This window comes from Aphelocoma coerulescens, unplaced genomic scaffold (assembly GCF_041296385.1).
Source record: "Aphelocoma coerulescens isolate FSJ_1873_10779 unplaced genomic scaffold, UR_Acoe_1.0 HiC_scaffold_128, whole genome shotgun sequence".
Taxonomy (NCBI): domain Eukaryota; kingdom Metazoa; phylum Chordata; class Aves; order Passeriformes; family Corvidae; genus Aphelocoma; species Aphelocoma coerulescens.
The window spans coordinates 167,141-239,229 of NW_027183483.1; the positions used below are offsets into that span (position 1 = coordinate 167,141).

The 72,089-nt window shown below is 38.5% G+C and overlaps 1 protein-coding gene across 1 annotated transcript; it reads left to right on the plus strand.

The window, feature by feature from the left end:
- Positions 1-16,924: 16,924 nt before the first annotated feature.
- LOC138100673 (solute carrier family 12 member 7-like) lies at positions 16,925-57,324 on the plus strand. The gene is made up of 18 exons (XM_068998554.1): positions 16,925-16,994; positions 20,874-21,098; positions 22,484-22,582; positions 23,236-23,293; positions 26,552-26,726; positions 28,549-28,667; positions 29,334-29,432; positions 31,303-31,422; positions 33,085-33,189; positions 35,308-35,476; positions 37,967-38,162; positions 42,398-42,567; positions 42,718-42,849; positions 45,031-45,138; positions 50,644-50,760; positions 52,968-53,149; positions 56,406-56,539; positions 56,992-57,324. The coding sequence occupies exons 1-18, from the start codon at positions 16,925-16,927 to the stop codon at positions 57,081-57,083; spliced, it is 2,370 nt and encodes a 789-aa protein (XP_068854655.1). The 3' UTR covers positions 57,084-57,324.
- The last annotated feature ends 14,765 nt before the right edge of the window (positions 57,325-72,089 follow it).

Below are 72,089 nucleotides of genomic sequence, written 5' to 3' on the forward strand. Positions count from 1 at the left end.
GGAAAAAAAGAATACATCATCATAAGATTCAGTTTGCAGGTAATTTTCAACGCACTAGAACACAATGAAGTTGCTCAAATTATAGCAAAAAACTTTGTCTTCTTATGGTGGTGGTGTATGGTGTTTGAAAAACACATGCAAACAGATTAAGAATAAATGGTGATCACTTCACGTCCACTGCCTCGGACTAGGAGAACTCTATCCAGACCTTCTGTCAGAACTTCCAGAAATTCCATGTCTGAAATACCATCTGGTCAAGGAATTTATTCAGAAGAGAAACAAAATAGCTAGTAATCTCTCAAAAAGTCTGACATATAATGCGAAAATAGAGTTCAACAATTTCATCAAAGAGTTTTTATGTGTCACCCTTTACTGTCCCATTACTGGTTATTCAAGTGGAAGTGAGGCCTAACTTGGGGGAAATTCCTAGTTTTTCCCTAGTCACCTACAAAAAAAGATAAAAGTAGGAAATTTTAAAATTAGTTCAAAGTTAAGAAATGCTTTATACCAATAGAAAATCCCCCTCCCTCAGCGCTACCAAGATTTTTTATAACTCTCTTTGTGTCACTTTCTTAAAGGCAGACTTATGCTTACCATACTTACTAATGGTTATCCCAACAGGTAATGGCAGAATCACAAAAATGAAACCCTCAATTTCAAGAAATATGGAATAAATACAGTAGAGGATACAGTTTTCATCCCCTTTTCTGTTTTTAGGAGGTCCAGGCATATTCAGGAGAACTAGCTGAGCATGTTGTGATTTATTAAGCACTACTCCGTTGAGCTTCACAGCAGTGTGCATTCTTCTCACATTTGACTGATTTCTAGCATGCAAAGAAACATTTTTAAGCACTGTCATAATACTTATGTAATTGAATCATATGTTATTTATTTGAAATTACAAGTATGTAAACCAAGCTATTTTCATGGACACTAATATTTGTACATATTCAAAATAAATAAGAAAATTCAATACCTTTGACAAGAACATTTAAGTCTGAAATTCAAGCAGTTCTAAGTAATTTGTCAGAATGCACAAATCTTCCAGTTGTCAATTATCTTTTACCAAGATGAATCAAAACTTTGGTTTCAATAGAAATTAAAGTTCAGACAAGAACCACTAAGAATCCAGTTTGAGTTATATAAAAAAGTAACTGGATTTATACAAGAATTCCCAGACAATGAAATTACAGGTATGCAATGGAAAGATCACAGTATTTATGTTGTACAGTACAAGGTTTTATTCACGCTCCTTTGGAAACATTACAAAATTCTATAAGCCAGTGAAGAAAATTCAGAAACACCACAGAATTTTGAAAAAATTACTAGCTTCTCACACCGTAAGAGTAAGGCAGTAAGCAGTGAACTGAAATTGAGCCTATTCCCTTACATTATCAACATTACCTAATATTTTCCTTGATGCATCTACAAATGTAATTGTTGTAGGTTTGTGCACAGGAAGAAAAAACGGCTAGGATTTAAAAAAAAGTCCTTACTGTAGTATTTCACTTGTATGGTTTAGTTGCTTTTCAGAACAAAATAAAAGAACAGTTTCCTTACAGTTCCTGAGAAACAGCTATCTGTGTAAAGTTAGCCATGGCTGGAAATGAGTCATATGCTACAATGTGACCAAAATATTCAAACTCTAACTTAGTCCATTTATCCAAAAGATCTGCTGCCCAAAAATAGATTTCTTTTTTTTTTTTTTTTTAATAAATAGTTAAAATGCATTTGGCCTGAAATTTAGTGGCCAGTGAAAAACAGCCCTACCAATTCAATTGATTCTCTATACTCTGCCACCCCTAATCTTCCCCCTACAAGAGAATGACATTTCTAAAACTGAGTTTATCAGTCCCTCCTGGGGGATTTTCTATCACGATGCCCATCTATCCTAAGAACCAACTGCACAAGAACCATATATGGAACAAAGGAATGCTTGAAGCTCAGTTTTTTAGAAGCAGAACTGCATTTTGAGATGACCAAACAAGAACTATGAAGAAAGGCAAGATTGTATAATTGAGATGTATAAATATTGAAGCTGAAACATTGTTAAACTAAAAATAACACGCAGGGTGTAACTTTGTGACAGTGGGCAAAAAATTCAGCACTGAAATAAAGGCTTGCATTGTGTAAAATGTGAACTGAGGCTTACTAACATCACTTATCCTTCAAACATTGGTAGAACTGAAATCATACTTAGTAGACAAAGTAAACTTCCCAAATTTTCAAAAGAAGCTCAATTTGTTAAGCAGATAAAATTAAGAAAATGCTGAACTCTAAAAAAAAGCAGAGCAGTCAAGTGAATTTCACTCAAGAGAGGTAGTATCCCATTTTTGTGTGCTGTCATATATGTCTGAACTTATGTTATTTCTACACATGCATGGGTTGGTAGAAGGCAGGCAAGAACTGACTTTTGATGAAACATGAAAGTTCCCTTTGTGAACAAATATTCCTTATTGTGCAAGTAGTTATAGCACAATGAGAGGCTATTCTTCCAGAATAAAAATATATTCAATTTTAAATGTAGTTAATTAGAACACTAAATACTATGCTGGTGCAGAGGAGTACTGTCAATATTTATATTCTTACAGAAACTAAAACACATGTTTTGTGACTTAGCTTGAATAGAAATTTGATAATACTTAAGAGAACATTAACAAGTCACAATGATGAATATTTTTTCAGCACGTGCTATATCACATTATATTAAAAAGGAACAAAAGAATAAATGCATTGCAAATTATGATTTAAAAACATGCATAAAATGTAAAAGATCACAAGAACCAGAGAACCCAGCCTATGTTGTTTAAGTGAAGTGAAATTTAGACTTACAGATTTCCCCATTCTCTATGTGAAAGGGAAGCAAATGCATAGAAAGAAAAAATTATGCCATCAGGTACATTATTAAGTCAACGATATTAATATACTGTACAGGCACACCAAGTTTGAACTGTAATTTCTACCCAACTACACATTGTAGTTTTAAAATAATAATATCTGAAATCAGTGTCTTGCACAATTCTAAAGTAGTGATAAGAACTATTTCAAAGATACTAATTTTAAAAGCCCTTAAAGATTAGAGTATAATGCAGCCCAGGACAATGCTTTAGAGCATGAGCACAATAATTTTTGGAATCTGCAGAAGGCAAACTGTTTCTAAAGAGCTCAAAGCAAATCCACAAACCAACTTAGGATTTTAGGTACTGATTTTAAATATGCTTTCTAACTGCATTGCCTAAAAGTCCTAGATTTAAGATATGTTTTCTTTAGATATTAAGATTTCCCTTGACATCCACAGTTTTGGTTTGGTCATGTGCAGAAAATAATTTAAGCTATTCTTCTAAAATCACAACATGAGGAAACAAACAAACTGATTTCCTTCTGTAATTGTTTTTGTGTCTACTACATTGGTTTGACACAAGGAGTAGCTCTTATCTATCTAAGAAGAAGACATTAGGGAATATTTAAAACAGGAAATATTTAATATAGCAAGACATACATATTTAGACAAGTTTTATATTGCTTTAATTTACAGGATGAGCACTGAATGTCCATTAAAAAGCCAACCAACCAAAAAAAACCCCCAACTCCCCCTCTCTTCCTTTGTTCAATAAAACACCCCCCACACCCAAAAAAACATGCACCCAAAATCAAAAACACAACCTAAGTGTCTTGAAAGACTATCTGCTTCTTTGGTACTCCCTCTAGTACCAAACACAACAAAAATACACTAATTTTTCACACAGAGGGAGAAAGAAGAAGTTATCATTAAGCTTTTTAACATATATGCTTTCTGGTACAATCCAGATGTTGAGTTTACAGCTTGAAGTCTGCTATATTTAAACTTCACTCAAAACATTCTCTTTACAGTCATTCGACCCATAATGTACCCATAGTACATACTATTTTTATAAGGATGCCATTTAAGTGAAGTGCATGAAAAGATTATTTTTGTATTCAAGTTTAAATAAAGCAGAATCACTTAAAAAACAAAACCCAGATAAAACAACCAACTAGAACCCCTCCCCCCATTAAAATAAACACAATGAAATAAAAAGCTCCACATACCACATGCATACTTACGGCTTCATGTTGAAAATATCTTTAAAGCCAGACACATTTGAATCCTTGTTTTTATGCTTTTCCGCTACAAACTTTTCTTTAGTCCAGGTCATTTGCACTTTCTCTGGCATAGCAGCAGCCACACTTGCTTCAACTGCTGGAGCGGAGTGTGAGGCAGTGTTTCTATCATGGATCAGCTGGGCCTGGCCACAAAACAAATAATCACCGCAAGATTCAGTCAAAACTAGCATTTTCAAATTACACATTATTAAAATTTTGAAAAGGAATTTCATAGCAGGAGAACCAAAGAGGTTAAAGAAAAATGCACCTTACTTTGTGAACAAATATGAGACTATTGTGACTTTAGCATGAAGTGAAATTGCTTGTAAAAATGTACTTAATTGTTCATATTTGCAAAACTACATCTTACCTGGAACATTACTTTTGTAATGAACTCAAGTGAATTTCAATTTCACCAGAGAGTACTTTATTAACATCAGGGCATTTTGCCAATGAAAAACTTGAAAGCCAGTACTCTCATTGTTCACGAGTTACATTATTTCACAGATACTGTTGTAAACATTGTCCATTTCCCATGCCTTTAGCTGAACTACCACATGACTCTCATGACGCCAGTATGGGACTGGCTGAATTGAAGGCTAGCTGTAGATTTAAATTATTAAATTAGATTATTTATGCCTGCAAGAGTATAACATAACAAATTATGAATATTACATAACAAATCCAACCAATCTAGCCATGAAGGGGCCTTCTCTTCCCTTTTAACAGTAGAAAGTCAAATCAACTTCAAGAACACAAAAGCGCATGTCGGAAGAATATTGTGTTTTCTATTTTCCATTCCCCTTGCTTCTTTGGAGAAAAGAAAGATTAAATATTTAGCACATTATTTACTTACTTTCCCTCATAATACTTTGTCCATAGACTTCTCTATTTCCATCAAATGCAACACAAATACAGTAACTTAAGACTCTGAAAATTATAAATTAATTGGTATTTGGGGGCAGGATTCTTTTTGTGCTTTGGAGTTTTCTGTTTCGGAGGAGGTATTTATTTTTTTCCTGTGATTGTTTGTTTGTTTGTTTGCTTGCTTTTTGTTTAACAGTTCTGAAAGCTATTCAGAGACTTGTTAAATCATGAGTTGAAGGTCCTGTTCTGTTTGGGAACCCCAATTATTCACGTTAGACATCATCATGGTCCCTCCACATATATGTTGATTAAGAATTTCATGCAGGTCAATAAAAAGCACGAATAAAACCCAAGCAGATGAGAATACTACTTTTGTCTCAGAAAAGCAATTCCTCTAGTGGTTCACAAATTGTAATTGCAGGTGGTTTTAAATGCCTTTGAGCTTCTGTATATTCCCTAAATTATTTCCTAGTCCTTATCCTCCAGGATTCCCAAATTCTTGAGTTAATTTCTGAGGTTCATATAAATATCTCTTAGTCTGATGGTCTTCCTATGTTCACAGATGATTAAACGATGATTCAAGGCCACAAATCAGAAATTCCTATGAATACAATTAATTCTATGACGAGAATGAAAAAAGCTAACAAATACATGCCAATATTATAAATACCATGGAACAATAGCTGATGGACTAAAATTTCAAAGGAACACTGTAAGATGAGTTCAGTTCAACTATACTTCAATGGAAGAAAATTTGCCATGTTTAGAAAGACAGTGAGACCAAGAGAAATTCTGGACCTATAATACACATCTATAAAAATGCAAACACAACAAAAACACATTCTTGTTAGTGCTATTTTGATACCAAATTCAATTCATGAAACACAACACTTTGCTCTCTCACTCCATGATGAAAGGGAAATACAATGGTATACAGCACTTCTACAAACTAGGCTACACATTTTAGATATGAGCAACGCTTCAAGTGCACACTAAACTCATTGATTAAATCAGTCCATTTCCTTTCACTGTCACCATGCAGAAAGCAGTAATGACATATATGGGTTAATAATGGCTTGCAAATAAGCATAGAAATCTCCTTAAAAGACCTAGTATATCAATACAGTCTCTGCGAATCTTCAGTATTTCAACAGAGAAACTATAAAGGAAGTCAATGGTTGGTGAAAACATGAAATATATTTATTAATGTAACACCCTGCTTCTGGCTCTTAAGAAAACAGGAAATCTCAGAAATGTGTTTCTTTTACGGAAAGTAAGTTTGAGAAAGAGAATATAGTTCATGTCGCAGAAGCATCATCTAGAGACAAGAAATACAGGTTAAGATAATGAATGTAGAAAAAATGACTAAAAACTCCTCCATAACAATGAATGATTAAATTGTTCATGTGTAGTTCAGTTTGCAGTAGTGGCACTTCAAATATTGCAATGGAAAATATGTCTAGTCAGCACTATGTCCAACTACCTCTTCCTCTTGGTAATCATTAGTCAGCAGTGCCTGAGCATCTTGGACAACGGACAATGGACTGGAGTAGCTGTTTCTTCTAATTGAGCCTCGAGATTCATCTGTGATGCTCTGAATCTGGGACAAAAATGTTACCAATGACAAAAAAAAAGTCTACAGAAAAAAGCAGATATCATATTCTTCTTCATTTCAGTAGATGAGATGTGGTATCAGCTTATAAGGCTCTTTTTAAAATGTTTAGTAGTTAGTTATGAAGTCCCTTTAAAAACATTTGTGAAAACATGAAGCCAGTTGAATCTTTCAGTCTCTATGGGAAGCTCAAATATTCACTTCTTTGTGAGGGTCACGTCCTTTTGTATACGTACATATTCAGGTGAATTTTTTTACTCAATTACAAACAAAAGCATGAAAAAAATTAAAGCATGTGAGAAAGCTACTTTCCAACTCTAAAAACCTAAAACCTTAAAAATCTAATGATTCACAAACTATAATTTTGCTCCTCACATGCATGCACCCAAATTTCTGCCAATGTTACCTAACAGCACAACCCAACACAATTTGGTGGGGAAAGGATTATTACCTTCTCACAGGTCCCATTACCACTGCCTGGCCCAAGAGTCATTACTGAGGGTTAACCAGAGAAAAAAGCCAAAAACCACCAAAAAGGGAAGCAAGAAAGTGAGCGAGGCTCTACATTTTCCTTTCCCTTTGTAGCATGTTGCAATGGGGTCTCCTGCAACATGCATTAGACAGCGAGGCCCGTGGAAAGAAATAGGGAGCGATTCTTGATAGAAGTTTCAGAGATCTTTATTCTCCAGCCACATGGCCGGGGGACTGCCGAAGAGCTGAGCAATCACAGGACAACCAGGGTCCTCCCTGGGCAGGGGAACACAAAATAACCAACGGGGAACAGGATTAGGGTACATGTGACCAGGAGACCCCATGCCTAGGCCATGCCTCTACCCCAGGGTCCCCTCTCCCAGGACCCCATGGCAGGGGGGAGGAACCCCAACAGTAGCGCTATTGACAAAGTCAAATAAATAAATGTTTGCCAGCTAAACTTAAGTTGCCTATCTTATGCTTTGCAGGCACATGTTATATTTACACCCAAACAGAAGCAATTTGACCAAGTTTTCCAAGAAAGTAAACAAAAATCTGATGAGTCCTCGATGCCCTGTTCTACAAGAAAACCCAGAGGGCAAGATCAAATCAGTTCTATTTTTAAAAAGTGACAGAAGAAGGAAGGGTGAGGGTGATTGCTCAGGGACAAAAGCAGGCCTATGAAACAGCAAAAGAACACTGTACAAAACCAAATGCACCTCTTTGAGAAGGTCTTGGCTTCATTTGAAGGCATCCACTTCAGGTTAAAGTGAGGTTAAAGTACTAATCTTTGTGGTAACAGGAAACCAAATTACACTCACCATTCAAAGCTGGAATACCAGGTTATATTTGAATGCCTGGAGACAGACAATAAAAAGAAAAGCAATGCTAATTTGAACTAGAGATACTAATAAATGAAATGTTTTGGAGGTCAGCAAAAACATGAAAAGAATGGCTCAGCTCATTTAAGGAAAGATGATCAGAGTAAGAATGGGCCTGAGTACATCTGATGTACACTGAGTACATCTACTCATCTTGTAGCTCCAGAGGACAAAAATTATCCACATTTTCTTATGAAAATACAAAAGAACAAGGTAGATTTAGATATCCTGATCAGAAACAATACATAGGTATGACTTTTAATCTTGGACAAGTCAGTAAATACTAGGGGTTCTTGGAATTATCAAGGGTTTTACTTCAGACCCTGAAATAAATTCAGTGATATTTTGAATGTCTCCACCAAAATTGTTGGGGTTTTGACACTGACTAGAAGCCAGGCACTCACAAAAAACTATCCACTTATTTTCCTCTGCTATAGCTGAGCAGAGGAGGGGAAATTAAAACAAAAACTTCATGAGTGAGATAAGGATTAGGGGAAAAACTAAGGCAAAACAGGTTCAAAACTCAAACAGTATAAAGAAGACTTATTGTTAACAGAATTAAAAGTAAAAAGTAATGAGAACTAAAATAAACCTTTAAAACACCTTTCCTTCCCAATCCCTCCCTCTTTCACACTGACTGTGCAAGGAGACAAAAACATGGGGTTTTGGTCAGTCTTTGTCACTTCCTAAAAATCTTCCTTCAGTACGCTTAAGGAAAGGAGTTTCCTTCTTCTGCTGTGCCGTGGGATCCTTCCCATGGGGATAGTTCTCTGTGAACTTCTCCAGCATGGTTTTAACATTCACGAATAGCAGCCCATCCGACCTGTTGTAACATGGCTCCCTCCCACGAACGGTGCAGTCTTCCCAATGCTGCACATCGTGGGTCATTTTAGTTCATGGGGTTTAGTCTTTTAAGGATAAGCTGTTCTAGTTTGGAAGCAAGGGCTCTCTATCTCTGGAAGAAAGGGTCTTCTCTCTCTCTTCGAGTTCCTCACTAGATTACAGCTTTTCAGCATCCACGTGCTCCAGCATGAGCACTTTTCCTCATGGGCTGAGCGTGGATCTCTGCATCCCCCCCCATGCACTTCATGAATTACAGGGAAATAATTTGTTGTATCATAGTCCTCACCACAGCTTGCAGAAGAATCTCAGCTCCTATGCCCGAAGCACTTCCTTCTCCTCCCTCCTTTCACTGACCTCGGTGCTGCCATGTTGGTTCTCCTCACATGTCCTCACTTTTCCTCTTCTCTGACTCAGAAGAAAATTTTTGTCCATAGGTAGTATTGTTCTCAAGTTTTATCAATTGAAAAGTTCTTATTGAGCTTCGCTATGCCAAAAAGGTTGATCTCGACTGTGTTCCATGTCGGGGAATTGTTTGCCATGTTTTTGTCGTTGGCCACGTGGTCCCTGCCGGCACCACATGGGTGGCCCTGGGCACGTTGCTCCTGCCCTCAGGAGGGCTTCGGCCTTGGGAGGGCCCCAGCCGTGCAGCCTCCCCTGGCCCCAGGAGGGCTCTGGCTGCACATTTTTGGCCATGCCACCCCAGCTGCACGGGCATTCCCAGTGCTGGTCACAGCACCTGCCCATTGTCAGAGCCTTCAGCGCTTGGCTCTGTGCCAGACATAGTAGAAGCTTTGAGCAGCTTTCTCCTGCCCACAAAAAACTAGACTGTTTTTTTAAACTAATACACTCAGGTTTTACCCTGCTTGATAAGAAGGAAGAAACTGAAGCTATAACGGTGATGGTAAAGTTCAGATAAAAGTGAGTAATAAAGAAAATTATATGGAGGGAATAGAAAGAAATAAAAACTTCCAAGCAAACAACTCTGAAGTATAGTCCAGATTCCAACCAGCTCAGAGCTGAGGAGAAATTCTTTCATCTCCTCCGCAGTTGATGTGCCATAGACTACAGAGCATTATTCATGTGGAAGTTAAATCCTTCAGAATCTCCAATAGATAAATCACTCAAACTCCACTTGAAAGATACTACTGTTCAATAAAGAAACAGTAAGACTGAATAGGATGTACAGAAAAGTTTGGTTTGTTACTGAAAATATGTTAGGCAGGCTCAAATTGAAAGAAAACTACCATGACATGGATAAGAAAGAGGATTTACAGTATCACATCATTGTAATAATAGCAGGCATCTTTAGGAATCTTTAAAAAATCCTGTGAGGTGGAAAAATGAATAGAGAGAAGAGGAGAAATAAAAGGAAAAAAACCATTAAAACCCCAAACTGCTTGGACTTGTACGATTAACATCAAAAAAGAAAAGCCACAAGAAAAACAATCTAGCTGTTTTACAAATGAGCAATTAAACACAGTAGAGTTCTCTTATTTGCCGTGGGATGGAAATAATTTTTGTGATGGCAAAGCCAGAGAATTCACTACCTTCTACATCACTAAAAAATCTTGATAATACTGAAAGAGTTAGCAGAATATATGAGGGGGTAGAAGCACAAGCCAAAAGGAAAGGACTTATAAGTTACAAATATTCATAAAATTACAGCTGAACGAAGCTTGTTACTAAATATGCAAAATAGTAAGGATAGGGGAGCAGCAAAAACAGCATTTCCATATTGATACTACAGGATTATAGTTTGTTGGCCTAAGTTTCCTTCCAGAAAGAAATCAGTTGATTCATAAAACATTCAAAATAATGCAGAAACTAAAAAAAATATTCAGTGCGATTTGAACAGATTTGTATTATATTGTGTAATATGGTGTATTTGTAAGTTATATGAGGAGTGGCTGAGGGAGGTAGGCTTCTCTAACATGGAGAAAAGGAGGCTCAGGAAGGTCTTTCTCATTCTATTCAACTACCTGGAAGACAGTTGTAGTGAGGTGGGGATTGGTCTCTTTTCCCCAGTAATAAGTAACAGGACAAGAGGAAATGGCCTTAAGTAGTACCAGAGGAAGTTTAGATAGAACATTAGGAAAAATTTCTTCACGGATAGGGTTATCAAGCATTTGAATGGGCTGTCCTGGGAGGTGGCTGAAGTTGAGGTACTGGAGGTATTTAAACAACATGTAGATATGGCACTTAGGGACATGGTTTAGTGGTGGATGTGGCAGTGTTAGGTTAAAGGTCTTTTTCAATCTAAATTATTCTATAATCCTAAAACCAAATCACAATCAAAGCTAATCAGTCCAGTTGTATAATCATGAATCTTATCTACTGATGCCAAGTTTGGAAAGGCTGTGAATATATTCCACACTGATGCTCAAATGTTTTGCTAATTAACACTTGCACTCAACAAGAACCGGAAAACTCTTCAAATCTGTTTAAATAAAAAATTATTTCTTTTCCCACGTAACTTTAACCTTGAAAGTTGTCTTGGGGTGACTTTATGATGTTGTATCCCATATCTCTGCCCTATGCCCAGAAAATAATTTCGTGCCTTTCTATGCCTTTAAACTGAGCCTGAGAGGGGGAAGAGAAAAAAAAAATGAGCAAACTCTTCAAAGCAGTTTACAGTTTGTTTCAAGGACGCAGAGATAGAGACAGTTCTCTGTGTTCAGCTGCGGCAGCAGAGGGAGAGTGGAGGGAAGCACTCTGCTTGCTTTCAGAGCCAGTTTTCAGCCAGTTTTCAGCTACTTTTTCTCCAGAAAGAGAGACAGAGAGTTGAACTTTGCTTTCCTGGGACTTTGGTTTTTTTTCCCCTTCTTTTTTGGACTGTTTCAACATCAGAACACATCGGGACCTTTTCCACAGAAGTGGAGGCCCTAGAGGAGGGGGCCCCACCCTGTCCCAGCTTTGAGGAGGAAGAGAGAGTCTACCTATGGAAGGACTCTGAAATTTTCCCAGGTTTTTTTCTCCACAGTAAGAGGTTTTACTATTTAGCATTATTATCCTCTCTGGTGTGTTTGTTAAATAAATAGTTTTTATCTCTTTCACTTTCTTCGAGGAAAATTAGTTTTTTCCTGAGCCTGGTGGGGGGAGGGGTGGTTGTAACCTGCCTTCTCTCAGAGGATATATTTCCAAATTTGTCCAAACTGGCACACAAGTAAAACTGGTTGTAGAGAAACACAGAATGCAGTTACGAAAGTTCTTAACTAGTTAGAAACTGATAAGAAGCCACAGCCCAAAGATAGTACTTTCAGATTTTTCACAGAACATCTTGTCAAGTCAAAGTTCCTACCTCCCTTTCCCTCTCATTCTTTGATAGCTGCATCTGTTTTAGCATCTGAGATCGCTGTTCCATCATAAGTGTCTTCTCATACGTGAACGCAGAAATATCATTTTCAAACTGCAAAATAAATTGGCATTAGAAACACCAGAAGAAAAGTACTACTTGGAAGAACAACATTTAGACAGTGTATCTCATACCTGTATTCATTCAGTGGTCCTGGATGTTTTCATGGCAATAGAGTAATCCTAAGCATATAATTTATCAATCACTTCTGTCCTCATTCTTAAAACTTAATCTTCGAACAGCAATTTCATACAGTGACCTATCCTACTGTAACAATACTATTGTTGTTTTATCTAAATTTTAGGTACTTGGAACAGACTTTCCACTATTCTGTTCCAACTAGGCTGCCGAAGTGAGAGTTGAAAGCAGTTATTTAAACTGGGCCTGCATTGCCTCCCACCTAAGCATGTGTGTACACTTGTTTGCTTAAAAACTGTCCAGAGGCACAAATAACACATTATCCTTGCATCAGTGAGAAATGTCCATAAACAGAAGCCATTAGGAAAAAATTCTGAAATATATTCTCACATTGGCTCAAAACTAAAATGCAACACAAAAATCTACAGCAGTCACCTGTGTTGTCACTGACTTGTAAGGTATCTCTTATCCTCTGGAAGATTCCCAGAATTAAATATTACCCACAGCAGAAAAGAATAAATTGTATTTCTGTAGTGGTTTAACACTAGCCAGCAACCAAGGCTCATGCAGACTCTCACTCACTCCCTCACAAGTGGATTTGGGAGAGAATCAGAGGGATAAAAGCTAGAGAACTCATTAGTTGAGATAAAGACAGTTTAATAGGAAAAGCAAAAACTGTGCACACAAGCAAAGCAAAACAAGGAATTAATTCAATGCTTCCCATGGGCAGGTCCCCATCATGCATAATGGTTACTTGGGAAGACAAACTGCATCACTGCAAACATTCCCCCCTTCCTCCCTCTTCTCCCCACCTTATATATTGAGCATGATGTCATATGGTCTGGAATATCCCTTTAGTCAGTTTGGATCATCTGTCCCAACAGTGTCTCCTCCCAACCTCCCCTAACTTCCTTGTCAGTGTGGCAGTACAAAAAGAAGAAAAGATCTTGGCTCTGTGTAATCCCTGCTCAACAATAACAAAAACATCTCTATATTACCAACCCTGACATTTAATCAAGAACAAATCCAAAACACAGCCCCATACCAGCCACCATGAAAAAAATTAACTCTACCCCAGCTGAAACCAGCACAACTTTCTATACTGTCTTCTGCTCAAAATCCAACCAAGGCTGAGCCTTTTTATGGCACTCTGTGTTCATTCAACTGTACATGCCACAGCTTTTTAGACTTTCATATTTAGTAGTCTAAGCAAAGAATAGTAAATCTTTCACATGTAAATTTTTCCTAAGTAATTAAAACAATTCCTAAAATTGTTTTATGATTGATTAGCATGATAAATCTTTTTAATAAGTTCTGGTGATTCTAGAAACTAGTGGTGGTAGAAGTTTTGAACCAGTTTACTCATCTTCATCCCACTTCAGAATGAGCAGAAGTTTTGGTTGGTTTTTTTTTTCCATGCGCCTTACTTTGGGCATTATGCTAGTCACCTTTTAGTGCTGGAAATTACATCCTTAGTTTCCAAAAAAAGTGGACCTAGACAGAGTATAGCTTTAGTCCTTTCCTCTTAAACAGTTTATGACCCACATTTAGAAAAGGAAAAAAGTTACAAAATTCATTTTGTCACTACCTTGACTTGTGAAACTGTAGCTATACTGTCTTGCTGTTCAGTGCTGGCTGAGGCTGGTGATGCCAAAAACAACTCTCATTTGAGACTAGGAATTCCTTATTCCAGAGAGGTATTCTTCCAGCAGTTAGAGACATGGACAAGTTCATCCTGTCCCATACCATCTGTCATAGCTTATTAGATTAAGCACATTCAGCCTTCCATTTCACTGCTTGCTAAAAAGTCAAGCTTTTTCCTTCCTGAATGAACCAGCTCTATGGACTAGTCCTCATAAATAAAGTAAGAATTAACACATCAAACATCTCAAACTCTGCTTGACAAACCCATTAAACTCACCACCATGTACACTAGCATTGTAACACGGTAAGACAACGATGCTTATCTTCTTGTTCTCTGTGGGTCTGGAATCTTTCAATTTCTGTATTTGGGCTAATGTCTCTTTATTTGAAAAAAGCTAAATCTGTTTTCCCAAGTTTAGTCCCAGTATCACCTTAAAAATATTTAGTAACAAACCATTTCAACAACTTCCACTTGAGCATTCAGTCTAAGATGGTATAAGAACATCTGAAGATCCTTCTTCATTTGAATACTATTATCATCCATTTGAGCGACGGTGAAGATACGCATTTTACATTTTCTCCAAACCTACCAAAAAGATACATTATAACAGTTTGTAACACGGTGATTGCTACTACCATGCATAATTTGAACAACGTGAAGGAGTATTGAATTAGATATGCTTAGAACCATTCAGTGCTAGAAAACTAAATCCCAGCCATTTTCTGTTGTCCTTGCCTTGTGCTGTCGAAGGAGAAAAGGCAGCAACATCAGCATACCACCATCATGAACAATCCACCACACATCTGTATTTCCTTCAGTAAAACGTTCTTGATTTGTTGGAAATAAGTCAATGTTTTTAGCCACCAAAAGTGCTTGTTGAGCTGCAGTTGTTTCTCGTACAGTATCTGTAAGGGAAAACAAGACATTTAATCAAGAACTCCTAGTTTTCATTTACAGATTTTGCTTTTGTTTATAATTCAAAAGTTTCAACCCTCCCAGATTTTGCTGAGGCAAAAGAGGAATATCCTAGGTGTCTTGGCAAAAGACCTGGGTGTCTTGGTTCCAGCGGTTATTCTACACCACTTCATGCCATTGCTGGAAGCAAGGGGGAGTATTTTCCCAAGAGAAGGGGTTCCTTCTGGTCAAATAAACATGGTGCTGATTCCAAGGTGGAGGGAGTGGTTGGGTGGCACCAGTTCCAAGGCAAAGGGAGTGGTTGTGTGTCGGGGTCTCCTCCCCCCGCCATGTAGCCCTAAGGGGAGACACGGGGGTTCCCTGCCCCTGGTCAGCCTCGTTCCCCATTGGTTGGTTTGTGTTTCCTGCGCGGGCAAGGACCCTTGGTCCCGTGACTGTAACAGTTCCTCGGCAGAGCCCGGCCATGCGGCTGGGGAAATAAACATCTCTCTGAAACATCTATCAAGAATCCGTCTATATATATTTCTTTTCCACAGGACTCCTGGTTTGATATAGGCGTGTTACAGTATCCCCACTGTAACAGTTGTGGTGGCATGGCTGCAATCAGGTGGAGCTCCATGGTGAGCATTTTTGCATGTGCATCATTCTCTCTTTCGTATGCTTTTTGTTATTAACATTGTTGCTGTATCCAGTATCTTGTTCTTAACCTCTTATCTTTACCTTTTGTGCCTCCAATTCTCCTCTCCAACCAGCCACAGGGGAAGAGGAAAAGTGAGCGAGTGGCAGCATGGTTTGGAGTGTGTTAGTGGGAACACTTAACTGGGGAGTACTATTCCTAAACCACAGAAGTCTTTATTTGGTATCTGAGGTAAGGCACAATGGGTTGAGATAACAACAGACTGCCCAGAGCGGGTTGGAAACAAATTTGATCCAGGCATTTTTTATTTTAGGTATAGAGCCACTGGTCACAGTGTTGCATGGTCAGTTTATGTGGGAGTCTTACCTAAGCCTGTATATATTCCTGTGTGCACTCCTCATGATATTTTTCAGAGTAGCAAGAGGGATCAGGATTTCTTTGCTGATGTACCCTGGGATGTCAATTTATGACATGATAACGTCAAGGGTCATTTGGGATGTATCTTGAATGTTGCTCTCCGACTCTTAACCTTGAGCACTACCTTTGCATGTTTATTAATCATACACACTCTGTGGGGAGATCAGGGGAGGATGATTTTCCCCAGCTTTTCACCCCCTTTTCCTGGCCTTTTCCACGCCCTTCAGCCTGTTACATTTTGAGAATCTGAATTCTGTTTAGATGTTAAGGAAATAATATTTTTGGTGGTAAGCCTGCCATGTGTCCTCAGTCTACACCATGTTTAGAGTGAAGGAGTTTTCTAGGGACGTTATTCAGAGATCTGCCCCAAGGGTCATGAGTGACATGGAAGGTGGGAGAAAATGGGCCAGCTTTTGAAGGATTATTGTGCTCCAATGGTTTGGAACGTCACTCCTGAACAACTACAGGACCCTGGTAAAGTGACAGAATACTTGAAGGAAAAATGCTGCAGCAATTCCAGGGAGGTGTGAAGTTTTGCAGCGTGCTGGGCCCTGGCTACTATTTACTGTGCATTCCTTGATACTAGAAAGCAGTCTCAGGGGGAAGAGGAGGAAAGCAGACTGACAGGCACTGTAGCCACTCAAACTGCAGCTGAACCAGAGGAACAACCTGTGCCAGTAGCAGTTGCCCCTATATAGAAAAAGAAATCCAAGACAAAATCAGTTCACTTAGTGAGGTATGAAGAGGAAGGCAGGCCCTCACAAGAGGAGGAACAGGCAGGACCAGAGATAATCACCCAATCCCTATCTCCAGGTGAGCTGTGAGATCTGCAAAAAAAATTTCAGCCACCAGTTGGGTGAGCCCCTAGTGACTTAGCTGCTCTGATGCTGGGATATTGCTGCTGATGTGCAACTACATGGTAGTGAAGCCAAGCAACTGGGATCCCAGACTTGGGATGCCAGCACTGGCAAGGGGATTGGGAAGAAGACAGAAACGCAGCCTCTGGAGGCAACTGCTGTCAAGCATGAAGGAAAGGTATTTTCACAAGGATGACCTAGCACTGCGCCCAAGCAGGTGGACCACCATGGAGAAAGGTATCCAGTACCTGAGAGAATTAGCTGTGCTGAAGGTAATCCATAGGGATTCAAATAACAAAGAGTCCCCTGTAGATCCAGATGAGGCTCATTGTACACAATCCACATGGCAGAAATTTGTACAGTGTATGCCATCATTGTATGCCAACTCATTGGCACTGATGTCAATGAAAGGAGAACAAACAGTGCTTCAGGCAGATATCTGACTCCAACAACATGAAGATCATCTGAAAAAGGGCTACTGGCATTATAACTGGATATTATAAAGGGATTCAAGCTTCTTCAGAAGTGATTGGCACTAAAGTACAGCTCCTCCTGGCATCCTGAATGCCAGTGCTGGACTAGATATTCAAAGGGAGAATCCTTTCCATACATCATGCCACTGACGTTACATGGAGTAAGTGGGTCACGCTGATCACACAGCAAGCTTGAAGAGGAAACCCCAATTACACAGGGATCTTGGAAGTCATCACAAACTAGTCCAAAGTTGAAAATTTCATACTAACATCAGAGGAGGAAAAGATGACACCTGCTGAGGAGGCCCCACCATATAATCAGCTACTGGAAAATGAAAGGTGTTATGTTCTCTTTACTGATAGTCCCTGTCATATTGTAGGAATACATGGAAAATGGAAAGCTGCTCCATGGAGTCCTATGTGCTGAGTCACAGAAGCTATTGAGGGACAAGGTGGATCAAATCAGGTTGTGGAGCTGAATGCCATCCAGCTGGCTTTAAGTAAATGCTCTGTAGCAGTGGCTAGAACTATAGAAAATGACCTACTGGCAGCACAGAGGCAAAGCCACCGGGTCTGCTGAATTGTGCTAAGACATCGCTGCCTGGGTAGAGAAGGTGGCTGTAAAAGCATGCTGTGTAGATGCATACACACCCCAAAGTCATGCTATCAAACAACATCGCAACAACAGACAAGTGCATTGGGCAGCCAAGAATGAAGTCTCTCAGGTGGATGTGGACTGGCAACATAGGCTGAATTATTTCTGGCTCAGTGGGCCCATGGTATCTTAGGTCATCAGGAAAGAGATGCAAGATACTGATGGGCCTGTGATTGAGAAGTGGACTTAACCACGGACAATAAGTATGGACTACTATAGATACACCAGTCGTGAGCTCCTGATGCAGCTTGCAACCAGCCCTCCTGCCCTGGAAGACACCTAGGACAGATAGAACCCACAGTCATGGACTAAATGAACTCAAGAGACATCTTGGAGGAATGGATATTTTATTCATTACTTTTACCTGTTACTTTCTGTCTTTGAACTGTTTTTTTTTTATCCATGTGAGGACATTTCCTCTTATCCAATGTCTGCTATAGATTCCTTGGGTGAGCAATATTTTAAAAACATGGGAAATACAGATGGACTGATCTAAGTGGATTGCCTTAATTTATGTTTCCCTCAAAGAATTGGAATAGTTCTGACAGTTTTCTTTTACAAAAACTGAGTTGAGGCTTCCCCAGTTTTTCAAAACTCAAGAAAAACTGTGAATAACTACTATGTTTTGTCAGAACCCAAAGATAATTCCTATGTTTATTGCCTCTATCAACTGCTATTGTTGCTGTTGACTGTTCCTGTGCAGGTGCTACTCATGAGTCTTTAATTTCTACGTCTCCCTGAAACACTTTTAAATGAAAGAAATGGCTTTCTGTTTGTCCTTGGGTATCAATATTATTTCGCCTCAACCTCAGGTCTTTCAGTGTTCTTGGAGATTTTGGGCTGAGTACTGCTTTCCCTGCTTTTGGAAGTGCGTGCTCTGCTCCCGTTCGCTGATTAACATTTCTCTGAACAAGAACTACTTTGTAACAATTTCACTAACCTAATTACACCAAATGCTAAAACTAGGTGTTCTACTTGCTGAGTGTGAGCACACATTCTGATACCTAGTGTTCGCTTGAGCTCAAGTGGCACAGATTTCTCAAGGAGAGTTTTCTTCCAGTTGATATATGTTCTACATTGTGTGAAGACTTTGGAGCTGCAGGCTTTGCAAATTAAAGTTTCTTGAGCTGTGGCTGGGAGTATTCAGATGCCGTGACTGCATGTCTTAGGAAGTGTGATAAGTCCACACCATTTATTGGGCACTCATATACAATAAGTATTCATCTCTTATATACCTTCTGTGAATGTTGTCCTAACAATAACAAATCATTCTGCGAGTGACTGACTAAATACTCCTGTAACTCTAACAAAAATGATACAATTCTGCAACTAGGTTTAATCAACGTTGTTCTGCTTCATGGTAGCATGTTGGTCTGATACATTGTACCAGTTCTTGTGTATGTATCCTCAATGTTGCTAGAGGAGCCTTCGCAATCAAGGAATGGTCCTAGAAGGGACAAATGTCTGGACTTTTCTGGAAAGTTATTCTTTTTTCTCACCCCAACTTTCAAGTCCACTTGAATTATCACTTTTGGGAAAATGAGCATAGGAAAGCTCTGTGTGACATGCTGTGAAATAGGAAAGTGATTTCTATTTAACAAAATATCTAAGCCAATTTTATCCACTTGTGCTGGCATGCACAGTTCCACAATTAAGTTGTATGCATCGCAGTGCTCAAGTCACTGTCACTCCATATGTCATGCTGAATAAAGGACACAAGCTGTTGAGTGCTCATTAAGAGATTAAGTGCTCTTGATTGGCAGTTACAAACTAATTTTGGACTTTCTTCTTATGTTTCACAGGGGGTAGGTAGATGCTAATTTGGAGATCTAGTCTTATTTTACGTCACTTCTCAAATTCCTGAAATTTAAAATTCTCTTGTTTCATTAACTCTTCTTAGGCTTCAGTTTTATCTCTAGATCAGTCTGTTACTCTTCTTCATTTGATTGAATACACATAGCATTCTTTACCAAATGATACTTACTTTTAATCTTTGATCTGCTTTCTCTTCTGCTTCTCATGCACACTTCCGTATATGCTTACCGATTGTAAGATTTTTGTTAAAAATCTGGGTATGAGTACCCTATCTTTGGCCACTAATGGTTCAAAGTCCATCTTCTATTTTACTCAAGGTTACTTCTTGCTATTATAAAAACTTAAAATATTGTACTTGAATTCCCTAAAGTTATTCAGGATGTCTGAAAATTGGCTATTTGATCATGCTGGCAGTCCATGGGAATTGTTTATTTCCTGTAAAATCCTTTGCCTTCTTGACAGGGCAGGAGAGTATCCACTTTGTTTCCTCACATATGATAGGACAACTTATCTCATTTTCAAATAAGAATCAGTGTGGGCTGTTCTCACAATCTTATCAAGGTACAGAACCAGTGTTTCCATAAATGTAAGCTCTCAAAAGTTTCTGGCTTTTTGACCTATCAGTCTTCAAACAAATATGCTTAGTTTGCTGGGGAATTTGAGCCATATTCTGCTGGGGGTTTTTTTGCTTATCAGTGATCTTCTGAAGTCTGGTTACCCTGCTTTTGTCAACATGTGGAAATCTTTAGCCATGAACAGCTGAATCCTGAACTGTTATCCAGGATTATTCTGTACAGCAGGTCTCAAAGAACTCAAGTTACTGTTAAGTAGGATTTCTTTTTCATATTGCTCCTCAAAACACAAGAACAAGAAGTATTAGTATATACTGAGATTCCTGGAACCTGGAAGTAAGTTTCCTTATTTTTTCACAATAGTACATCTGTGTGCCTGCGCAATGGAAATGTATGTTCTACAAATATATTAGAATTTAATTCTATATTTTCCTTTAAAGGAGGAGAAAATTTTGCAGGACGCATCTCACACTACTGCATTTTTACTGGCATGGACTGGAATGCCCACCAGTTACTATTGGTATTAATCATACTGGGAAATGTAATGATTTTTGTGTAAGAAAAAGGCATCTGATTCCTAGGATTATTGCATTCTCACTAGTCGATATCCTGAAACAGAGAGATGACACTGATTTTTGTTTTTTCCTTGACCTTGTAGATAATCTCTGGAGTGCCTATTCAGAAAAAGGATCAATAGTTGAGAAAAAAGATCAGCCATCAGTTGCTGGATCAGAAGAGTCAAAAATGGGTGGACTTCCTTATGTTTTTACAGACATCATGACCTACTTCACAATGCTTGTAGGGATTTATTTCCCATCTGTGACAGGTAGATACAATTATTTTTCTTGCCTGAGAATGTGTACTTATACCTGGAAAAAAAAATTTCATGTGAAAATTTTTCATTTTCACCAATCTTATTGGTGACTCATTCTGTTGCTAGTTTCTGTGTCCAAGTTTATATACCTAAAACCTTCTGGTGCTAGGGAGACATGGGTCATGGCTGATGACTTTTGGAGGTTATAGGACTTAAACAGGAAATCTGTTTAAGGGCCATTTCTATGTCTGAAAAGAAGGCAAAATCCTTATGGGTTACTAAATGCTTATTCAAAATAAGATGCATACCTTTATAATACTTTAATCTTCAAAGGCATGAGAACAGTTTAATATTCAAATGATTCTGCAGGTATTCAAGCTGCCTGGTTAACTGCCTGGGCTTTGTTTAAATGTCCAATATTTTTTTGCTACACTAACTGTGTAGACTTTTTTGTCAAGCTTAAACTAGTTGTATTTCATTTTCCTCAGCTCACGCTTGACTGAAACAGCCAGACATGTTTTTCTTCTCAAGTCCCAGCTGAAGTAATATCAAGTAACAGAACAGAACTCCAATAAGAAGCTGCAGCACTGTTTGCTAGTATTATCAAGTGGAAGTGTCCCTTTGTATTCATTGTTTGAACCCCACTGCTCCCATTTCTTTACTTCAGATGCTTACCAACATTTCATCATATCTGAACCCATGGTTAATGTTTCATTCCATGGAGTTTGACAGTGTTTTTGCACTGGAGCATCTTGACATTAGCTTCTATGTTTTTGCTTCCAGTGGTCAGGTCAGTTCTAGGAGAGATGGCAGAAATAGTTATTGTATGGGTTTCTTTCCCTCCTATGACAGTATGTTCTACAAAGTACTTCTGTTCTCTTTTTAGATTCACATACATGTGTACATGTGATTTTTCTAACCATTCTTTTTCTTGCCTGCTCTTTTCTTTTTTGCTTCTAAGCTTTTTTTTGTTAGTTTATTGATTTGCTTGCATATGCTATTTTGATGGTCTGTTTAGTAGAAAGTCAGTGCCTTAGGTCACACTGGCTAAAATTGCTAAATCCCTATTAATTTATAACATCCATCCCCAGTATTTTGCTACTCCTTCATTTCAAGAATTATTCTGAGGTTATGCTTGAAAAATATTTTTTTTTAATCTGTCTTTTTACTAACCTTTATAGGATTTGCTTATTCAAGTGGGTAGTAACACAGATTTCTGAATAAAATGAAGCTATAAATTGACTATTTGTGAAGGATTATATTATACTTTTGTAGCCTGCTCCATTGGTAATCCCTGAGTTAAATTTGGCTTAAAATTAGATGTTCATATTCTATTAGTTAGTAACAGGGAGTTATTGCTAATTGTTTTTATGACATAAATTTTGTCTCTTTTTAAGGTATTATGGCAGGTTCAAACAGATCTGGAGATCTAAAGGATGCTCAGAAATCTATTCCTACTGGAACGATTTTGGCTATTTCAACTACATCTTTTATTTGTATCCTTTTTTCTAGTCTACATTTTGTAGGTGCAACAGAATTTTTACCGGAAAGTCGTTAGAGTTCCCTGAGTATAAAATGAATGAAATCTAAACTGAAAAGAAATATTTTATATTTGTCTAAAATATCAGTATTATTTATAAATATTATTAAAATATGTCAAAATTTATTAACAAATATATGTATTCTATATTCTACTAGTGCTTCAAATTCCAATATATAATTGATGGTTTTAGTCAAGCGATCCAACAGTTTTTAGCATTATGTTTCAGTTGGCAGGTGGTTGTTATACTCAGTATAACCAGATCTTAAACCAAACAACCAGCAATTGAAATTGTCGGTCCTTCAAAAACCTAATGTACACAAGTACTTGCTTATTTGTATGAGAAAATACCTGTTCTGTTGCATGATATATGAACTGGCTACTTCCAATACTTCACAAATCGCTATGAGTCGAATACAGTCATGAAGAACATAAACTAAAAAATTGTAGCATGGAAGAACGAAAAAAAACAAACAAAAAGCAACCAGGAAATGCACACACATACTTTCATTGTTGTGGATGTTTTCATTTCATACCTAGGTGAAAAGTGGTGGGGTTTTTTCTATGTGATTTTTTTAGAGAGTAATCTTCCTTCAGTCTCAGTAACAGATCTCTCCTGTATAGTGTTGTTTGGTGCCTGTATAGAAGGTGTGATATTAAGAGATAAGTAAGTCGTATTCAACTTCTAATATTACAGGGAGTATAATCATAAGTTACATTAATAGGACTTATTAATGGCTCTTCTGTGAAATATGCATATGGTATATATTTATTTTGCTTAGGTTAAAACTGGAGGGAAAGCTTGTCTGTTAAACTGAGATGGCTGCAAAAACTGGTCAGGTTACCAGACTGTATGCCTTCAAGAAGCAGAAGCAGAACCTAAGATAAATGTTTGAAGTTGAACCAGCCTAATAAAATGTCCTTGACAAAGAAACTCATAATTAGTATTTGCAGAACTGATGCATGGGGATAAGGGGATATTACTTTGGGAGAAGTAATAGGCTTTTGAAGACCAATTAAAAAATTTGGGAGTTATGTGACAAGGGGACTTTATAAGACTGCAGTGCACCATCATGATTTCCTCTAGACATATGACTATTTTTTGTTTTAAAATCTCAGTTGTACATCAGGAGTCATCTTGATTTTCAAGCATGTAATTGCCTGACAAATTTAAGGCATAATATGAAGGATGAAGGGAATAAATGTGATGGATATGAGCATGAAGAAAATCTCCAGATTTTTATCAATTTCTCCATTAGGAGAAGTTGGTTAAGATGAAATTTTTGTCAGGTTTCACATTTGTTTTCTTGCTGGTGTCTGGTTCTCTTTTCTACTGAGGCCCAGGTTTGCTTTTGGTTGTGGCAGTGGGGTATTGTTTAAAAGGTGGTGAAGTTGATGCTGAGACTACTTATTTCATTAGTCTAGAAGGAAAACCGGAAGTTAAAAGCTGGTTTCTAATCAAACTAATACAAGAAGCAGCAGGTTTCTTCCATGAAAGGCTTTTGACATTGTTTCTCACAGCATCCTCATAGGTAAACTCAAGAAGTGTGGAGAGTAAGGTGGATTGAGAAGTGGCTGACTGGCAAATCCCAGAGGGTCATGGTCAGTGGCAGAGTCTAGTTGGAGGCCTGTGTCCCCCAGGGTTCTATACTGGACCAGTAGTATGCCCTTGTGGCCAAGAAGACCAGTGTAATCCTGGGTTGCACTAGGAGGAAGAGCATTGCCAGCAGGTCGAGGGAGGTGATCCTGCCCCTCTACTCAGCCCTGGTGAGGCAGTATTTGGATTGCTGTGTCCATTTCTGGGCTCCTCAGTACATGAGAGACATGGAGTCCCTGGAGGTCCAGTGGAGGGCTATGAAGATGATAAAGGAATTGGAGCATCTCTCTTACGAGGAAAGGCTGAGGGAACTGGGCCTGTTCAGCCTTACGAAGACACAACTGAGAGGGGACCTCATCAATGTATTTAAGTAAGTAAAGGAGGGGTGCCAAGAAGATGGACCTGGGCTCTTGTCAGTGATGCCAGCCAACAGGACAAGAAGCAATGGGCAGAAACTGATGCACAGGAAGTTCCACGTGAATACAAGGATGAACTTCTTTACTGTGCGGGTGACTGAGCACTGAAACAGATTGTCCAGAGAGCTTGTGGAGTCTCCCTCATTGGAGATATTACAGAACTATCTGGATGCAATCCCATGCAATGTGCTCTGGCATAACTCTGCTTGAGCAGAGAGGTTGGATCAGGTGACCCACTGTGGTCCCTTCCAACCTTACTCGTTCTTTGATTCTGTGATTTTCACTTTAAAATTATATTGCCGCATCAGTGAAAATACCTGGTAATTGTTTCTTCAAAGTAAATATAAAAGTCAAATCAAACTGCCTAGGAAATAGTAAATGAATTCTGAAATAAGAAATTAATGCAGAGCTAATATCTATAAACTCACATTTTTTAAATTTACAGGGCAGAGGGGAAGGGAATTTTCCAAGCTGTTATCTATCATTAGAGCAGGTTGCATAGCAGCAAGAGCCTTGAATCCATGAACTTTCATTTACATTGCTGCCAGTTTTTATGTGGCTGAAATCCATCAGAATAGTAAAGTGTATGGATTTTTAGTCTGGTTTAAAAACTGGGTTTTGAGGCTTTTTTCATTATGATTGTTATGTCTGCAATGGGAAAAAAGTAGGTTGTACATTTTTCTGTTTCTTACATCTCTTCAAGTTATTCCTATCCTGTGTTTAGTTAAAAAAACAGGCATTAGAATTTGAACAAAGAATAAATGTGTAGTTATATAAATCTTGATATAGAAGCACACTATGGGTTTTGTCCTATAATTTTGAGGAGTGTGATTTACATTTTCGTTTCCCCTCTGCTGAAAATATATGTAGTCATGCATCCAAACTTGGGCATAAGCAAGAATTTGAACACTGACTTATTTTATTCACTTTATTGCTGTGTTTCTTGACCCTATTTTAATAGCAGGTCTGAAAAGATAAAAAGCACTTAATTTTTCTTAGTTTTTATCTTTTTTCATTTCTGTAGACTTTTCCTTTTATTTTGGAAAACCTGAACTCATTGGAAAAACATAATAGTGAGATATATATATATATATATATATACGGTAGAGATAGCCTTAAAATAAATTTTGGCTGCTTACTAACAACAGTAAGATTGAACTACAAGAACCTTACTTGCTTTTAAAACAAAACTGTCAATTCGAAGGAGGGGTGAGCAAGGAATAACATTTTTGTAGTTTATTCAAGTCATGCCTAAATTAACATTAAGTTAAGTATCAAAAAAAATAGTGGCGGTAGTATTGGATGGGACACTCAGGACTGTGATGAAAGCACCTCTTCCTGACTTCTACCCACTTGTTTGCTGTAGTAAATTAAAAATTGCATCAGGTAGCAAAACAGCCAGAAGATGTGGAAAACTCAAAATCGTTGTGTCTAGTAATTTCTCTGTTTACTTGTTGTCTGTCAGTGTCACACTTTTAAAAGGAAGGGCTAATACTTTTTGTGAATCTCCTGCTTATGCCCCAGGGTATACTTGTATTACTAGTGGAACAGATTTCTGCCATCTAGTTCCTAGCTGTCACAAGAATCTGTAAGATACATATGTACATACTCCTGCTATTGCTGTTAATTCTGAAAAGTTTGCCAAGATATTTGGTAATTGCTACATAACTGCTTAGAGGCAGCACTTAATGTGAAGCAATTTTACTGTCTTTAAAACAGCACGGTAAAGAGAGATTGCTTGGTTGGGAAATCCTATAGTGTGTACTGTAACATAGTGTTTATTGTTAAAAAGTGCTGTTGTCCAAAAACATTGAAATGTGGGTGTTGAAACTATATTAAAAGTTATTTTAATGCTTACTGATTCTTTTTTGTTTTGTTTTAATTATTTTTGTTTCCCCTGTTCTTTCCTAAGGTTTGGAGAAGCAGTTAATGGAAATCTGGTGGTTGGTACACTGGCCTGGCCTTCTCCATGGGTTATTGTGATTGGTTCATTCTTTTCAACATGTGGCGCTGGTCTCCAGAGTCTCACTGGTGCACCCCGGCTGTTGCAGGCCATTGCAAGAGATGGCATTGTACCGTTTATTCAAGTGAGATTTCTTTTGTTCTTGTTGTTACAGTACTTCCAATGTGACTTCTATTTTGACAAAAAAATATGAGGCATTATTTCTGCTGTTCCTGTAGAATGTGAAGAAAAGATTTGGAACTCAGTTCTATTTGTGTAGAATAATAGATCAGGCTATTGTAGGACAAAGTTTGAGCTTCAGTACTTTTGTGCAGTGCAATTTAATTATGTTTGTTCTTACACATGAAAGTTAGTGGTTCCAAACTGAGAATATAGTATTCTATAAATGGAAATAAATGAACTAAGAAGCAACTAATAACTGAAATTCTAGACTCCACGCTGTGTTTACTGCTTGTATTTGTGAACAGTTATTTAATCTCACTATGGAAATGCATAATACTTCTCATATTATGGAGATATAAACCTACTTTTTATTCATTTTTGTAAGGTAAACGAAGTCAGCAAAGATATAACAGTAGAATTCTATCCCACTACTCCAAACATGAAGATTTGTTCCAACACCTCTGTGCATGTTTTAAGAAGAAATAAATCAGATTTTTCTCAAAGTAAGGGAGCTGGCAAACAGAAGATGATGAGAGAATTCTTGCTGGCTGCTTCTGCAAAACCTAAACAACAACACTTGAATTAAAAATTAGTAAATAAGGCTCGGAAAGATAATAGTGTCTGGAGAGTAAAGCTGTGATCTCTATGGTGAAGTTTGGAGTTTGAAAGCTTACCTCAAGACTTGCAAGAGTATCAGTATCTGTAATGGGAAGTAAATACACTAAGTATGCTAGGGTGGAGGGACTGAGTAGTGGTGGAGTTCGATTTGTCAACACAAAGGGGTTATAATGCAATAAGTTGTAAGTGCTGGGTAGTATAGAGAAAGAGAAACAAGAAAAATTTACTTTTGCCTGAAGAAAAAATTTGGTACAGAGAGGGTGACATTATAATTACATGTCTTCAGAGTTAGACTTGAAAGGAGTGAAGAATCAAAAGGAAAAGATTTGTGGTTTGGGAAGTGAGAGAAAGGGAATTGAAGAGAAGCAGTATATTTAAAGAGGGATTTGACACTTGAGGATGCACTTGCAGTTTTGGAGTGATATGGCTACTGCATGGACAATCAAGGAAATGAAAGGAGATTATTATAGAAGCAAGAGTATGACATATTTGAGGAAAAAAAACCAAAATACTTGAAACATGAGTAGAAAAAAGGGGGATTTTAATATAATGGTAGGAAAATTGATGGAGGACAGGAAGCTACAGAAGACAGTATGGAGAATGAATAAGGACTTAATTTCTGTAATTGAATGGAGAAATACAGAAGAGAATAAATACCACTGGAACTTCAGGCAAAGCATTTTGCTATCTGTCACCAGTATAGCTGGATAGAATTCTCCACAAAGGAAATTGCCACATGCAAAATGGTTTTGGGTAGGGCTCTGTGCAGGATCATAGTCTTATCCAAGTCCTCCTTATGTTATTATGTTGATAAGGACTGAATTGACACCTCATTTCTGTGTTACAAAAAATACTGTATTAACTTTTTACTGGGCATAAATTTCTTATCCATATGGTTTTTAATTTATTTAAGAATATTTCAACAACAGCTGCAATAGTACTTTAATGTTATGTAGTCATTGCTTACATTAGTAAGCATATTTAATATTGGAAATATGTGTTCTGCAATTTTAGTTTTGATTTTTCACAGTATAGATTGCATCATTTTCCTTTGTAACCAATGTCTACTTTTAGTTCCAGTTAGAACTAAGTAAGTTAGTTCATGATTTGTACCATGGCTCATAATTGTATAATGAACAGCTTTCCCTAATCTTGAATTGAAATAGATATTTGGTCATGGAAAAGCAAATGGAGAACCAACTTGGGCTCTGCTCCTCACTGCTGGTATTTGTGAAATAGGAATTTTGATAGCCTCATTGGACAGTGTAGCACCAATTCTTTCAATGTAAGTATGAGTGTGGTGTTTTGTGTTCTTAAGTTAAATAGTATTTTATTTTTAAATTAAGTAGGTAATTATTTTTCTTTTTGAAATAATACGTTAGACTTTGTTTTCTAGCAAATTGTATTTCTATTTGATCCCACAGATAATATAAAACAACAAAATGTTTTGGTTGAACTGATTTCTAGGCCCAAAAAATTTTTTCCATGACAGAGGTCTTGAATGCTAATAAAAGTATGTTCCACTTTTAAAAAAACTTGGATTTTCAAATAACAATTACTGCTATTTAAGTAAAGTGCATCTAACAGAGACAGAAAAAACAATTCAACATTTTAGAATATGAATAGAATTTTATTTTATTGACATTGTCCAGAACATGATACCATCTGAGCTACTATAGAAAGAGAAAATCAACTCTGTCCCAGCCAAAAATGATACACCATGATTGTCAGTTATTTGCTGCATTTGTTTCCAAAATACATGTGATACCATATTTTGAGGCCTAATATTCTATAAGTAATCTTAATGTATGTCTTGTGTTCTCTTGGCCACTGTAAACACAGTGCACAGGAAAATGGATCCATTTCTTCCCTTTTTTGGATTCTGTTTACATTTTAAAGCACATTTGTCTAGTACATTTCTTATTAGAAAATGCTCTTCCTTTCTTAACAGGTTTTTCCTTATGTGCTATATGTTTGTAAATCTGGCTTGCGCAGTTCAGACACTTTTGCGAACTCCCAACTGGAGACCTCGTTTCAAGTATTACCACTGGTAGGGAATATTTCTTCATTCAAAAGGGTTAAAACTAACTATACACCCTAAATTGTTGATTTTATTGCAATAATAAAACAAAATCTCCTTTCTGACCTAAATGAGTTAGAGCATAATTTTTTTTCATGTGTTTGGAATAGCACCATAGTAATAACATTAGCCACATGTTTTCATGATCAGTGTAGCTGGTTTGGAAAGGGGTTACAGGATGACATTTTATTCTGCTTATAAGCCAAGAGATCTTCTGTGTGAAAATGGGGATGAAAAACCATAAAATCTGAATTGTGTATATACTTAAGGAGAACTGGTAAAAGTGTTCAGGAAGGTTAGGACAATTTTGATTTTGGTTGTGCAAAAAAATATACAAACCCAAAACTTCTACAGAAAAAAAATCTCTTTCAATATACATCAGTTGGCTCATTGATTATGTGATGACTGGTTTTAAAATATGCTTTGGACATAGCATTTGGTAACTGAAGTCAACCTTTTAAAAAGTGAGTAAAGATCAATAACACAAAAGGTGAAAGTGTGGGGTTTTTGTCTAGTCTTTTTTAATTATGTTAAGAGTTTAAACATTTCAAACTAAGATTGGGAAACTGCTTTATTTTTTTTTTTAACTGTATGTTAAAAGTACATAATTTAATTTAAAGTAATTCTATTGAGAAATTTTACTGCTAATATAACCTTAAATACTAGAGCATTTAGTAGATAAGCTGCTGTGATTTTAGGATGTAAGAGCTGCTTATGATTTTTCCTTTCAAAGAGTTGAGTGAAAATGGAATGTTGCAGTTTTAGCTTTGAAAAAACTTGTTGAATCTGCTCCGTAGTTACATACTAGTTTGACACCTAACCCTCCAGATACATGCATTTGGCAACAATTCATTTTTATATTTTTCTCAGAGACATCCGTGAGGCAGCTGATTCACTGTGTGACTACTTCTAGCCAAAGCAGGTGTTGGAATGTTCAGCTGCAATTGGGATGGCATTTTGTTTTTTGAGCGAAAGTAGAGTCTTAGGTTAATTCAGACATAAAAGAGCGGCTATTATTTATTTAGACTAACTACAAGACTGCTGTGCTCAGAACTGGTAGAAAGCATTCCCTTAGTTTAAAATTTAACTCAATGTACTAAAGAAGCAAACTAAAGGTACCAAACCAAACTTGGGTCTATTGACACTCTGTCGATATAGTCAAAGCTAACTCTAATTTGGAAATTGGGTGAAAATGAATTTGGGAGGTTGTATGTGACTAAAAGTATACACAAAACTGTCCATTTTGAAATTATTTACATCTATACTTGATAATAAGTGTGGGCAAACCAGGCATACAGACTTAAGTCTGGCAATACTTCTGTAATTTTTTCAGCTTAGTCATTCTTTCTTTATAACTTTTAGAAGACTGTTTTCTGTATTCTACTGACTTGTGTTATTGCTGGAGAGACAGACCACAACAGAAGTGAGGAATAGAATTGATGAGTCAAATTGAATTTAAACTAATCAACTATTTTGGTGGAAGTAACAAAGTTGTTTATTACTGTTAGAATTTTTTTAGCATAAATTCAAATCAACAGTAATAAGTGATAATATGTTTTGAAACAGACCTTACTTGGAGGTATTGATAAAGTTTCAACACTGACAAATGTAATAAATATATTATTATATCTAATTCAGATGTATTATTTATGTCACACAAAGGTTCGGAATGCAGTTTTTTCTTATAAGCTCAAATTGGGACAATGTATTTTTGCTTTTATAGTAGCTAAAAAATAGCCTTTGAAGGAAGAAAGGCCTTTCTGGAAGTTATATAAGAAATTATTTTTGTAGAACATTTGCATGCCTATTTAAAAAAATGGAAAAAAATGGTTTCTTTTAGGACTCTTTCATTCCTGGGGATGAGTTTATGTCTTGCCTTGATGTTCATTTGCTCTTGGTACTATGCTTTGATTGCCATGCTAATCGCAGGATGTATATACAAATACATAGAATATAGAGGGTAAGACCATATATCTTATTTATTCTATATTTAATATCTTTACCACTCAGCAAAAAGCTGTTTTATATGAAAGAGATACAACTGAAGTAATAAAGTTCAGAATATTCTTTGAAACAAGGTAAGATCCTATCTCTGTTAAGGCTTGTAAGTTTTCAGATTTGAATTTCTCTGGAAGCTCTGTTCCAAACTTTTCAACGGCCAGAACTGATAGAAATAAGAACCAATAAGTCTGGGAAACTCTCATTGGAGCAGAGATGATGGTGTAAACTTTTGGCACTTCATGAACATTACCTCTCAATATCAAGCAGCAACTATTACAGAACTGTAAATTATTATTACCTTGTGAAGAAGCTCAAACTCTACTTTTTTTTGGTGTGTGGACTTGATTACTTTCTAGAATTAATCTTTAAATTGCAACATACTTTGCACTGTATGCATTTGTCAAGAGATACCTGTAGGACATGCTGAGCAACGATGAGTCTTAAAGAGCATGCTGTGTTCATAAAAAAAACTTCAAAAAACTAAACCAGCAAACAACACAAAAAAACTCCCCAACTAAACAACATATACAAACACTACAGGAAATTATGATCAGTAAATGTGCATGCTATCCCTTTCTAAGGAAAGATACCTTATGCTGAAAGAAAATAGTAAGATCTTGGAGCAGGAAATTGAAGCTAGGCCACTTGTTTTGATGAGTGATTAAGCACAGCTCTTAAGTGGATCAGCCGGTATAAACTGCTCCACCCTGTGGATTCTCCATCTTTTAATATCTCCATTTCCAGATTAGTTGCTTTCCTGGATTTTAACATCTCAATTTACTGCAGTAATGATAAGGAAATTGATTTCCCAATTTTAGTGAGGAAGTCAGATTAGATGGTAGCAGTTCTGCTTGCCTGTATGTATATAGGCGCATACATAAAATTATGTGTAATTCCAAACTCGTATATAGGTTCTACAAATGTTGGCACATACCAGGACATCTACCTTGTTGAAGGAGATGCTTTGCTAGAGGTAGCAAAGTTCAGAGAGAATTCATGAGGGAAAATTGGAGGGAGGGTGGGCAAGGGAGATGGACCCCTTGCCATTGTAGAATCCATTCTTCTGACCACTTTCAATCACCAATATTCTAATATTGGAATTAAAAGGACTGGAAAATGTAGGGAGATTGAAAGTGGTCAGGAGAATAGATGGAGCTTCAGACTTTCTGGGAGAGAAGCTGGGAAGGAAAGAAAGTGGAGAAGGCTGTAGTGGTGGTGCTGACGGCAAGATAGGTTACTAATCCATGTGAAGTCAAGTTTCACTTACTAATTTTGCTGCTTTAAAATAATTCCTTTTAACTATCCTTCACTTATTCATTCTAGTGCTAAAAGGCAACTTAAGTAGCTCTCACCATTACAAAAATGCTTTTGAAGTATGAATAAACTAGACCATAGTAAATATTTATAAACACAGAAAAAATTACCTTGAAAGGACCTGAAACTGCTTCACCTTGGTTAGTCTTCAGTCTTGATTTAAATCTGCAAGACAAGGTTTTTTCATGCATTCATGCAAAAAAAAAAGGATCATTTTTTACATCCATTATCCTCCACATGAGAAAAAGTATTTGATTTGTATAAATAAGTGGGACCCTGTTAACTGAATCTCTTTTGTATCCTGAAGAGCGGAAAAAGAATGGGGTGATGGAATCCGAGGATTGTCTCTGAATGCAGCTCGCTATGCTTTGCTTCGTGTTGAAGACGGTCCTCCTCACACCAAGAACTGGAGGTAGAGTCCTATGTTTTTCAGGATCGCATAATTCTTGAAATATGTAAATATATTGGGAATACTTCTAGTAAAGCAGTGAAGTAAAGACAGAGTGAAATTCACCATTAAAATAATGTTTTAACTTGGGCATGGCAATGATGTCATTGCAATACTACTATTTTACTGAAATGGAATGTGACTTGTGGTCAGCATCTAATCAACTTTGCTAGAAGTATGGGCAAACTAACTAGAACTTAAATCCATATGGTGTTGACATGGTTTGCAAAAGTGCAGAAGATTTGAAATGTTTGATTATTTATAGACTTTTCATACTCAAACAAAGCGTTATCTTTGAATCTCACTGTCTCTACAGAAGAAACACTGTACTTCCATAGGTGCAATTTTTTTTTTTTTTGCTTCTGTATATGTTCCCTCTGAAATACATTGTACAAATCTACAGAGGACCCTTTATTTGTTTAAATTCATTTTTGTGGTATACTTTTTATATAGCTTCATTCAATAGTAGCACTTTCTAAATTGCTTAGATACCATTAAAATAAAATCTCACGTTTTACTGTAATGGCGTTAGATGTTCACTACTATTTTTGCAATATATTTTTTTTACTTGTTAAACTCAATTCTCCTCAAAGCCAACATAAAAAATTACTTAACATTTAAAAACGAAAGACATTTGCACATTGTAATTTCTGATGAATGTAATGTGATACTTTAATTCTTGTCACTGCTCAGTGATAGTATCACAGAGTGCATGCACATGCAATGTTCTGTTGTCCATCAGTATAGTGGCATTGTTTTACCATTTGTCCTGTGACTGATGAACTTGGCATCTCAGAGACACCAATGTAATGTAGTGTTGACAATCCTGTTAAATATTTGACTGCTTCAGTTCCAAATGACTTACCTTTCTATTGTGTCAATGTAATTGCTAGAACCGAACCATCTTGTTACAACTTAAACTGTGCTAGTCTTGAGGTAGGAAGTATGATCCAACTCTTCATGAGTCTTTTGAATTCGTAGCAATTGGAAATGTATAAATGTTGGTTTGGGAAAAATAAGTAGATTGAATATTGATTAAAGGAAATAGAATGCATTCTCATCTAGTATGCAGTTGAAACTGAACTTCAAGTACTTTTGGTGTGATTAAGGGGTTGACTGTCCTTTTGGATGGATCTACGCAGGTAGAGGAATGGGTCGTTAAGAACATCATGAAAATCCAGAAGGATAACTGCAAGTTCAGTACCCGGCACAGGCATATTCAGAGCAGTGATACAAGACTGAGAAGCTGCTCTAGTAAAAAGGACCTGTGGTTCCCAGTAGATAGAAATCCAGCAGCATGTCTTGGCAATGACACGCTGGACAGCATTGGCAGCAGGATAGATAGTCCATTGAGAAGTAAATATACTGGGAGCACTCATTAGAATACATTTAGAATATTTCTTCCATGTTTAGGTGCTGTGGTGTAGGAATGACATAAACTCCAGTAGATACAACCACAGATCATGGTTGGAGCACAAGAGCATATTTCCTCTGGGGAGAGGCTGAGGGGAGCTATGCTTATTCTGCTTGGAGGAGGCTGAAGAGGAGCGTAAAAGATGTTATAACTGACTTATAAATATTTAAAACCTAAAAGAAGGTTACTAAGAAGATGGAGTCAGATTCCCTACAACAGATTAGGGTAGAAGAGTGAGAGAACATGATAAAATAATTAAGCATTGAATAGGTGATCCGGAGGAGATATGTCTGTTTCTAGAGGTTTTCCAAATCCAACTGATTGGAGCAGTAAACAATGTGGTGTGCATTCAGTGTTTAGTCATTTCAAGCAGCAGGTTGCACCAGATGACATTGGAAGGGTAAAATAACTGTGATTTTATAATTTTCTATGTAAAGCTGGTCTTTAAGAGAGCTTTTCAAAATGACGTTATGGTGGCTTATGTAGTTATTCTGTACCTGAACTGTTGTTGCTATTGCAAATTATGGCTTACCTACTTAGTAGTTGACTGTTTTCCATTGAATTAAGCAATTAATCTGCATTTTATTAATTGTTAATTTTAATTTTCCAGTTCTTCCTGATGAATGTGTGTGTGTGCACTTAACTTTTTTTTTTCCTTTGTTTGGCAGACCTCAACTTTTGGTCTTGTTAAACTTGGATAATGAGCAGTTAGTGAAACACCCAAGATTGCTTTCTTTTACTTCTCAGTTGAAGGCTGGTAAAGGACTGACTATTGTGGGTTCTGTGCTTCAGGGAATCTACTTAGATAAATGTACAGAAACTCAGAAAGCTGAAGAGGTATGTAAAAGAGAGCTTGCAAATACTTGTAATTTACCTTAGTATTTAAATGTTGAATCTGGATCTGGGTAACTCACACATTGAATTAGAACAGACTGTTGTAAAATATTGAATAAAACATCTATTTTTGCTATCAGCGCAATCAATGATTGTAAAAAAAGAATGGATTGGTGTATGTAGCAAAATGTTTTATAAAATTTTCCAGTAGGATGAGGCAATACTGATACTTCCTAGCTTTTTCTTTAATATTGAGAGCCTACAATCAAATTACATTAAATAAAAAACAAACTACTCAAGTTTTAACAAATTACCTTATAAAGAAAACAGAATATATTTAACAAAAAAATTAATGTTTAACTAATAAATGCAAATGTTTGGCATAATATCATCCTCATGATGTGATTTTCTACAGTCTTCTAGCAATACATAAGAGAATTAGGATTAGGCACAGACTTTGCCAGAATACTGTGAACAAGATCCTTCTTGAGATCCTTTGTTTTATCTTTCTATCTATCCCATATCTCCAGAAGAAGTAGGATGGGTAGGAAAAAATAGTAAGTTGTCATAGAATTTAAAATTATATCCAACTGTGCTTACAAACACAATTGAATTGAATTTCAATGTTTCTTTAGTAATAATAATTTTATTTACTGGCCTATGCAAACTCGCCTACTCCTATCTTTTTAGAGTGGGGAAACATTTGGAGAAAGTACCATGTTTCCTGTATTGTATTGAAATGTCCAAAAGTAGGTTTTGATTGCCATTGTATCTTCCAAATTGGTTAATTTCTGCAGTGTGGTTCGAAAGAGTACCAGTTGATATGTCTACCATTTTGATCCAAATAGTCTTCAAAGCTGTGTAAAAACACCTGTGATTTTTTCAGACATGGTATCTCTTAAATAGATGGGCATTTAAAATCTTGAAATGGACTAGCTAACATAGCCAACTGCCCATTTCCTCCCAGTTTTCTTTTTTTTTCTCTTGGTATTCAGGTTTATCCATAGTGGGTTTTAAAATAACAAAGTAAAAAGACAGATGACCTATTTGACATCACATGAAAAAGTTCTAAGAGACCATTTAACTTGAAAACAAGTTGAAAAGTCTAGCAATGCTATATTGTAAAAGTAGTTGTTACTAAGCTGTTGCTATCATCAGGTGTGAGTAGAAAACAAGATGAAGAATACAAAATCAGGCCTATGAAGTAAAACAGAAAAAACCCTTTAAACAGAAATTGTTTACCCACAAGAATTTGAAATGTTATCTGTAGATGGCCTAACTTAGCTATTTTTCTGAGAGGTGGAAAATTAATGAGTTTAAGGAAGGCCTAATCCATGAGTTCTCTAGCAAGTCAGACCTGGTGTTAAGATTCAGGAAACTACTGCTTTTAAAATGGAAATGAAGATGAATTGTAAAAGTTCTAGCATCTGGAGGCCTCATTGATTCTGGAAAATTTAAACTGGAAAGTGTTTCTAGGAGACCTGTAGGAAATAAGGGATTCTTCTGTCTGTCTTTAAAAAAAAAGCATCTATTTACACTGATAAACCCTCACAGATATTTGCACAGACATACTGGTTAGCTTTGCTAGCAAATTCTCTGAAGACTCTTTTTTCTCTATTAAATGGAGTTTCTGATGTGAAGCCACACTGAGGCAGTGATCCAATCTGTTCCTGATGATTTTTGACAGATTTTGGTTTTTGTAAAATTCAAAATATTGATATATTAGTTCTTCCTTCTGAAACATGTTGATCTCCACACGAGTCACTGATAATGATGGAGGAGTTCAAAGTTATTTAATCAGAAAATAATAAATGCCAAAGCTCATGTTCCCTAGTCAAGCTTGATATTGGTTTGAATGCTTCTTTTAAATTACCTGGTTATGTGTCTTCATGTTTGTCAGTGTTTAAATGGAGGAGAGCCATGTTGAAATTAAAGGGGTGTGGTGTATTTAATCTGGTCTGTTTATCTTGTCATTATTGGACAGTGCCTCCAAGTGTCTCCTGCACATCTGTTTTTCCATTTTGGGAGCTGATAAATAATCAGCCTCTTAATGTCAAAGGTTTTTAAGGAACTTTGGCAGCCTCTTCTTCTTAAGTACTTGGCATCACACTTCCAAACCCTTCCAATTCCAAAAGAAAGGACTGATCATTCCAACCATATGTTGTTTTGTCAGACAGTGGTTTTGACTTTACCTGAAGCAGTGTTGCTTTATTTATCTATGTGTTTTTACTCATGTCTTGTTCATTCTTCTTTGGAAATAAAAGGCTGAATAATTAAAATAATGAAAAAACTGTGTGGTGTCTTCTGGGGAGGTAGCAATTTGGACTCTAGTTCTCATAGAATCATGTTTACTCTTTTGGAATTAGTGATTTCTTCATGTTGGTTATACATTGTTGATAAAGTTTTTCTATTATTTAATGCTGTTATTCCGTCTGGTGTTAATTATCAGTGTTGATGATTTGTATTTCCCTGTGTGTAATTTTCCTATTGCAGAATGTTAAGGCCTTAATGGGAGTAGAAAAGACTAAAGGATTTTGCCAGATTGTGGTGTCTCCTAACTTTAGAGATGGAATATCCTATTTGATTCAGTCAGCTGGTCTAGGAGGGATGAAGCACAACACGGTCCTGATGGCATGGCCACAGTCGTGGAAGCAGACAGAAAATCGTTTCTCGTGGAAACATTTTGTTGGTATGTGTTTATTGACCTTCTCATTTGCATTTGTAATTCAGCTGTGTAACTAATGTAGTTGCTGTGTGGAGGAAATGTGCTACTGAACATGTGGTGGACAATTGAATACTTCTCCATATCTGATTTCATCTGGAGTGGGTTTTCTCAGCCCTCTTCAACCATGGCATTGCTTTTTCATCTTCTAACCAGGTTGGTCACTATAATCAGTGTCATGGTTTAGGAATGCTACTCAGCAATTCAGTGCTCCCACTGAGACTTTCCAAATCACACTGCTGCTTGCTTGCCCCTCTTCCTCTTTCCCACCCCCCTTGTGCTGGGTTGGAGAGAAAAATTGGAGGCACAGAAGGTAATGATCACAGGTTGAGATAAGAACAATTTACTGGAAAAAGCAATGATATAAGAAAATGAACAGTAAGAGCAACAGTGCTAATAACAAAAAGTATACAAAAGAGAGAGTGATTCACATGCAAAAACGTCCACCGTGGAGCTTGCCTCAACCACAGCCATGCCACCCCAACCACTCCCTCTGGCTCAGAACCATGCCAGCCAGCCATTCCTTCTGGCTTTGAACCAGTGCCATGCTTATTCAACCAGAAGAAGCCCCTTCTCCTTGGAAGAGACTCCCTTACCCTGGCAATGACCTGAGGTGGTATAGAATTACCTCTGGGTAATTACCTGATGCCCCCTCCTGGCTGTTGCAAAAATTAACCCTGTCCTGGCCAGAATCAAAACATTATCCACTCCTTATTCTATACCATTTATGTCATGCCCAGATCCTACACCTTCCAACTAATATATATATGTATACATACACATGAACAAGTATCATTTCCACAGTCAATATCCATTCCTCCAAGATGTCTCTTGAGTTCATTTAGTCCATGACTGTGGGTTCTATCTGTCCTAGGTGTCTTCCAGGGCAGGAGGGCTGGTTGCAAGCTGCATCAGGAGCTCACGACTGGTGTATCTATAGTAGTCCATACTTATTGTCCGTGGTTAAGTCCACTTCTCAATCACAGGCCCATCAGTATCTTGCATCTCTTTCCTGATGACCTAAGATACCATGGGCCCACTGAGCCAGAAATAATTCAGCCTATGTTGCCAGTCCACATCCACCTGAGAGACTTCATTCTTGGCTGCCCAATGCACTTGTCTGTTGTTGCGATGTTGTTTGATAGCATGACTTTGGGGTGTGTATGCATCTACACAGCATGCTTTTACAGCCACCTTCTCTACCCAGGCAGCGATGTCTTAGCACAATTCAGCAGACCCGGTGGCTTTGCCTCTGTGCTGCCAGTAGGTCATTTTCTATAGTTCTAGCCACTGCTACAGAGCATTTACTTAAAGCCAGCTGGATGGCATTCAGCTCCACAACCTGATTTGATCCACCTTGTCCCTCAATAGCTTCTGTGACTCAGCACATAGGACTCCATGGAGCAGCTTTCCATTTTCCATGTATTCCTACAATATGACAGGGACTATCAGTAAAGAGAACATAACACCTTTCATTTTCCAGTAGCTGATTATATGGTGGGGCCTCCTCAGCATGTGTCATCTTTTCCTCCTCTGATGTTAGTATGAAATTTTCAACTTTGGACTAGTTTGTGATGACTTCCAAGATCCCTGTGTAATTGGGGTTTCCTCTTCAAGCTTGCTGTGTGATCAGCGTGACCCACTTACTCCATGTAACGTCAGTGGCATGATGTATGGAAAGGATTCTCCCTTTGAATATCTAGTCCAGCACTGGCATTCAGGATGCCAGGAGGAGCTGTACTTTAGTGCCAATCACTTCTGAAGAAGCTTGAATCCCTTTATAATATCCAGTTATAATGCCAGTAGCCCTTTTTCAGATGATCTTCATGTTGTTGGAGTCAGATATCTGCCTGAAGCACTGTTTGTTCTCCTTTCATTGACATCAGTGCCAATGAGTTGGCATACAATGATGGCATACACTGTACAAATTTCTGCCATGTGGATTGTGTACAATGAGCCTCATCTGGATCTACAGGGGACTCTTTGTTATTTGAATCCCTATGGATTACCTTCAGCACAGCTAATTCTCTCAGGTACTGGATACCTTTCTCCATGGTGGTCCACCTGCTTGGGCGCAGTGCTAGGTCATCCTTGTGAAAATACCTTTCCTTCATGCTTGACAGCAGTTGCCTCCAGAGGCTGCGTTTCTGTCTTCTTCCCAATCCCCTTGCCAGTGCTGGCATCCCAAGTCTGGGATCCCAGTTGCTTGGCTTCACTACCATGTAGTTGCACATCAGCAGCAATATCCCAGCATCAGAGCAGCTAAGTCACTAGGGGCTCACCCAACTGGTGGCTGAAATTTTTTTTGCAGATCTCACAGCTCACCTGGAGATAGGGATTGGGTGATTATCTCTGGTCCTGCCTGTTCCTCCTCTTGTGAGGGCCTGCCTTCCTCTTCATACCTCACTAAGTGAACTGATTTTGTCTTGGATTTCTTTTTCTATATAGGGGCAACTGCTACTGGCACAGGTTGTTCCTCTGGTTCAGCTGCAGTTTGAGTGGCTACAGTGCCTGTCAGTCTGCTTTCCTCCTCTTCCCCCTGAGACTGCTTTCTAGTATCAAGGAATGCACAGTAAATAGTAGCCAGGGCCCAGCACGCTGCAAAACTTCACACCTCCCTGGAATTGCTGCAGCATTTTTCCTTCAAGTATTCTGTCACTTTACCAGGGTCCTGTAGTTGTTCAGGAGTGACGTTCCAAACCATTGGAGCACAATAATCCTTCAAAAGCTGGCCCATTTTCTCCCACCTTCCATGTCACTCATGACCCTTGGGGCAGATCTCTGAATAACGTCCCTAGAAAACTCCTTCACTCTAAACATGGTGTAGACTGAGGACACATGGCAGGCTTACGACCAAAAATATTATTTCCTTAACATCTAAACAGAATTCAGATTCTCAAAATGTAACAGGCTGAAGGGCGTGGAAAAGGCCAGGAAAAGGGGGTGAAAAGCTGGGGAAAATCATCCTCCCCTGATCTCCCCACAGAGTGTGTATGATTAATAAACATGCAAAGGTAGTGCTCAAGGTTAAGAGTCGGAGAGCAACATTCAAGATACATCCCAAATGACCCTTGACGTTATCATGTCATAAATTGACATCCCAGGGTACATCAGCAAAGAAATCCTGATCCCTCTTGCTACTCTGAAAAATATCATGAGGAGTGCACACAGGAATATATACAGGCTTAGGTAAGACTCCCACATAAACTGACCATGCAACACTGTGACCAGTGGCTCTATACCTAAAATAAAAAATGCCTGGATCAAATTTGTTTCCAACCCGCTCTGGGCAGTCTGTTGTTATCTCAACCCATTGTGCCTTACCTCAGATACCAAATAAAGACTTCTGTGGTTTAGGAATAGTACTCCCCAGTTAAGTGTTCCCACTAACACACTCCAAACCATGCTGCCACTCGCTCACTTTTCCTCTTCCCCTGTGGCTGGTTGGAGAGGAGAATTGGAGGCACAAAAGGTAAAGATAAGAGGTTAAGAACAAGATACTGGATACAGCAACAATGTTAATAACAAAAAGCATACGAAAGAGAGAATGATGCACATGCAAAAATGCTCACCATGGAGCTCCACCTGATTGCAGCCATGCCACCACAACTGTTACAGTGGGGATACTGTAACACGCCTATATCAAACCAGGAGTCCTGTGGAAAAGAAATATATATAGACGGATTCTTGATAGATGTTTCAGAGAGATGTTTATTTCCCCAGCCGCATGGCCGGGCTCTGCCGAGGAACTGTTACAGTCACGGGACCAAGGGTCCTTGCCCGCGCAGGAAACACAAACCAACCAATGGGGAACGAGGCTGACCAGGGGCAGGGAACCCCCGTGTCTCCCCTTAGGGCTACATGGCGGGGGGAGGAGACCCCGACACACAACCACTCCCTTTGCCTTGGAACTGGTGCCACCCAACCACTCCCTCCACCTTGGAATCAGCACCATGTTTATTTGACCAGAAGGAACCCCTTCTCTTGGGAAAATACTCCCCCTTGCTTCCAGCAATGGCATGAAGTGGTGTAGAATAACCGCTGGAACCAAGACACCCAGGTCTTTTGCCAAGACACCTAGGATATTCCTCTTTTGCCTCAGCAAAATCTGGGAGGGTTGAAACTTTTGAATTATAAACAAAAGCAAAATCTGTAAATGAAAACTAGGAGTTCTTGATTAAATGTCTTGTTTTCCCTTACAGATACTGTACGAGAAACAACTGCAGCTCAACAAGCACTTTTGGTGGCTAAAAACATTGACTTATTTCCAACAAATCAAGAACGTTTTACTGAAGGAAATACAGATGTGTGGTGGATTGTTCATGATGGTGGTATGCTGATGTTGCTGCCTTTTCTCCTTCGACAGCACAAGGCAAGGACAACAGAAAATGGCTGGGATTTAGTTTTCTAGCACTGAATGGTTCTAAGCATATCTAATTCAATACTCCTTCACGTTGTTCAAATTATGCATGGTAGTAGCAATCACCGTGTTACAAACTGTTATAATGTATCTTTTTGGTAGGTTTGGAGAAAATGTAAAATGCGTATCTTCACCGTCGCTCAAATGGATGATAATAGTATTCAAATGAAGAAGGATCTTCAGATGTTCTTATACCATCTTAGACTGAATGCTCAAGTGGAAGTTGTTGAAATGGTTTGTTACTAAATATTTTTAAGGTGATACTGGGACTAAACTTGGGAAAACAGATTTAGCTTTTTTCAAATAAAGAGACATTAGCCCAAATACAGAAATTGAAAGATTCCAGACCCACAGAGAACAAGAAGATAAGCATCGTTGTCTTACCGTGTTACAATGCTAGTGTACATGGTGGTGAGTTTAATGGGTTTGTCAAGCAGAGTTTGAGATGTTTGATGTGTTAATTCTTACTTTATTTATGAGGACTAGTCCATAGAGCTGGTTCATTCAGGAAGGAAAAAGCTTGACTTTTTAGCAAGCAGTGAAATGGAAGGCTGAATGTGCTTAATCTAATAAGCTATGACAGATGGTATGGGACAGGATGAACTTGTCCATGTCTCTAACTGCTGGAAGAATACCTCTCTGGAATAAGGAATTCCTAGTCTCAAATGAGAGTTGTTTTTGGCATCACCAGCCTCAGCCAGCACTGAACAGCAAGACAGTATAGCTACAGTTTCACAAGTCAAGGTAGTGACAAAATGAATTTTGTAACTTTTTTCCTTTTCTAAATATGGGTCATAAACTGTTTAAGAGGAAAGGACTAAAGCTATACTCTGTCTAGGTCCACTTTTTTTGGAAACTAAGGATGTAATTTCCAGCACTAAAAGGTGACTAGCATAATGCCCAAAGTAAGGCGCATGGAAAAAAAAAACCAACCAAAACTTCTGCTCATTCTGAAGTGGGATGAAGATGAGTAAACTGGTTCAAAACTTCTACCACCACTAGTTTCTAGAATCACCAGAACTTATTAAAAAGATTTATCATGCTAATCAATCATAAAACAATTTTAGGAATTGTTTTAATTACTTAGGAAAAATTTACATGTGAAAGATTTACTATTCTTTGCTTAGACTACTAAATATGAAAGTCTAAAAAGCTGTGGCATGTACAGTTGAATGAACACAGAGTGCCATAAAAAGGCTCAGCCTTGGTTGGATTTTGAGCAGAAGACAGTATAGAAAGTTGTGCTGGTTTCAGCTGGGGTAGAGTTAATTTTTTTCATGGTGGCTGGTATGGGGCTGTGTTTTGGATTTGTTCTTGATTAAATGTCAGGGTTGGTAATATAGAGATGTTTTTGTTATTGTTGAGCAGGGATTACACAGAGCCAAGATCTTTTCTTCTTTTTGTACTGCCACACTGACAAGGAAGTTAGGGGAGGTTGGGAGGAGACACTGTTGGGACAGATGATCCAAACTGACTAAAGGGATATTCCAGACCATATGACATCATGCTCAATATATAAGGTGGGGAGAAGAGGGAGGAAGGGGGGAATGTTTGCAGTGATGCAGTTTGTCTTCCCAAGTAACCATTATGCATGATGGGGACCTGCCCATGGGAAGCATTGAATTAATTCCTTGTTTTGCTTTGCTTGTGTGCACAGTTTTTGCTTTTCCTATTAAACTGTCTTTATCTCAACTAATGAGTTCTCTAGCTTTTATCCCTCTGATTCTCTCCCAAATCCACTTGTGAGGGAGTGAGTGAGAGTCTGCATGAGCCTTGGTTGCTGGCTAGTGTTAAACCACTACAGAAATACAATTTATTCTTTTCTGCTGTGGGTAATATTTAATTCTGGGAATCTTCCAGAGGATAAGAGATACCTTACAAGTCAGTGACAACACAGGTGACTGCTGTAGATTTTTGTGTTGCATTTTAGTTTTGAGCCAATGTGAGAATATATTTCAGAATTTTTTCCTAATGGCTTCTGTTTATGGACATTTCTCACTGATGCAAGGATAATGTGTTATTTGTGCCTCTGGACAGTTTTTAAGCAAACAAGTGTACACACATGCTTAGGTGGAGGCAATGCAGGCCCAGTTTAAATAACTGCTTTCAACTCTCACTTCGGCAGCCTAGTTGGAACAGAATAGTGGAAAGTCTGTTCCAAGTACCTAAAATTTAGATAAAACAACAATAGTATTGTTACAGTAGGATAGGTCACTGTATGAAATTGCTGTTCGAAGATTAAGTTTTAAGAATGAGGACAGAAGTGATTGATAAATTATATGCTTAGGATTACTCTATTGCCATGAAAACATCCAGGACCACTGAATGAATACAGGTATGAGATACACTGTCTAAATGTTGTTCTTCCAAGTAGTACTTTTCTTCTGGTGTTTCTAATGCCAATTTATTTTGCAGTTTGAAAATGATATTTCTGCGTTCACGTATGAGAAGACACTTATGATGGAACAGCGATCTCAGATGCTAAAACAGATGCAGCTATCAAAGAATGAGAGGGAAAGGGAGGTAGGAACTTTGACTTGACAAGATGTTCTGTGAAAAATCTGAAAGTACTATCTTTGGGCTGTGGCTTCTTATCAGTTTCTAACTAGTTAAGAACTTTCGTAACTGCATTCTGTGTTTCTCTACAACCAGTTTTACTTGTGTGCCAGTTTGGACAAATTTGGAAATATATCCTCTGAGAGAAGGCAGGTTACAACCACCCCTCCCCCCACCAGGCTCAGGAAAAAACTAATTTTCCTCGAAGAAAGTGAAAGAGATAAAAACTATTTATTTAACAAACACACCAGAGAGGATAATAATGCTAAATAGTAAAACCTCTTACTGTGGAGAAAAAAACCTGGGAAAATTTCAGAGTCCTTCCATAGGTAGACTCTCTCTTCCTCCTCAAAGCTGGGACAGGGTGGGGCCCCCTCCTCTAGGGCCTCCACTTCTGTGGAAAAGGTCCCGATGTGTTCTGATGTTGAAACAGTCCAAAAAAGAAGGGGAAAAAAAACCAAAGTCCCAGGAAAGCAAAGTTCAACTCTCTGTCTCTCTTTCTGGAGAAAAAGTAGCTGAAAACTGGCTGAAAACTGGCTCTGAAAGCAAGCAGAGTGCTTCCCTCCACTCTCCCTCTGCTGCCGCAGCTGAACACAGAGAACTGTCTCTATCTCTGCGTCCTTGAAACAAACTGTAAACTGCTTTGAAGAGTTTGCTCATTTTTTTTTTCTCTTCCCCCTCTCAGGCTCAGTTTAAAGGCATAGAAAGGCACGAAATTATTTTCTGGGCATAGGGCAGAGATATGGGATACAACATCATAAAGTCACCCCAAGACAACTTTCAAGGTTAAAGTTACGTGGGAAAAGAAATAATTTTTTATTTAAACAGATTTGAAGAGTTTTCCGGTTCTTGTTGAGTGCAAGTGTTAATTAGCAAAACATTTGAGCATCAGTGTGGAATATATTCACAGCCTTTCCAAACTTGGCATCAGTAGATAAGATTCATGATTATACAACTGGACTGATTAGCTTTGATTGTGATTTGGTTTTAGGATTATAGAATAATTTAGATTGAAAAAGACCTTTAACCTAACACTGCCACATCCACCACTAAACCATGTCCCTAAGTGCCATATCTACATGTTGTTTAAATACCTCCAGTACCTCAACTTCAGCCACCTCCCAGGACAGCCCATTCAAATGCTTGATAACCCTATCCGTGAAGAAATTTTTCCTAATGTTCTATCTAAACTTCCTCTGGTACTACTTAAGGCCATTTCCTCTTGTCCTGTTACTTATTACTGGGGAAAAGAGACCAATCCCCACCTCACTACAACTGTCTTCCAGGTAGTTGAATAGAATGAGAAAGACCTTCCTGAGCCTCCTTTTCTCCATGTTAGAGAAGCCTACCTCCCTCAGCCACTCCTCATATAACTTACAAATACACCATATTACACAATATAATACAAATCTGTTCAAATCGCACTGAATATTTTTTTTAGTTTCTGCATTATTTTGAATGTTTTATGAATCAACTGATTTCTTTCTGGAAGGAAACTTAGGCCAACAAACTATAATCCTGTAGTATCAATATGGAAATGCTGTTTTTGCTGCTCCCCTATCCTTACTATTTTGCATATTTAGTAACAAGCTTCGTTCAGCTGTAATTTTATGAATATTTGTAACTTATAAGTCCTTTCCTTTTGGCTTGTGCTTCTACCCCCTCATATATTCTGCTAACTCTTTCAGTATTATCAAGATTTTTTAGTGATGTAGAAGGTAGTGAATTCTCTGGCTTTGCCATCACAAAAATTATTTCCATCCCACGGCAAATAAGAGAACTCTACTGTGTTTAATTGCTCATTTGTAAAACAGCTAGATTGTTTTTCTTGTGGCTTTTCTTTTTTGATGTTAATCGTACAAGTCCAAGCAGTTTGGGGTTTTAATGGTTTTTTTCCTTTTATTTCTCCTCTTCTCTCTATTCATTTTTCCACCTCACAGGATTTTTTAAAGATTCCTAAAGATGCCTGCTATTATTACAATGATGTGATACTGTAAATCCTCTTTCTTATCCATGTCATGGTAGTTTTCTTTCAATTTGAGCCTGCCTAACATATTTTCAGTAACAAACCAAACTTTTCTGTACATCCTATTCAGTCTTACTGTTTCTTTATTGAACAGTAGTATCTTTCAAGTGGAGTTTGAGTGATTTATCTATTGGAGATTCTGAAGGATTTAACTTCCACATGAATAATGCTCTGTAGTCTATGGCACATCAACTGCGGAGGAGATGAAAGAATTTCTCCTCAGCTCTGAGCTGGTTGGAATCTGGACTATACTTCAGAGTTGTTTGCTTGGAAGTTTTTATTTCTTTCTATTCCCTCCATATAATTTTCTTTATTACTCACTTTTATCTGAACTTTACCATCACCGTTATAGCTTCAGTTTCTTCCTTCTTATCAAGCAGGGTAAAACCTGAGTGTATTAGTTTAAAAAAACAGTCTAGTTTTTTGTGGGCAGGAGAAAGCTGCTCAAAGCTTCTACTATGTCTGGCACAGAGCCAAGCGCTGAAGGCTCTGACAATGGGCAGGTGCTGTGACCAGCACTGGGAATGCCCGTGCAGCTGGGGTGGCATGGCCAAAAATGTGCAGCCAGAGCCCTCCTGGGGCCAGGGGAGGCTGCACGGCTGGGGCCCTCCCAAGGCCGAAGCCCTCCTGAGGGCAGGAGCAACGTGCCCAGGGCCACCCATGTGGTGCCGGCAGGGACCACGTGGCCAACGACAAAAACATGGCAAACAATTCCCCGACATGGAACACAGTCGAGATCAACCTTTTTGGCATAGCGAAGCTCAATAAGAACTTTTCAATTGATAAAACTTGAGAACAATACTACCTATGGACAAAAATTTTCTTCTGAGTCAGAGAAGAGGAAAAGTGAGGACATGTGAGGAGAACCAACATGGCAGCACCGAGGTCAGTGAAAGGAGGGAGGAGAAGGAAGTGCTTCGGGCATAGGAGCTGAGATTCTTCTGCAAGCTGTGGTGAGGACTATGATACAACAAATTATTTCCCTGTAATTCATGAAGTGCATGGGGGGGGATGCAGAGATCCACGCTCAGCCCATGAGGAAAAGTGCTCATGCTGGAGCACGTGGATGCTGAAAAGCTGTAATCTAGTGAGGAACTCGAAGAGAGAGAGAAGACCCTTTCTTCCAGAGATAGAGAGCCCTTGCTTCCAAACTAGAACAGCTTATCCTTAAAAGACTAAACCCCATGAACTAAAATGACCCACGATGTGCAGCATTGGGAAGACTGCACCGTTCGTGGGAGGGAGCCATGTTACAACAGGTCGGATGGGCTGCTATTCGTGAATGTTAAAACCATGCTGGAGAAGTTCACAGAGAACTATCCCCATGGGAAGGATCCCACGGCACAGCAGAAGAAGGAAACTCCTTTCCTTAAGCGTACTGAAGGAAGATTTTTAGGAAGTGACAAAGACTGACCAAAACCCCATGTTTTTGTCTCCTTGCACAGTCAGTGTGAAAGAGGGAGGGATTGGGAAGGAAAGGTGTTTTAAAGGTTTATTTTAGTTCTCATTACTTTTTACTTTTAATTCTGTTAACAATAAGTCTTCTTTATACTGTTTGAGTTTTGAACCTGTTTTGCCTTAGTTTTTCCCCTAATCCTTATCTCACTCATGAAGTTTTTGTTTTAATTTCCCCTCCTCTGCTCAGCTATAGCAGAGGAAAATAAGTGGATAGTTTTTTGTGAGTGCCTGGCTTCTAGTCAGTGTCAAAACCCCAACAATTTTGGTGGAGACATTCAAAATATCACTGAATTTATTTCAGGGTCTGAAGTAAAACCCTTGATAATTCCAAGAACCCCTAGTATTTACTGACTTGTCCAAGATTAAAAGTCATACCTATGTATTGTTTCTGATCAGGATATCTAAATCTACCTTGTTCTTTTGTATTTTCATAAGAAAATGTGGATAATTTTTGTCCTCTGGAGCTACAAGATGAGTAGATGTACTCAGTGTACATCAGATGTACTCAGGCCCATTCTTACTCTGATCATCTTTCCTTAAATGAGCTGAGCCATTCTTTTCATGTTTTTGCTGACCTCCAAAACATTTCATTTATTAGTATCTCTAGTTCAAATTAGCATTGCTTTTCTTTTTATTGTCTGTCTCCAGGCATTCAAATATAACCTGGTATTCCAGCTTTGAATGGTGAGTGTAATTTGGTTTCCTGTTACCACAAAGATTAGTACTTTAACCTCACTTTAACCTGAAGTGGATGCCTTCAAATGAAGCCAAGACCTTCTCAAAGAGGTGCATTTGGTTTTGTACAGTGTTCTTTTGCTGTTTCATAGGCCTGCTTTTGTCCCTGAGCAATCACCCTCACCCTTCCTTCTTCTGTCACTTTTTAAAAATAGAACTGATTTGATCTTGCCCTCTGGGTTTTCTTGTAGAACAGGGCATCGAGGACTCATCAGATTTTTGTTTACTTTCTTGGAAAACTTGGTCAAATTGCTTCTGTTTGGGTGTAAATATAACATGTGCCTGCAAAGCATAAGATAGGCAACTTAAGTTTAGCTGGCAAACATTTATTTATTTGACTTTGTCAATAGCGCTACTGTTGGGGTTCCTCCCCCCTGCCATGGGGTCCTGGGAGAGGGGACCCTGGGGTAGAGGCATGGCCTAGGCATGGGGTCTCCTGGTCACATGTACCCTAATCCTGTTCCCCGTTGGTTATTTTGTGTTCCCCTGCCCAGGGAGGACCCTGGTTGTCCTGTGATTGCTCAGCTCTTCGGCAGTCCCCCGGCCATGTGGCTGGAGAATAAAGATCTCTGAAACTTCTATCAAGAATCGCTCCCTATTTCTTTCCACGGGCCTCGCTGTCTAATGCATGTTGCAGGAGACCCCATTGCAACATGCTACAAAGGGAAAGGAAAATGTAGAGCCTCGCTCACTTTCTTGCTTCCCTTTTTGGTGGTTTTTGGCTTTTTTCTCTGGTTAACCCTCAGTAATGACTCTTGGGCCAGGCAGTGGTAATGGGACCTGTGAGAAGGTAATAATCCTTTCCCCACCAAATTGTGTTGGGTTGTGCTGTTAGGTAACATTGGCAGAAATTTGGGTGCATGCATGTGAGGAGCAAAATTATAGTTTGTGAATCATTAGATTTTTAAGGTTTTAGGTTTTTAGAGTTGGAAAGTAGCTTTCTCACATGCTTTAATTTTTTTCATGCTTTTGTTTGTAATTGAGTAAAAAAATTCACCTGAATATGTACGTATACAAAAGGACGTGACCCTCACAAAGAAGTGAATATTTGAGCTTCCCATAGAGACTGAAAGATTCAACTGGCTTCATGTTTTCACAAATGTTTTTAAAGGGACTTCATAACTAACTACTAAACATTTTAAAAAGAGCCTTATAAGCTGATACCACATCTCATCTACTGAAATGAAGAAGAATATGATATCTGCTTTTTTCTGTAGACTTTTTTTTTGTCATTGGTAACATTTTTGTCCCAGATTCAGAGCATCACAGATGAATCTCGAGGCTCAATTAGAAGAAACAGCTACTCCAGTCCATTGTCCGTTGTCCAAGATGCTCAGGCACTGCTGACTAATGATTACCAAGAGGAAGAGGTAGTTGGACATAGTGCTGACTAGACATATTTTCCATTGCAATATTTGAAGTGCCACTACTGCAAACTGAACTACACATGAACAATTTAATCATTCATTGTTATGGAGGAGTTTTTAGTCTTTTTTTCTACATTCATTATCTTAACCTGTATTTCTTGTCTCTAGATGATGCTTCTGCGACATGAACTATATTCTCTTTCTCAAACTTACTTTCCGTAAAAGAAACACATTTCTGAGATTTCCTGTTTTTTTAAGAGCCAGAAGCAGGGTGTTACATTAATAAATATATTTCATGTTTTCACCAACCATTGACTTCCTTTATAGTTTCTCTGTTGAAATACTGAAGATTCGCAGAGACTGTATTGATATACTAGGTCTTTTAAGGAGATTTCTATGCTTATTTGCAAGCCATTATTAACCCATATATGTCATTACTGCTTTCTGCATGGTGACAGTGAAAGGAAATGGACTGATTTAATCAATGAGTTTAGTGTGCACTTGAAGCGTTGCTCATATCTAAAATGTGTAGCCTAGTTTGTAGAAGTGCTGTATACCATTGTATTTCCCTTTCATCATGGAGTGAGAGAGCAAAGTGTTGTGTTTCATGAATTGAATTTGGTATCAAAATAGCACTAACAAGAATGTGTTTTTGTTGTGTTTGCATTTTTATAGATGTGTATTATAGGTCCAGAATTTCTCTTGGTCTCACTGTCTTTCTAAACATGGCAAATTTTCTTCCATTGAAGTATAGTTGAACTGAACTCATCTTACAGTGTTCCTTTGAAATTTTAGTCCATCAGCTATTGTTCCATGGTATTTATAATATTGGCATGTATTTGTTAGCTTTTTTCATTCTCGTCATAGAATTAATTGTATTCATAGGAATTTCTGATTTGTGGCCTTGAATCATCGTTTAATCATCTGTGAACATAGGAAGACCATCAGACTAAGAGATATTTATATGAACCTCAGAAATTAACTCAAGAATTTGGGAATCCTGGAGGATAAGGACTAGGAAATAATTTAGGGAATATACAGAAGCTCAAAGGCATTTAAAACCACCTGCAATTACAATTTGTGAACCACTAGAGGAATTGCTTTTCTGAGACAAAAGTAGTATTCTCATCTGCTTGGGTTTTATTCGTGCTTTTTATTGACCTGCATGAAATTCTTAATCAACATATATGTGGAGGGACCATGATGATGTCTAACGTGAATAATTGGGGTTCCCAAACAGAACAGGACCTTCAACTCATGATTTAACAAGTCTCTGAATAGCTTTCAGAACTGTTAAACAAAAAGCAAACAAACAAACAAACAAACAATCACAGGAAAAAAATAAATACCTCCTCCGAAACAGAAAACTCCAAAGCACAAAAAGAATCCTGCCCCCAAATACCAATTCATTTATAATTTTCAGAGTCTTAAGTTACTGTATTTGTGTTGCATTTGATGGAAATAGAGAAGTCTATGGACAAAGTATTATGAGGGAAAGTAAGTAAATAATGTGCTAAATATTTAATCTTTCTTTTCTCCAAAGAAGCAAGGGGAATGGAAAATAGAAAACACAATATTCTTCCGACATGCGCTTTTGTGTTCTTGAAGTTGATTTGACTTTCTACTGTTAAAAGGGAAGAGAAGGCCCCTTCATGGCTAGATTGGTTGGATTTGTTATGTAATATTCATAATTTGTTATGTTATACTCTTGCAGGCATAAATAATCTAATTTAATAATTTAAATCTACAGCTAGCCTTCAATTCAGCCAGTCCCATACTGGCGTCATGAGAGTCATGTGGTAGTTCAGCTAAAGGCATGGGAAATGGACAATGTTTACAACAGTATCTGTGAAATAATGTAACTCGTGAACAATGAGAGTACTGGCTTTCAAGTTTTTCATTGGCAAAATGCCCTGATGTTAATAAAGTACTCTCTGGTGAAATTGAAATTCACTTGAGTTCATTACAAAAGTAATGTTCCAGGTAAGATGTAGTTTTGCAAATATGAACAATTAAGTACATTTTTACAAGCAATTTCACTTCATGCTAAAGTCACAATAGTCTCATATTTGTTCACAAAGTAAGGTGCATTTTTCTTTAACCTCTTTGGTTCTCCTGCTATGAAATTCCTTTTCAAAATTTTAATAATGTGTAATTTGAAAATGCTAGTTTTGACTGAATCTTGCGGTGATTATTTGTTTTGTGGCCAGGCCCAGCTGATCCATGATAGAAACACTGCCTCACACTCCGCTCCAGCAGTTGAAGCAAGTGTGGCTGCTGCTATGCCAGAGAAAGTGCAAATGACCTGGACTAAAGAAAAGTTTGTAGCGGAAAAGCATAAAAACAAGGATTCAAATGTGTCTGGCTTTAAAGATATTTTCAACATGAAGCCGTAAGTATGCATGTGGTATGTGGAGCTTTTTATTTCATTGTGTTTATTTTAATGGGGGGAGGGGTTCTAGTTGGTTGTTTTATCTGGGTTTTGTTTTTTAAGTGATTCTGCTTTATTTAAACTTGAATACAAAAATAATCTTTTCATGCACTTCACTTAAATGGCATCCTTATAAAAATAGTATGTACTATGGGTACATTATGGGTCGAATGACTGTAAAGAGAATGTTTTGAGTGAAGTTTAAATATAGCAGACTTCAAGCTGTAAACTCAACATCTGGATTGTACCAGAAAGCATATATGTTAAAAAGCTTAATGATAACTTCTTCTTTCTCCCTCTGTGTGAAAAATTAGTGTATTTTTGTTGTGTTTGGTACTAGAGGGAGTACCAAAGAAGCAGATAGTCTTTCAAGACACTTAGGTTGTGTTTTTGATTTTGGGTGCATGTTTTTTTGGGTGTGGGGGGTGTTTTATTGAACAAAGGAAGAGAGGGGGAGTTGGGGGTTTTTTTTGGTTGGTTGGCTTTTTAATGGACATTCAGTGCTCATCCTGTAAATTAAAGCAATATAAAACTTGTCTAAATATGTATGTCTTGCTATATTAAATATTTCCTGTTTTAAATATTCCCTAATGTCTTCTTCTTAGATAGATAAGAGCTACTCCTTGTGTCAAACCAATGTAGTAGACACAAAAACAATTACAGAAGGAAATCAGTTTGTTTGTTTCCTCATGTTGTGATTTTAGAAGAATAGCTTAAATTATTTTCTGCACATGACCAAACCAAAACTGTGGATGTCAAGGGAAATCTTAATATCTAAAGAAAACATATCTTAAATCTAGGACTTTTAGGCAATGCAGTTAGAAAGCATATTTAAAATCAGTACCTAAAATCCTAAGTTGGTTTGTGGATTTGCTTTGAGCTCTTTAGAAACAGTTTGCCTTCTGCAGATTCCAAAAATTATTGTGCTCATGCTCTAAAGCATTGTCCTGGGCTGCATTATACTCTAATCTTTAAGGGCTTTTAAAATTAGTATCTTTGAAATAGTTCTTATCACTACTTTAGAATTGTGCAAGACACTGATTTCAGATATTATTATTTTAAAACTACAATGTGTAGTTGGGTAGAAATTACAGTTCAAACTTGGTGTGCCTGTACAGTATATTAATATCGTTGACTTAATAATGTACCTGATGGCATAATTTTTTCTTTCTATGCATTTGCTTCCCTTTCACATAGAGAATGGGGAAATCTGTAAGTCTAAATTTCACTTCACTTAAACAACATAGGCTGGGTTCTCTGGTTCTTGTGATCTTTTACATTTTATGCATGTTTTTAAATCATAATTTGCAATGCATTTATTCTTTTGTTCCTTTTTAATATAATGTGATATAGCACGTGCTGAAAAAATATTCATCATTGTGACTTGTTAATGTTCTCTTAAGTATTATCAAATTTCTATTCAAGCTAAGTCACAAAACATGTGTTTTAGTTTCTGTAAGAATATAAATATTGACAGTACTCCTCTGCACCAGCATAGTATTTAGTGTTCTAATTAACTACATTTAAAATTGAATATATTTTTATTCTGGAAGAATAGCCTCTCATTGTGCTATAACTACTTGCACAATAAGGAATATTTGTTCACAAAGGGAACTTTCATGTTTCATCAAAAGTCAGTTCTTGCCTGCCTTCTACCAACCCATGCATGTGTAGAAATAACATAAGTTCAGACATATATGACAGCACACAAAAATGGGATACTACCTCTCTTGAGTGAAATTCACTTGACTGCTCTGCTTTTTTTTAGAGTTCAGCATTTTCTTAATTTTATCTGCTTAACAAATTGAGCTTCTTTTGAAAATTTGGGAAGTTTACTTTGTCTACTAAGTATGATTTCAGTTCTACCAATGTTTGAAGGATAAGTGATGTTAGTAAGCCTCAGTTCACATTTTACACAATGCAAGCCTTTATTTCAGTGCTGAATTTTTTGCCCACTGTCACAAAGTTACACCCTGCGTGTTATTTTTAGTTTAACAATGTTTCAGCTTCAATATTTATACATCTCAATTATACAATCTTGCCTTTCTTCATAGTTCTTGTTTGGTCATCTCAAAATGCAGTTCTGCTTCTAAAAAACTGAGCTTCAAGCATTCCTTTGTTCCATATATGGTTCTTGTGCAGTTGGTTCTTAGGATAGATGGGCATCGTGATAGAAAATCCCCCAGGAGGGACTGATAAACTCAGTTTTAGAAATGTCATTCTCTTGTAGGGGGAAGATTAGGGGTGGCAGAGTATAGAGAATCAATTGAATTGGTAGGGCTGTTTTTCACTGGCCACTAAATTTCAGGCCAAATGCATTTTAACTATTTATTAAAAAAAAAAAAAAGAAATCTATTTTTGGGCAGCAGATCTTTTGGATAAATGGACTAAGTTAGAGTTTGAATATTTTGGTCACATTGTAGCATATGACTCATTTCCAGCCATGGCTAACTTTACACAGATAGCTGTTTCTCAGGAACTGTAAGGAAACTGTTCTTTTATTTTGTTCTGAAAAGCAACTAAACCATAGAAGTGAAATACTACAGTAAGGACTTTTTTTTAAATCCTAGCCGTTTTTTCTTCCTGTGCACAAACCTACAACAATTACATTTGTAGATGCATCAAGGAAAATATTAGGTAATGTTGATAATGTAAGGGAATAGGCTCAATTTCAGTTCACTGCTTACTGCCTTACTCTTACGGTGTGAGAAGCTAGTAATTTTTTCAAAATTCTGTGGTGTTTCTGAATTTTCTTCACTGGCTTATAGAATTTTGTAATGTTTCCAAAGGAGCGTGAATAAAACCTTGTACTGTACAACATAAATACTGTGATCTTTCCATTGCATACCTGTAATTTCATTGTCTGGGAATTCTTGTATAAATCCAGTTACTTTTTTATATAACTCAAACTGGATTCTTAGTGGTTCTTGTCTGAACTTTAATTTCTATTGAAACCAAAGTTTTGATTCATCTTGGTAAAAGATAATTGACAACTGGAAGATTTGTGCATTCTGACAAATTACTTAGAACTGCTTGAATTTCAGACTTAAATGTTCTTGTCAAAGGTATTGAATTTTCTTATTTATTTTGAATATGTACAAATATTAGTGTCCATGAAAATAGCTTGGTTTACATACTTGTAATTTCAAATAAATAACATATGATTCAATTACATAAGTATTATGACAGTGCTTAAAAATGTTTCTTTGCATGCTAGAAATCAGTCAAATGTGAGAAGAATGCACACTGCTGTGAAGCTCAACGGAGTAGTGCTTAATAAATCACAACATGCTCAGCTAGTTCTCCTGAATATGCCTGGACCTCCTAAAAACAGAAAAGGGGATGAAAACTGTATCCTCTACTGTATTTATTCCATATTTCTTGAAATTGAGGGTTTCATTTTTGTGATTCTGCCATTACCTGTTGGGATAACCATTAGTAAGTATGGTAAGCATAAGTCTGCCTTTAAGAAAGTGACACAAAGAGAGTTATAAAAAATCTTGGTAGCGCTGAGGGAGGGGGATTTTCTATTGGTATAAAGCATTTCTTAACTTTGAACTAATTTTAAAATTTCCTACTTTTATCTTTTTTTGTAGGTGACTAGGGAAAAACTAGGAATTTCCCCCAAGTTAGGCCTCACTTCCACTTGAATAACCAGTAATGGGACAGTAAAGGGTGACACATAAAAACTCTTTGATGAAATTGTTGAACTCTATTTTCGCATTATATGTCAGACTTTTTGAGAGATTACTAGCTATTTTGTTTCTCTTCTGAATAAATTCCTTGACCAGATGGTATTTCAGACATGGAATTTCTGGAAGTTCTGACAGAAGGTCTGGATAGAGTTCTCCTAGTCCGAGGCAGTGGACGTGAAGTGATCACCATTTATTCTTAATCTGTTTGCATGTGTTTTTCAAACACCATACACCACCACCATAAGAAGACAAAGTTTTTTGCTATAATTTGAGCAACTTCATTGTGTTCTAGTGCGTTGAAAATTACCTGCAAACTGAATCTTATGATGATGTATTCTTTTTTTCCTAGTAAGATGTTATATTTAAATAATATTTTAAGCAAATTTATGTAGAAAATATTTCTATGGGGAATTGATAAATGGTGCATGGGTTAGGATATTTATGTGTGTGTAGCATATTCTGACACTTCTTAAACTGTGGTAAAACAAAAAAATTGGTAATGCAATCATATTTTTAAAGATATAGAAATATAAGCAACTTCTGATTATTTTAATCTTTGTTCTGCATCATAATAAAAGGGAAGGGTTGTAGGAAAGGTTGTCTTCTTTCTTTACCAAAATGCTGCTGTGTTGCTTCTGTTGGAATTAGTCCTGGTTCAGGAACCTTCCTTCAGAGAGATATATATATAGCCAGTCAAATTTGTCTATGACATGCATAGAGTGTTTCCCTGAAGTTCATGATTTGCCATACCTGTTAAAAATAATATTTCTGTATTTAAAATACTTAGGTAGCTGAAACCACCAGGTGATAGCAAATAGACAAGCTGTGTGGGTTCTTTTCTATGAGGTACTGGCAGTTAACCATTATCTTACACCATTATACCAATGATGAAACATGAGAGCATCCAACTCATAGGAAGGCGATGGTGCAGAAACTTCACCCGGTTCCAAATATAATTTAACAGTTGATAAACCACAGCAAGGTGGTTAATGAAATGCAGTCTCTTGTTTTCAGATATGTATATTTTGAAAATGTTGTATGTATGCTGCTGTTTGAAATAAAATCTGCTTTTCTCAACTGAACTAGCTCCTAAGTGTTTTTCACTTGAAATTTTTGAACAGTTTAGCTTAGGTGTTCAATAGAAACTTTTTGCTTCTTTTATAATTCTGTTCCTTTCAGGCACTCTTTAGCTTTGTAAATGTTGTTTAAGATCTAAAGTGTATCAGAAGATTGTCCTGCTGTAAAAAGAATGGGTCTATTTAGACATATAAACACTTATTTTGGTTTTTCTTTTTCTTATTCCTTTGTAATACAATCAAGACATCTGTTGCTCAGCCTAGAACAGCAGTGATGCAGTGCCCAAGTACCTGGCTAGGCTCAAGGCCAGGGTTTTTATCATAACACTCTCAGCTGAAGTAAGACAAAGCTATAAACAGCAAAAGCTGAAAACAGCCATTACCTGTCCCTGTAGTTTGATGCACAGGAACAGAGGGAACAAAAAGGTAATCAGATGACCCAGTGAATTCCTGATGACTCAAAAACACTGCTGGGTTACATCAAAAGGCACTTGGAAAGGCATGCTGCACACCAGAATGCCCCCATATACCACTGAGTGTGACTGCACTCAGTGAGTTTGGAATAGGTTTATGCATAGTCGCTCAGAGGTACCTTGGGGGTGCACCAAAGACACTGCAGGGGCTCTTAGGCGCAATGAAAGGCACATGGAGGCCCTGTGGACAGATGAGAAGGCATATGAAGGTTCTAGATTTGCACAGCAGATCAATTGAATTAAAAAGCATTCTCAGACCAGTGAGGAGAAGAAAAACATCAGCAGATGCCCCTACTGCACTCCAGGTGGCTGTAGGCTTTTCATGGGACATATTAAAAGGCACTCCATGGGCTGTTGTGCAGGGCCATCAGCAGGCATTTATAGACAACTGTAGATGGCTTATAGTAAAAGTAATGATAAAAATTTAGAGATAAGCTTTCAGAGCCATCAGGGACCTACCAAAGGCTCTATGAGTGCCCTTAGGTGCAAGGCAAGACTGACAGGGGTTTCTGTGGGCATAACAGAAGGTATTTGATAAACTTACGGAAGCGGTAGAGAACAAACCTTCAAGCTGGAAAGTACAAAACATCAACTTAGAAAGGAAGCTTTCAATGATCCAACAGCAGATGGGCTTCTGAGACTTTTATACATCCTTATGTGTTACAGGGACCACCCATGCTGTGATGGAGGAGGATGTACGAACACTTCCATGTCAGCTTCATTTTTTTGAGATTTGCTTGTAGGTGCACAGTATTAAGAATTATGGGCTATAAGTTATCAAACACTATGATTTAAAGTGGTGGATAGGTGAATTCATGTGCAAGACTAGTCAGGGCAAAATGCCATTGAGGCCTTATTTCTGGTGATAGTTTGTTATATTTCTTAATGACCTCATAAGAAAAAGCTACAGGACAATTTTGCACCTGTTCTCACCTGCAAATTGCTGTCTCCTGCAGCCTTTAAATATGTTAGGAAGTTAGGTAAAAATCCATTAACTTATGGCAGTAAACATAGACTGCAGATCCAACAGCTGCTGAACTCCTGAGGCTTTCATGCTTTTTGGTGTCAGGTAGTAAATGCACCCATGATGCAGGAGGACGTATGAGTGCACTTGTCTGTTGGGTACGTAATTCTTTTGGATTTTGGTCATAGGTGCACAATATTAAACCTTACGTGTTATAAGCTATGAAATACCATTACTTAAGTGGTGAATAGTTAAATTCACACGCTAGAATGGTCTAGAGAAAGAGATTGTGCCCATCTTTGTCATTTGCTTTTTGTGGTATTTCTTAATGAGTTTGTGAAGTTAAAGCATAGAGTAGGTTGTCCTGTAAATTTGAGAGATGCAAAGGACAGTGGCATAAGATTTAGGTAGTAGAGCAAGCTCAGAGTTCCTGTGATGCTAGGATTCTAAATGGGCTGCCAAGAAGCTTTTGGATCTTCAAAAATTAGAGCTAGAAACACCTTTAACTCCTGCTCACTCCTGGAGCTGGTCTCTCTCAAGAGTCAGGGTTAACTGCTGGTGAAGCTTAGGTGGTAGAGCAAGTGCCGAGTTGCAGTGTTTGGTCAGCAGCTGAACTAGGCCATTGATGTAGGTTTATTCCAAAACAGCTTCCCTCTCTCTTTACCTCAGAACTCAATGACATTGAGTAACAATGAGACCATTATTTGCCTGAAATACCAGGGGGTTTTCAGTTCTAAAAACTCTTTTAAGGACACAAATCAAAAAAGGTTGCAAATGGAAACAGGATTATATTTTATGGTGGGGGTTTTGTTCTTTTTTTTTCCTGTATCTTTTTCAGAACCAATGCTCACAAGCATTAACACAATGCACACATGTAGGCAGGAGCAGGCTGATGTGTTCGTCAGTTTAGCTTGAAAAAATACCCTTGCGGTCTGGCAAAGAAAAGCCACTAAGACTAGCAGCAGGAGTACAGGCCAAGCAGTCCCTGTTTCCTGAAGAGTGAGGATGTGGAGAATGAGGATCAGTATTGAACAAACACAAATGTAGAAGAGGTATGTAGTACTGTAGAATATTTTCAAAAGTATGACACAAGTCAATGACAAGCACACCTTGTACTTTTCAAAACTTGCCCAGCTGTGCTTCTTGGCCAGGGATGTATGAGAAGTGCATGCAGGGACAGCTGAGAAGCAATAGATCCAGATAGTGCAGCAAACCTGGAGTCCTTTTAAAGCACAGGCTCTTTTGCATAAGCAAGATCCCCTGAGGAAATGGAGCTAAGGGTAGTGCAGTGCTCGCTCCCTCTCTAAACTTCCACTGAACAAGAGAAACAGGACATAAGTGGTGCCTTGATAGTGCAAGAGCAGCAGGCATGCACTTGCCTATCCACAGTGGAATTGGTGCTGTTGAAAGCCTGCAAGAGCAAGGTGAGGTCTGCCCTGGCACTTTCTGTATGGGAGAAAGACTCTGGGGAGAGTGAGAGAATGCACTGGCACAGTTCATTGGTAAGACAAGCACATAGCCTCTGGGTTGGTGGTTCTGTTGAAAGGCTGGCAGGAGAAGATAAGGGTCAGCTTTCTGTCCTGACTCCTTTTGTGTCAGAACAGGTGCTGGACGTTTTCAATTTTGGAGTTGCATTTGAAATGCGTTTGTGTGATGGTACCTTTAGCTGGCAAGGCAAGGACATAGCTCTATCTAGTGGTGCTGTTGAACAGTGACAGGGAGGAGGTAAAAGCAACAGCTTTTTGTCCTGGCTCCTTTTGTGTAGGGTCCATTGCTGGATATTTTCAATTTCACAGCTGGGCACTGTGGAGACTGAGAGATAGTGATGGTGCCTTTAGTTTGCAAGAGAAGTGAATAGCAGTAGTATTGGTTATGCTATGGAAAGCCCTGCCAGAGGAACATCAACAGCTCTCTATCCTGGCACATTTTGTGTGGGAGGAGTTACTGGCCATTTTCAGTTTTGGAGCTGGACTCCCCCAAGAATCTGATGGTACCTTTAGTTGATAAGGTAAGTGTACAGCACCAGTGTTGGTGGTGCTATTGAAAGGCTGCCAAGGGAAAGTGAATGCTCTTCAGAAAGCTCTTTTACGTTTTTTACAAAGGGTGCTTAAAAATTTGCTGGTGTCTACTAACATTTGTGTATGTCAAGTTTGGGGGTTTACCTGTGATACTACCACTGTTTATCCTCAATGACACACTTTTCTTATTGCTGCTTAATTTTGTGCTGTTAACAGATAAATAAAATGCTTGGATCCCAATTTGCTTTAAGATGCATGGAGTGGGTTTTCCTGGCAACACTCAAGCAAAATGACAAAATTGTTTCGATCAGTTGAAAAAAAACCAACTCCATTAAATATCGCTAAAGGAAAGGGTAATGTATTGAGTGTAGAAATTGTCAATAGATCACTCCAGCAAGTTTGTTTGTATCCTTGGAATGCCAAAGGCTTTCTCTCTCCCGTAAGATTTATTTCTGGAATTATCTATCAGGGTAAAAGGGAAAACCACACAGTTTGGAGATATTGCTGTAGGCTGAAGTAGACAGCCCTGGCTGTGTTCCTCACTGAAATGAAGAAAATTTTATGTCTATCTGAACTCTTTTTTGCCAAAACTATTATTCACATTGGGCACAACAGTACAAAACGCCACTACCTCTGCCCTCTGTTACCAAGTGAACATAATCACCTCTTAGAAACAACTGGGAAAAAATAACATGCACACATATCTATACCACTACCTATATGTATGCCTATAGGCCTGTATTTATTCCTAGCTCTTTATGTATCTCTATACCCACTTCCTGGGTTAGTGCAAACAAACCTCACATCACAGCTGACACAGATCCGTGCCGTAAATCAAATCTCTCCTGATGGGAGAGAGTTTTTAAAGTCCTTGCCAGGAGTTAGTTCGAGAGACAAACGGAGACTTTCAGCCTTCACTGCTGCTAGATAGTTGTTTATTAAGTCTTATCAGAGAAACAGAGTCACTAGCGTGACCCAGAGCACAGAGCAGAGAATGCAGGAGAAAGCATAATTATCAAGATTTACACAGCTTTTTAAAGATAATTTAACCAATAGTTACTAAAAATGTATATTATTTTCACTTTTCTACCAATTATTCAGTAACACAGCCAGGAACTGCAGAATTTTTGTCCAATCATCCCAAATTACTTTTACTGCAGAATATGGAGTAGTAGAAGAAGAAGGTTTAGAGAGCAACAACAATCCTCCATTTTGATGGGTTTTGCTCTTATCTATTTACTACAAAGAGAAGCCCAAAACCTCTAAGTTTTTCACCCTGTGGCAATCTTACATAGTAGTCTATCACCTAATTCACACCACTGTATTTTCTAGTTCTTGTCCAATAGTTGGCAATTTTTTCCATGGTCGAAGGTCAAAACAGTGTTGTTCAGGGGGGTAAAAACCCTTCAAAACAGGCAGAGAAATATTCTCTGCACTCTGGGTTCCTACAACAGCTGTACTTGTAAGTCCAGTGGAGGGCCTGTACGGAAGGTAGCAGTTGGAAACAGCAGAGCTGCATCCAGGGTAAACAGACTCAAGCTGGAGGGAACAGCAGCAGCAATGCTCTTGCAAGAGCTGCTCATAAGCTGAGGCAGGAAACTGTGAAGGGACAACTTGTTGCTGATTCATGGAATGACCTGAGTTGGTACTGAAAGGGAGGGATCCGTTCTAGAAGTAAAAGCTCAAGAAATAGTGACCTCCTTACTCAGGAAAAGAGGCAGGTCATGAGGAAGAAGAGGCATCTCTTTTCTGTGTTAGAGAAACTTGTGGTGTGTGGCATAGGCTGCCTTTCAGAGAACTTTTCAGGCATCATCTCTTTTCCTGACCATGTAAACCACCTCTCTTCTTGCTATGCCTCCCAACATCTCTGTTAACATTGATGCCACACACCGATATATGCTGATAATGCGTTGAATTGCTACAAATCATTCCCATTATGCTTGATTGTAAATCACTGGTTTTACTTGTCAAGCTAGTGAGAAATTGGGATACAAATATTTTCTCTGCCTATGTTCTTCCACAAAAAAACCTCTCCAGCAAGACCTGAACCATAAGCTTTAAGCATATAAATGCGGAAGGAAAATCACAAGCTTGTCAGTATTTGAGCATATTAAGAACAATCGGCTCTCTTGCTCCTTAGAGACTTTGTACTTGGAGAAATTCTGTGTACAGTGGCCAAACCCAATTCTGATGAGAGAGAAACTAATTTGCCTGCAAGATAATATGTCCTGTGAAGCATCTAAAAAGGATCAAGTGAAGGAAAGTGAGCCTTGAAAGGTCTGCAATTTCAGCCTGAGAAAGCTTGCAGGAAGGACAAACTTTAGTTTTGAATCTGCTGAGTGTGAAAAATAGAGCTGTGACTCACAGAAGCGTGCTCCTGTGAGACTTCTCTTCCTTATTCTCCCCCCTTCAGGTAGAAACATTGTGAGAGAAAATTTCACAAGATAAGGTAGAGAAGCAGTGTTCCTGTATAAAAAATACTCATTCAGCACATCAGTTTGTTTCAATAGACATGCTGTGGACTCTATAAACCTCATCACATAATCTCACAGCACTGCAGAAAACGACAACAAAAGGATTACACTTCTACTAAGCATCCATTAAGCTTATAATTCTGCTTCCTTAGGAGCAGGTTAGCTGGTGCTCAAAATGAAAATGGAAATAATAAGGAGGACAACCAAGGTTGTCTTTCAGCCTGTGAAAATCCCAACAAAGAAAGAGCTCTAAGTAAAACTGAGGCTGTGTGATGGATCTCAGGCTCAAGAGAAACCTTCAGTCCAATGAAGCAGAGGATGGAAAAAGACAAGTCAGTGGCTCTATGCATAATTTCCCACAACACACAGCAGAAACATTAGCAGAAAGCAGAAAGAAACCATTTCTGACTGAAAGCATTTATTCTAGAAATGATGGAGAAGGAAAAATAAAGATCACCACCATCATCTTTTCATCACAACTTCACAGAACAGATGTGCCTTTAAAAGTGTAAACAAATATTCTCAGTTCTGGAATTGGGAATAAGGTGGAGATTTGGTCATCTACAGAGAGGCATAATTCATCTTCCTGGGGTCAGTTCCATTTAATACTTTTAACCAATGATCTGGACTCTTTCCCAAGATTGCAAAATTGGGTGACTTCAGCAGCCACAGCCCAAAGGAAGGCTAAAGTGTAACCAGAGCCATAGACTAGGAAGGACAGTGACAATAGATCACCATGGAAATAACATCAGCTTTGAAAAACAAGGGGACATAGTTTACGCTGGTGTAATGGAACGGCTAGTCATTTTCAGATCCAGTGTGGGATAATAATGGAAGATTGATGTAGAGGATTATAGACATGCTCCAGTGACATGCAGCTGGGGTGTAGAAAAAGATGTGTATCATACAAATCTTTCTTTAGCTTCCTATATTTGACAAGTAGAACATCTCTGTTTAGATAACACAGGCCTTTGGTAGATTCAGTGGTGCTCTGCTGCACATGATTGAGATTACTATATTACCACAGGCCTGGGCCCTAGGGTATATCACCGTGTCCCGCAGCCATAGGGAGGAGGAGGAGAGAAGATCCAACATGCAGGAATTGTGCACCAAGATTTATTCATTTAATTATTTCACAAACTCTTTTACAGACTTTTTTCTTCATAGTCTAATTGGACAAAGGATCAGCCACCCCTTGGGGTGATTGGCTAAAATCCTAAAACATCCATTGTCAAAATATTTTTCTACTATACCATAAACAAGACTTTTTCAAGGTTGCAGGTGGCTTGGTTGTTTACATACTCTGCTACCTCTTCTGTGAGAGAGAGAAGTCTCTCATGGACTTAGAAAATAGCAAGAAAATCCTTGCTAGCAGCATTTTTGTATCTACATTACTGCCCTGCTCCAGAGAAGCTCAAAGCACAGTAATAAAATACGCCTGCACAAATCGCTGACAAAGAGATGAAAACAGCAGGGTTGGTGATCCCCTAGCATGAACTGAACTCAGAGGTACCTGTATCCCTGGATGTCTCTTGTCTGGGTGTTGTTTTGGGGATGTCCCAGATGGTAATAAAAACGGATTCACTCTTTGCATTCCATCTGAGGTTTTCTGGTGGTTCCAGTGTCCTGCCTGTGCTGACTCATGCAGCCATTATAACTATCCCAGCTATCACTTCACAAACCCTCTGCTCAAGGGAGTGGCAGCAGCCCTGCAGTGAGTCCATCCAGCATTACATCTCTGCTCTGCAAAGGACTCCTGTGTGGAGTCCAGTGGGGCAGCAATATCTGCTGATTTCAGAAGCTGCATTTTACTTGGGAAGGTCCAGGTGTTAGGAGATACTTAACAACTTAGCACAGCAACTTAGCACTTAGCAACTAACCAAATTTAAGAACTGAGTTAGCAGCCCTGTGATACCTGTGTATGTTACACCTCTGGAGGCAGCACCACATTCCTCCTAAGAGAGATGCTTCAGTCCCCTAATCATTCTTGTAGATCTCTGCATGGAGCTTCAGGAGCTCCATGTCTCTTTTGTACTGAGGAGCCCAGAACTGGACACAATAATCCAGATGTGGCTCACCAGGGCTGAGCAGAGGGTCAGGATCACCTCCGTCGGCCTCCTGGCAGAGCTCTTCCTAATGTACCCCAGGACACCATTGGCCTTCTTGGCCACAAGGACACACTGCTGGCTCATGGGTAGTTTTTTGTCCACCAGGACCCCTAGGTCCTTTTCTCAGAGCTTCTTTCCAGCAGGTCAGCACCCAGCCTGTACTAGTGTTTGGGTTATTCCTCCTCAGGTGCAGGACCCTGCATTTGCCCTTGTTGAAATTCAGAAGGTTCTTCTCTGCCATCTCTCCAACATGTCGAGGTCCCTCTGAAGGCCCACACACCCCTTTGAGGTGTCATCCACTTCTCAGTTTTGTATCATCAGCGAACTTGCTGAGGAGGTATCTGCCCCCTCATCCAAGTCATTGATGAACAAGTTAAACAATACTAGACCCAGTATAGAACCCTAGGTGACAGGCCTCCAACCAGACTGTGCAATGGATCATGACCATCTAGGATTTGCCATTCAACCAGTTCCCAGTCCACCTCACTGTCCACTCCAACCCACACTTCTTGACTTTGCCCATGAGGATGTTGTGAGACACAGTGTTGAAAGTCTTGCTGAAACTGAGGCAGACAATATCCGCTGCTCTCCTTTCATCCAGCCAGGTGGTTGTTTCATTGTAGAAGGTCATCAGGTTGGTCAAACATGACTTACATTTAGTGAACCCATGCTGACTACTCCCTGATCACCTTCTTGTCATCCACATAGATGAAGATGGCCTTCAGAATGAGGCACTCCATCACCTTTGCAGGGATCAAGGCAAGGCTGGCTGGCCGGTCAGCTGACTGGTCCTGGGTCCTCCTTCTGGCCCTTTTTGAAGACAGGGGTGACATTTGCTATCACTGAACGTTTCCAGTCCACAGGCACCTCTCCTAATCGTCATGACCTTTCAAAGATGATCATGAGCAGCCTGGCTATGATGTCCACCAGCTCTCTTAGCGCTCAAGGATGCATCCTGTCAGGGCCCAAGGACTTGTGGATGTTGACTTTGTTTAGGTATTCTCTGACCCAATCCTCCTTAACCAAGGGAAGGTGCTTCTCCCAAAATTCATTTACCCTGGGTCTCCTGGGTCAGAGATTCCTGAGGGCTGCTCTTATCAGTGAATATTGATGCAAAGAAAACATTCAATACCTCTTCCTTCTCTGCATCCTCTGTTACCAGGGTCCCCTTCCCATTAAATAATGGGCCCACATGATCCTTTGTTTTCCTTTTGTTATTGATGTATTTGAAAAAGACTCTGGGCATCCTTGGCCAGATTTACTTCCAGGTGGGCCTTGGCCTTTCTAGCCTCATTTCTACTTACTCTGACCATTGCCCTATATCCACTGCAAGTAGCCTGACCCCCCTTCCATCTCCTGTGTATTTCTTTCTTGTACTTTAGTCATGACAGTAGTTCTTTATACATCCACAGAGATTTCGTGTGCCCTTAGACTGATTTCTTCCTCACTGGGATTGTCATTGAGCCTGAAGAAAGAGAACCTTGAATATCAATCAGCTCTCTTGATACTTCTTCCCTGCAGGGGCTGCTCCCATGGAATTCTTCCAAGATCCCTAAAGATGCTAAAGTTAGCTCTCCTGAAGTCTGTGGTCATAATCTTGCTCTCTCTCCTGCTACTTTGTTCAGTACTGAACTCTACAATCCCATGGTCACTACAGCAAAGGCTGCCTGCAAACTTCATGTCATCAAGGCCTTCCTTGTTGGTTAGTATAAGGTCAAGCAGCACACCATTCCTTCTGGGAATCTCCACTACTTGTGACAAGAAGTTATCAGTGCTTTCCAGGAACCTCCTAAACTGTTCATGCTTGTCTATGTTGCTTCTCCAGCAGATGTCAGAGTAGTTAAAGTCCCCCACAAGAACCAGGGCTTGAGACTTTGAGGCTGCCCCAAGCTGCCACACACTTCCTGCTTAGGTGGCCTGTAGCAAACATCCACAACAGCATCACCCTTACTATTCTAACCCTTTTATCCTAATTCTCTGTTCTGGGTTTGTTTCTTTCAGTGATTTTTTTCCCCATCTGCTACCTGGAAGAAGGACAATGGAGTGGGGGTGTGGGGGTGTGATGGTATTGCCTAAGAGACAAATGGGGCAATTAGGAAAAAATTATGTAGCTAGGTGTCACAACATTCCATTGAAATGGCTCTGGCTGGGGGCAAGAAAAAGGTGAGGGGGGTACCCCGCAGGTTTTGGCCAGGGTTTTGCTGAGTGTGGTTTCTGAGTTCAGGGGAGGAAGGGGCTGTTTGCCTGCTTCCCTGCCACCTGACTACTCAGCGCTCAGAACCAGCGTGTGTGGTGCCGAAACATTGGAACCGGCTCTTGCCAAACCCTCTGCCCACGATACATTGCCGCAGCCACTCCTGTGTGTTGGACTCCAAGATCCCGGTCTGCTGTGGTTTTCCTGCACTGCAAGTCTGCTTAATTTTTTGTTTGGTTGGTTGGTTGGTTTTTTGTTTTCCAGCTGTTGGGAGAGGGTCCAGAGCCAACGTGTGGGGTGACCCCTTATGGGCCACCTCTGCAGGGTAACCCTGCAATCATGACCAACTGGCACCCATGACTTCCCAGCTCAGCCAAGCTGCCATTTAACCTCGTGGTCTCCTATCGTGCACCGGAGCACCCCCTGCAGCTGCAGGGGAATCATCGCACCTGCCCTGCCCAGACGGGAGCCAACAGCGCCCCTGCCAGCTGTGGCCGCAACTATAGCAAAGGGGAAATGGCTTAAAGAACAGGAAGAGACTGTTTATTGGGGTTTCTGGTTTTCTTGGTTTGTTGTTGCTGCCACTGTTGTTGTTTGCTTGCCTTGTTATACACATACATACTAGTAAAGAACTGTTATTCCTTTTCCCATATCTTTGCCTGAAAGCCCCTTAATTTCAAAGTTACAATAATTTGGAGGAAAGGGGTCACATTTTCCATTCCAAGGGAGGTTCCCACCTTCCTTGGCAGACACCTGTCTTTTAAACCAAGACACTCTCTCAACCTGCTAATCATCCAACCCAAGACAGAGGTCAATACATTCTGTAGGAACCTAGGGTGCTGAGAATATTTCTCTGCCTATTTTTAAGGGGTTTTACCCCCCTGGACACCACTGGTATAGCTTTAAGCCTTGGAAAAAATTACCAACAGTCAGACAACAGCTAGAAAAACACAGTGGTGTGAATTAGGTTATAGACTACTATGTAAGATTGTCACAGGGTGAAAAATTTATAGAGGTTTTGGGCTTCTCTTTGTAGTAAATAGATAAGAGTAAAAAATATCAAAATGGAGGATTGTTGTTCTCTAAATCTTCTCCTTCTTTTGCAGTAAAAGTAGTTTGGATTGATTGGATAGAAAATTCGCAGTTCCTAGTCATGTTACTGAATAACTGGTAAGAAAGTAAAAATAATGTACGTTTTTAGTAACTATTGGTTAAAATGTCTTTAAAAGGCTGTGTAAATCTTGATAATTGCTCTCACTTCTACTTTTCCTCCTTCCATGCTGTACCTGGGTCATGCTAGTGGCTCAGTTTCTCTGATAAGACTTAATAAATAACTATCTAGAAGCATTGAAACTACAGAAGACGTCTCGTTTTATCTTTTAAGCGCCTTGCAAGGACTCTCAGCAAATTCTCTCCCATCAGGAGAGACTCGACTTATGGCACAATAAAGTGTCACATTCTAAGTGTTGCCTGATGTAAAAAGCAACTCCATGACCACACCTTCCTGGTTTGAAGTTTGAGTTTATTCAGATTCAATTCTTCTGGATTCTGCCGTGTTACAAAATGTACATCGACACAAGAAATTGATATAACAGTTTTATTTAATGCTGCAGCATTAAGCAAGCAAAGCATGTTTGAACAGCCAGTGTTTTTTCAGCTCCAAGCCAGCTGTCTGTGCAAAAAGGCTTCCAAAGAGCCTTCATGCAACAGCACTCTTGTGAACAAATAAGAAAACCCGGGGGGTGGAAATCCACACAGGAAATAGCTATGACATACAGCGAATAAAATACTTCCACATCACAAAAACGGTGACTTACATGACGGGATGATTAACACTGGTGCTGCTGGGCTGTTCCACTACTGGTTGTACTGGCTAGAGGAGAACAGGGAGGAAAAAAGGAAGAAAAACTGAGCCGGCAGAGGGCATTGGTGGGGCAGGGGTGGGGCTAGAGGGTAGAGGCGGAAGAGGAGGAGCAACAGCTCTGATACTGCTTGTCAGGCCTGCTGGGGAGCGCAGCAATTGGATGGGACTGGATATAGTATGGTGGCCAACATGACCACCAACACCTCTCAGCTCCTGCCGCTTGGTAACCAGTGTCACCGCGATGTTCCCACACTCACTCAGTGTCTGGTGGGCAGGGAAGAGAAGGGGGAAGAAAAAACAAAGAGGCTGTGTGTGGGTACCTTTGGGTGGTGTGAACGGTGCTGAAGCTCAGTGGGAGGTTCCTCGCCTGGCCCCTGCCATAGGGCAGGGGCAGTGGACAGGAAGGTGGCTTTGGCCATGGCTGGGGCTGAGTGCTGGTACTTGGCCATGTGGTCATTAGCCACAAACTGGCAACAGTAAGTGCTCTCACTGAAGTGTACATGATCCTTTCATGTTAAAATCATTGTCCGAGAAATTTGTCTACGTACTAGCAGCAGCAGAGTGTGCAAAGAAACTTCTTCCTTAACATATATCTTTTTGTGTCTTTTTGATTTTATTTTTTTTACCCGTGACTGTGGGAGTTACTTTTTGTCATCACAATGTCAAGGTTTTTGTTCTAAAAATAGGTACACTCTATAAAAAGCATCTTTTGGTTTTGTTTACAGAGCTTGTGGACAAATGCATGAGTTCATGCATTCATATTGTGATGAGTGATAAAAAAATTTTTGGAACACTCCTAGGATCTGATGATTTTGTCAGTAACCTTTGATGGAAAGAGTTAAAGCCATCCACTTTATGCTTTGGCTCAATTCACTAAATGCCTTTGACATATTTGAGTACATTAGCTAGAAGCTTTTTGTATGGCTTAGTTGTAATTTTCTGATATTTTTATTTTATGGAAAAATTCACAGTGCAGTGTAAAACTAAAATAACTAAATGTTTTTACTTTAAAGTGCTGGGCCTTATTTTCCCCGGAACTGGATTTTCAGATATTGTATTAGAAGATGTTACAGAATTTTAAGTATTACTTCTGCCTCTTGATGCTATTTAATGCTTGGTTTGCTGAGGAAAATGATTGTGTAAGACCTATAAGAAAGGTGGACTTATATTTTTTGAATACTTACTAGCTGAATAGTTTATGCTTTGGACATAAATTACAGAGGGGGATCTCTTCAGCCATGCCACAGAGTACTTGTTGCATGATTTATATGTGTAATCAGGTTCCTAATTTGTAGCCTTGATTTTGCATGGGTTATGTGTTGAATTTTCCAGCAGTTTGTTTGCTTTTGAAACTTCCCTTAAAGTCTAGGCAAAGATTTAAAAGGTAGCAGACTTAAAGAGTATTACCTTGGTAAGACCTGTTGCTATTGAAAACATATTTTGTGTACCACTGGTATTCAAGAAATTTCCAGGATTTAGCGGGTGAATCTGTATGTTTGCGTACTGAGACAAAAAGTGCTTTTTAGTTGCTAGGTAAGCTTTTTTTTACTCAGGTGGTCCATTTATCAAGATTATGCTGCAGTATGGCTAATTTATTTGTTAGTTCCAATAGCTGTGATCTTAGAGATTTGTTTTACTTCTGTAATACAAACTGGGATCTTTGTACCTGATTATGTGTTCTTACTTTTTCTAATGCTACTTCAGTGAATATCACCTGAGGGCAGAAGAATAACAAAGCTAGTCAAGATTTTACTAAATGGAAATAACATAACAAAGTTAAGTCATCACTGTTAAAAGACTGTGCATTCATTTTCTGTACCTGTAAATTGAACAGTAACTGAGTTCAACTACTTCAAGATGAGCTTTCCAGACAGTTTTGTTACATAAGCTATTTTCAAGTAGCTTCCAGGGCATATGATTCTATGAATTATCCTGAAAACTGACCTTGTTGCCTTACTTGGTAGATTTTACAGTTAAAAAAAAAAAAAAAAAAGGGAAAAAAGAAAGGAGCATAGCCCTAATTTCATTTTATTGA

Coding starts and splice junctions, on each gene's coding strand:
- LOC138100673 (XM_068998554.1), top strand. CDS start 16,925: ATGAAGGAAAGGTATTTTCACAAGGATGACCTAGCACTGCGCCCAAGC. Junction 35,477..37,966: donor AAACTCAGAAAGCTGAAGAG/GTATGTAAAAGA, acceptor TTCCTATTGCAG/AATGTTAAGGCCTTAATGGG. Junction 42,568..42,717: donor TTCTCCTTCGACAGCACAAG/GCAAGGACAACA, acceptor TCTTTTTGGTAG/GTTTGGAGAAAATGTAAAAT.